The sequence below is a fragment of the Pollicipes pollicipes genome, unplaced genomic scaffold (assembly GCF_011947565.3).
Source record: "Pollicipes pollicipes isolate AB1234 unplaced genomic scaffold, Ppol_2.1 Scaffold_4740;HRSCAF=5597_pilon_pilon_pilon, whole genome shotgun sequence".
In the NCBI taxonomy this organism is placed as follows: Eukaryota; Metazoa; Arthropoda; class Thecostraca; order Pollicipedomorpha; family Pollicipedidae; genus Pollicipes; species Pollicipes pollicipes.
Window position 1 is genome coordinate 39,404,868 of NW_023596545.1, and position 71,166 is coordinate 39,476,033.

At 52.1% G+C, this 71,166-nt stretch overlaps 3 protein-coding genes and 1 long non-coding RNA gene across 4 annotated transcripts in view; 1 reads left to right on the forward strand and 3 right to left on the reverse strand.

Annotated features, from left to right (window-relative positions):
* Positions 1-5,540: 5,540 nt before the first annotated feature.
* LOC119098802 (acidic mammalian chitinase) lies at positions 5,541-12,991 on the reverse strand. Its single transcript, XM_037221845.1, has 8 exons — positions 12,873-12,991; positions 12,063-12,193; positions 10,452-11,141; positions 9,058-9,209; positions 8,364-8,581; positions 7,678-7,831; positions 7,057-7,151; positions 5,541-6,030 (listed from the first exon to the last, which is right to left on the reverse strand). Exons 1-8 carry the CDS (start codon positions 12,970-12,972, stop codon positions 5,867-5,869), a joined length of 1,704 nt encoding a protein of 567 aa, XP_037077740.1. The 5' UTR covers positions 12,973-12,991; the 3' UTR covers positions 5,541-5,866.
* Positions 12,992-29,790: 16,799 nt separating this feature from the next.
* Positions 29,791-46,453, reverse strand: LOC119098859 (golgin subfamily A member 6-like protein 6). Its single transcript, XM_037221904.1, has 10 exons — positions 46,303-46,453; positions 44,410-44,592; positions 43,296-43,397; positions 39,885-40,079; positions 38,753-38,989; positions 37,687-37,861; positions 37,262-37,405; positions 36,285-36,418; positions 34,121-34,233; positions 29,791-29,869 (listed from the first exon to the last, which is right to left on the reverse strand). The coding sequence occupies exons 1-10, from the start codon at positions 46,336-46,338 to the stop codon at positions 29,848-29,850; spliced, it is 1,341 nt and encodes a 446-aa protein (XP_037077799.1). The 5' UTR covers positions 46,339-46,453; the 3' UTR covers positions 29,791-29,847.
* A 34-nt stretch (positions 46,454-46,487) lies between these two features.
* On the reverse strand, positions 46,488-55,353 carry LOC119098860 (uncharacterized). The gene is made up of 3 exons (XR_005094296.1): positions 55,322-55,353; positions 50,012-50,146; positions 46,488-46,544 (listed from the first exon to the last, which is right to left on the reverse strand). It is a non-coding gene; the product is annotated as an uncharacterized LOC119098860 (long non-coding RNA).
* Positions 55,354-70,132: 14,779 nt separating this feature from the next.
* The window catches only part of LOC119098360 (inositol hexakisphosphate and diphosphoinositol-pentakisphosphate kinase-like), an 8,850-nt gene continuing 7,816 nt past the window's right edge, over positions 70,133-71,166 (forward strand). Inside the window, exon 1 of the mRNA XM_037221281.1 lies at positions 70,133-70,159. Coding sequence (XP_037077176.1) covers positions 70,133-70,159 — 27 coding nt within the window. The remainder of the gene's footprint in view (positions 70,160-71,166) is intronic.

Sequence of the window (71,166 nt, forward strand, 5' to 3'; positions counted from 1 at the left end):
GATGTATGTGTGAAGCGTGTGACTGTGTGTGTGTGTGTGTGTATGTGTGTGTGTGTGTATGTCTCTCTCTCTCTCTCTCTCTCTCTCTCTCTCTCTCTCTCTCTCTCTCTCTCTCTCTCTCGCTGCTCACTCCCTGCGCTATTTTCTCGCCCACCATCCATCCATTTTCGTTCAAGTGGGTAGCCTTTTATCGGCGTGGCCCGATGCCCGCGCGCGCCACTCGGCGGCACGAGAGCAGTTTGCGCCGCAAATTGGCTCCGTTGTTCCTGCGACGCCTTGGCCCTCGTGAGCCGGGCGTTGGACCCGCGCTGTGCAAGGCAAATACCGAGCGCCGAGGCGACGCGAGCCCACCCACCCCGCCACGGTAGGCTGTAAGTCAGCTTCTTTAAACGACTGAGCTACAGGTCTTCACTGGGCAGTCAAATTAAACTATATGATATAAGTCATCGTCACAAAAAGTACTTTATATGGAAAAGTGTTGCCGTTTTTGTGGCTGGTAGTTTTGCCAAGCATGTCAAGCCGAATACGTAAAGCTGGCCCGCAACCTTTGATACGGAAGCGAAGTCGTACCAATGCTCGCCTTCGAGTCAGCTTAAGGTGGTCAAAGTCATGTGAGCAAGCGCAGATCAGGGTACAAGCCATCACCATGGTGGGCGGGTCAACGCGCCCCCATTCCTAGCATTCTGGGGATATCTCCCAGCATACCGTGTAACCGCGCCCAGAATATTCAGTGGTACATGAAAAAATTGTTGCGCAGCTTGTAACGCCAAAACATGTCCGTAGCCTTTTTGGCGGGCAATGACTGAAGAATCCCTCGATCGCGCGCGGCGGACCGACGTTGCCGCATTAAGCCGCACATTACAGGTATGGTTTTGTACACTTTGGCATGTGGAGTTGAAATAGTGCGATGTTCAGGAAAAATTAACAAGCGACCTGGCATCATAGGGTCAACCAGCAACATACCACTTATTAACAATCGCGAGATCACGTTGACACTAATCCACTGGTTCTTTTCTGCGAAGCTCTATCGACCTAATTTGGAAACGGCGGTGGGACGCATCGACCTCGCCCCTATTAGTTCGCATCTTGAAAAAGAACCAGCCGTGGTGAGGGTTAAAAAGCTGTGTAGAAAGAGGAATCCTGATTCCAAAAAGCGGCTTCTCTGACGGCGGGCTTTCCCCCTTTGGAGAGTCATACAGGGTTGCCGAAGAGGCACCGAAATTGTCCCGGGGAAAATGGCTTTTAAACAATATCCTACTGTCTCTTGCAAAAATATATTTTCAACGGGCATCAACTTGCTCGACCGTAAGCCATTAGCCCGTAAATGTCCCGGGAAGACGCCATTTGAAATAAGCCCCCACCCCCTTCCAATATAGAGGAATAAATCTTCTTAACCGCGCCATACGGGTTCATCATACTTGACGCCTGAAGAATTTAAAACTTTCTGGAGAAAAAAAAATGTTAGATTCGGTCACTCAGGTGCGACCGATGGCGCAGGCAGAAGGGAGAGTACAGGAGGCTCATGCTCCTCTCTCCTTAGGCTCCGAGGGGTTCGGAGAGTCCTTTGGTACCGACGATTAAGGGCCCGATTTGAGGTCCCGAAGGACCCGAAGGGCTGGTCGGAGGCTTTATTTGGGTACAAGCTCCGCGGGCTGGTAAACAAATGCCAGTTCTTAGTTAGGTATGCACTGTATGGTAGTGATGACGGCCGATTGCCCCTTGTTTAATCCCCTAAATGTTGGTGACCTGTAAAAACTGTGTCGATGGTTAAAAAAACAACAACAAATACTGGGTGAGACAATCGGCAGGCAATTTTGAAATCACTTCTGCTATTCGAATCGATAAAGGCACGTTGCCGAAATATCAACGCATCTATATTTTCATTCTACTGTTTTTCTGCAAGGAATAAGCCTGATTCGATGCACGCGTGTTGCCGAAATATGAACGCACCTATATCTCCATTATCCTCGTTTTCCTGCGAGGAATATGGTAATGCCCATATGCCCATATTCCCATATGCCCATATGCTCATAACCACCGTCCTATATATACGCATAATGTTCCCCGCAAATGCATTAAACAACCTACCATCTGCTACTCATGCGCTTCATAAAAAGCTCCGTTTTGACAACTTTTCTGAGCACCATGTTTTGCATCTCCCGAATACACTGATTGACTTTTAGATCCTTAAATGTTGCCATAGCACATAACGTGCAAACAGTTATCCGAAGATCGCTGTAGATCGCTCCAAAAGCGTTGCCAAATTTTAAACCAAATTCCGTATGTTTTTTTTCTTCAAAATCGCGCCATCAGTTTCCAAATATCGGGAGAGAGAGTGGGTGAAAATCACACCCCTCGCTCAGAATAGGGTACGGCCCAGTATCAGCCTGTATAATGTCAAGACCCCGCTATGGTTGGTTCGCCCACGCACTGCACATAAATGACCTCAATATATCTAAGGATATTCCGTAGATCATGCGACCAACCGCCGCTCTCTTGATTGTATAATCGGCACGCGTCTCATCATTGGGCAATAAAAGCTCCTCGAACCCCATCAGCGTGATGAATGCTGGCACTAACGTCGGTTATGGAGTAATAACGGCGCAGTATGAGTCCGAGCTGCAGCTCTATACACTTCTGAGGAGTGTCAACTACAGCCAACGACGATGTCTTCAGCAGTTTGCTGCAGGCGTGGAAACCCAGCAAAACCTAAGTGACTTGCTGCAACTGCTCAGTTTAGCGCACCTGACGCAGTTGATATCAGACCAGCTGGCGCGAAAATCAAGAATCCAAAATTATCAGAGCGTCACGCCTAAAGTTGGGCTTACTGCAAATGGTGAATTGTGCCAGCACAGTGCGGCTCAGAAATTTGCCTGGATCAGATATTTCCGCACGGCAGTCAATCAAAGTCTGACTTATGTGCTTCAATTACAAGTATTGAAGACGCTTTGCAGTAGACATGACCTCGTCCACCGTAGCAATCACTGCACCCCAACAACCCCCAACGCGCTGCCTGCCCCGCCGGCGGCCGGAGCCGTCAGCGGGCACGACCGTTCGTTCGGATATCGCGGCAACAGTGGGGTCACTTTGGGGCCCGGCCCGCCCTTGTCGGGCCAAGGAGCGCGCTACTGGTGGAATGTCACGTCAATCCGCCAGAAAATGGCGCGAGCGCCCGAGGGGGAGAAGAAAGAGACAACAGAAAAATAGATCAAGAGAAGAAAGAGGATTAGAGATGAAGGTAAGAGAGAAGGTTAAGAGAGGCAGAGAGGGAGAAAAGAGGGAAAGAAAGAGGGGAGATGGAGTAAGAGGTGGCTAGACACCTAATGCCTTCAAAGGAAAAATGGCGATAAGCGCAGAAGTTTTCCTGGTCAAACGCATCACGCTGGGGACACAAAAAGGAGATCAACATAGAAATAACTCCGACACCAAACACCACTTGCCCTTTTGGGTGTCTTTAAACATGAATTTACAATAAAGTGGAAACGTCCTGGGTGTGAGCATTGTTAACAGAGGCAGATTATTGCTTAACGCGCAAACGTTTTCATTTAGTCGCAACCCATTCATGCCCAAGCACAGAAAAAAGTGCGATTCAGTAAGAATGATAGTATATCCTAGGTCAGTCTAACCGCGTGATGATGGAAATGAAATGATTTTTATAGCTGTCTCAGCAGCTTCGAAAAATCGATAATCTTATTCATGCCACGGTCACTGAGTCCGCTTCATTCTGATACAGATTCATGCATAGTATCATGCATGGTATTCTGGGCATGACATGGTACAACATTTTTACATTTTCTTCTTTTTCACGTTGTTCATCTTTGCCAAAACTTATTTTGATGGTTACCACATTTTTGTTTCGATGAATGCGTGCTAAATAATTAAAAATTCATGCTCTCATTCATTGCTTGCTCCTCGACCATGACTGGTGCCTTTAAGCTGCATCCAAGGTCATTATCACCGCGTTATTTTCTTTTAATGGCTAGCTCGAAAATACGGTACTTACTGGAAAATAATTACATGATGCAGCATGGCTTCCATTCATGACATTGTGACCAAAACCGAATTATGACCGGACACAATCAGTTGTTTGAGTGCACGGGCATTTTACCGAGCCACGCGTTCTGAATGAGACACCCTCTGCCGCCTATTTCGTGGCTACAGGCTCACATAGCGGCCATGTGATGATTGGTGGTGTTGGTATCTTTTTAGTGGCGTTGACTGCGTAGACTCAGAGCATATTTTGGACTTCCTCAGAGGATGCTTTTGGAATTTACCACGCAAAAGTGTTTATTTTTGCCACCGATCATGTCCAGCAAATCGGAGGTGTTTTTGCCCTTGCAGATTTGAACCAAGAACCCGTATGTTAAGTTTAAGAAAAATCAGTGAGAACCATGAGCCAAGGCCAGGTGTTTGCAAAATAGCCAATGCAATATAGGGGTTAGTGTTTATGAAAGAACCAACCGAAACCAAGGCTTTAGGGTTTCATTTTGATGCGGGAAAGTGGGAACCAGGAACCAGCATTGAGAGGCAGGTACTTGTCTGCTGGTCACGTACCTGTAAGGGCAAATCCAAACGCAAATTAAATGACGACGTCAAACGCAGCATTTTAGCTGCCAAGTGAGCGAAATTTAGGCAATTATGAAGTGAAATGGACTCTGCACCAGGATCACTTACTTCCCATATAGGCCAGGCAGTTTATCAGAATGTTAAGCAGGGTTATCATTGATTAAAGCTGTTTATATGATTGAACGTTTCCTGCCCGTGGGTGACGATTCTGCTGATTATTCTGCTTACTATCTCTTCACGGTCATACCTTGTGAGTATGTGCTGATCTGCGCTGGCACCCGAGTGTGTCATCCGAAAATCATCGACTGTCAAGTGATCGCACACGTGCCATTAGTAGGATGCGGGGATTTCTTGATAAATTGTGCTATCGGTTTGGGTAGTCGCTTCCAGTCAGAATGGCCATATTCTGGCAGGTCACCGGCGGTTTTTTTACTACTGGCAGATGTTGGAACAATCACACAGCCTAATCTTGCCTAATCTAACCTAACCTAACATTACTTGCAAGGTCAGCACCACCAATTTTTGATACGGGGGGCGAGGACAAGGTCCCAAAACCATCGCGTTACTTGAATACAAAGTGGCTAAGAAATCCTGCGTTTAACAGCTGGCATTCTTGTAAATGATTATCGTTATGCAAACTCCTCATGTGCCCTGAGCTGCACCACCGTAGGACATGGGGGCGCAGGAACCGGAGATGAGGGCAGGGGCTGAGACCCAAACTTTTTGAAAATCTAGTATCGGCCCTGTAAGTGTTGACGGAGAAGATGTAATCCACATGGCTATCATCTCCCTTCCCTTCCAGCGTCACAGGACGTCTTCCCTCCCCCCCCCCCCCCCACACCGGGGGCAAAATCTAACAACAGTCTTGTAGCTTCTTCTCGGCACAGTGCGCGCTATCATTTAGACCCATTGGTCACGTGATGCATTGGTGTACAAACTTGCGTATGTAGAGTGTCAAAAGCCTGGCAGGGCGACATTTTATGTATATTCACCACGCAGTTATGCTATCAATTGCACACCTGCCATTAGCAGGGAGTGAGTATTTCTTCATAACTGTGTTATCGTTTTAGGTCTTAGCTTCCAATATAAATGAATTTATTCAAGCAAGCCACTACCGCTTTTTTCAACCATCGACAGGTGTCGGAGCAATCACACAACGTGTCAAAGCAGACTGCATCAATCAGAGTGCATCGAACTACTAAAGCTGTAGACAAGGGCCTCAAAACACGGCCGAGGACGCCGCTAGATGATGTAGTACACCAGGAGGCCAGCTGTCGTGCGACAGGGCGCCGCCCGGACGTCAGTAGCAGCCGGTGACGGAAGACCAGTCGCAGGCCACGATGGCCTGTGACCAGCTGGTGCCGGGCGCGCACGTGAAGTGGTACGCTGTGCCCATCCAGCAGTTGTAGTAGCTGTGACAGTCGGCCGGGTCGGCGAAGTGCCCAGTGGGTGAGGGGCACGTGACTGAAATAAGACCGCGGGGGAGGGAGAGTGTCATAATCAGACATTGACAGCGGTCAGCGGCAGTTATCACCTACGTTCCATGCTATCGCCCGCTCAGTGAAACACCCTTGCAGACCTTATTAAGCGCCTCCATTGCGTAGTGCCTGTTTTATGATTCACTTTGAGCAACAGGTCTGCACAGGCTGAACCTTGAAATTTAATTTACTTCGCCTAAGTCTTCCCTGCAAATGGGCCTCAGAAGCCTCCTAAGGTTTTCCAGAATGATCTCAAAGTTGTTGCGACCCCGTGCTGGCATTTTTGGCACCGTAGTTTACATACTTCCCACACACGTAACAAATTTGAAGTTTCTGATCTCGATGGTTCATGATCTGTGACCTCCTCGAGGTCATGTTAGTGCCCTTTTTCTCAAAGGCGACAAATGACGCTTCTTTCTCTCAGAAAATGCACTTTAAATGTTACTAGACCCCTCTTCCTGTCTTATCTCACTGAAGCGCATTATTATCGGTCTGGTGGCATTGTAACGCTCACATTATCTAGGTCAACTAGTCAGCTTAATCTTTGTTGTCCGATTTCAACGTTTGGTTGTCATGCAATTTTAATGTTAATAGCACATGTCTTGCAGCTTTGGGAGGTCTTCTAGCCCTGATTTAAGACCATTAGTTGGGCTTGTCTGGTTCTTGATATAGTTGTACGGGTCAATACAACAGTCGCGTTCACAACTTTGACCTGGCATGATATATCACAGATCACATGAGTCCCCATCCACTGGCGACTATAAGGCGGAGCTCAAGCATAAGAACTCTGAACTCATAATGCGTAAGCAAATGGAACCTGCACGTATAAACATTAGCTTCATATGATTCTCTCACCTGACTATTTTAATCATGAAAGGCATAACTGCAAGAAACATGTCTTACATCCGTGCCATAGGATATGAAAGCGATATTTCGCTAACGAGCTCAGACCTTATGTACATCGCATTGGACGCTTATTGCACCGATTTCCAGCATCCGACTGGGAACTCACAGGGCCCGGAGGGTGCGGAGGTGGTCGTGGAGGCAGCGGTGCTGGCCGTGCCGCTGGTGCTGGCAGCAGTCGATCCTCCAGGCGACGTCGAGCAGCTGTGGAACGCGCATACACATCGCGGTGACTGACAGATGCTGCGTGTTGGAATGGCCGGCAGCAGAGACGGGACAGTATTGGCCAACCAGTGCTGAGTCGGTGCTGGAGGCAGACTCAGACTTGGAGCCTCCACAGGTAGCGGAAAATGCTGGCCTGCGATGAACAGGCTGGCAGCAGGCACCAGCGCCAGAACCAGCCGAGCCTTTCCGGCCCTGGGCTGGTGACATTTCATTCAAGTTGGTGCCGAAGTGGTAAGCGTTCCAGCTTGTCAAAAGCTTGAACATATTGCACTTTAACTTCTAATTTGCAACGCATCACGGCGCGATGGACGGCGCGGAAGCCATTTCTTACTACTGGGCGACGGTGCTAATGATGAAGACGGAAGCTGGCGTCCATCACAGAGCCAGATCAACCGATCAACAAATGCAGTGCTGTCAGGCGCATCATAAGAGGAATATGAGTCGCTATTTTACATGTGCTGACCGTCTTGTTAAGGTTCGTTCACTCGAACACAGGCTGCCTCACCTGACCAGGTTGGCCCAGTTGCAGTTGCTCATGGCCGGGTCGAACAGAGTGCCGGAAGGACAGGTGGTATGGTGCGGGACGCCCCATCCACAGTTGTAATAGCTCTGACAGTCCAATGGGTCAGCAAATAAGCCATTCGGCTGAGGACACGTAACTGGAACGAATCATCAGGAATGGCCGTAAACTCCATGATCATCTGCAAAAGTGCTGATAAAAAACACCAAGTACCATCAGCTCCACAACTGTAGTCATTCATGTTGGTTGATGGTGTAGACATGCTAACAGCTTTAAGTACATGCGGTCTTGCCGATTTCAAGTGCGCGGTACAGCGGGATTAACCCTGAAATCAGTGGTGTGTTGTTGATACGTGAGATCCTGTGTCAATGTCATGCACACTGAAACAGCAGCTTAAATTTAGTGTTTCAGTTCTCAAGGCATGCAAAGGCTTGGCTGCTTTTCTGGAACAGCGCACACCTAATAATTGACCATGAGGTTAGCTCTCGTGCTTAAATGACCTCAAAACTGCTACCAAAAGTCTTCTTCGGGGAATCCACTAAGTAGAGACATGCTTTGATCAGGAACTTCGAGAGTGCATATCAGAAGACCTCATAGAGGCCAAGATGCATGCTAAGAGGCTGGCCTACAATGAGGCGCAGGGTAGGTTTGGGTCTAACTGATTTTTTTACATGCTCCGGGAGCAGAAGTGGCAGTTGTTCCCGCGGTGCTGGTGGCAGCGGTTGTTCCAGCAGAGGTAGCAGGAGTGGTTCCAGCTGTGGTGGCGGCGGTGGTTCCAGCCGAGGTGGCGGCGGTGGTCCCAGCCGTGGTGGCGGCGGTGGTTCCAGTGGAGCCAAGATTGGCCTGGATTGCAGACATGAGGGGCCATGCGCCACCTCCGCAAACGTTCCTGCAAATGTGATTTACTTGTTAAGAGCGCTGCAGAAAGCGACTTCTCACAACACGTATATTTTCAGCCGGGTGGTATGCTTGATGTGAGCGATACGTAACACGAATACGATACGTAAGTTGTGAACGACGTTTCACATCCAGTGGACATAGACATGCAAGCTAGACAAGCTCTGCCTGATAAATTACGACGTTTAAATGAAGCTGGCAAAGCTCGGCATTCAAGATTGGCTACAGAAGTCTCACTGCGAACAGCGCTCATTTTCCGCCGGCGTGAGAGATCAGACTCCATTCACCATATGGATGGCATGCGTCGTGAAGTGCGTAACCGTTGATTGGGGATCAGCCCGACGCCGCCATGGGGTCAAATTCTATTCGGCACCCGGATTGACTGGGCACAGCGATGACCTCATCTCCAGTTCACTGATCAACCGGACCGTTTCAGTCCTGCGTGCTGACCCACCACGGACCACTCACCGGACGTCTTCTGAGCTGACGTCCCACACCATGACGCCGCCGAACCCTTGGTTGACGGCGTACTGGGTCTTGGTGGCCACCATCGCCACGTCGTCGTAGCCGACCCACTGGTCTCCGGAGTAGGCATACGGTCCCATCTTTCCGGTGGCATCCTATCGACAGGCAAGTGTCAGGATATACGTCAGCCTTGGGCAGCCCGAGCTCTTTTTCAGGAGGGAGTGGTTTCTGGGCAGAGAGTTCCGTCTGTGATACTTTGTATCATCCTGCCAACTCATATCGCATTTGTTATCCTCCCATCCTACGAAAGAGATATGATCCTACAGGGACAGATAGCTATCTTTTTGCCGGTGGCAGGATGACGTTCAAGACGCCACTTCTTATCAGGCTGTGACTCTGATCGATCGCGGAAGTATGAGAGAAAATATCATGAATACATTGCATGCCGCTTTCTACCAGCTGGGCTCCTCAATCACAGCAGCGGTCACCATCCAAACTGCACCGGCTCTGCCCGGCTGACCCACCTGCACCACCATTCAGCCAGAGTTCACCTTCTCACCAGCACCACCGTCCAGCCAAAATTCGCCTTTTCACCTGCGCCACCGTCCAGCCAAACCTCACCTACTCACCTGCACCTCCGTTCCGCCAGAGTTCATCTAGTCATCTGCACTGCAGCCCTGCCAGAGTTCACCTTCTCACCTGCACCACCGTCCAGCCAGAGTTCACCTTCTCACCTGCACCACCGTCCAGCCACAGCTCACCTACTGACGTGCACCACCGCCCAACCAGAGTTCACCTTCTCACCTGCACCACCGTCCAGCCAGAGTTCACCTTCTCACCTGCACCACCGTCCAGCCAGAGTTCACCTTCTCACCTGCACCACCGTCCAGCCAGAGTTCACCTTCTCACCTGCACCACCGTCAAGCCACAGCTCACCTACTGACGTGCACCACCGCCCAACCAGAGTTCACCTTCTCACCTGCACCACCGTCCAGCCAGAGTTCACCTTCTCACCTGCACCACCGTCCAGCCAGAGTTCACCTTCTCACCTGCACCACCGTCCAGCCAGAGTTCACCTTCTCACCTGCACCACCGTCCAGCACAGCTCACCTACTGACGTGCACCACCGCCCAACCAGAGTTCACCTCTCACCTGCACCACCGTCCAGCCAGAGTTCACCTTCTCACCTGCACCACCGTCCAGCCACAGCTCACCTACTGACGTGCACCACCGCCCAACCAGAGTTCACCTTCTCACCTGCACCACCGCCCAACCAGAGTTCACCTTCTCACCTGCACCACCGTCCAGCCAGAGTTCACCTTCTCACCTGCACCACCGTCCAGCCAGAGTTCACCTTCTCACCTGCACCACCGCCCAACCAGAGTTCGCCTTCTCACCTGCACCACCGTCCAGCCAGAGTTCACCTTCTCGCAGATCTCCAGGTAGGAGAGCGACCCGGCCTCGCCGGTGTAGACGCCGCTGACGCCGGCACCGCTGGCGGCCACCGGTGGCGTCTTGCTGGCGCCGGGCACCCGCCAGCTGCGACCGTACAGCGGCACGCCCATGGCCAGCTTAGCGGCCGGCGCGCCGCGGCTCAGCCAGGCGGCCATGCCTGACTGCGTGTCGAGGCCGCTGCCGGCGTCACTGGGTCGCGGAGCCAGGGCCGAGTGGTGGTCGGCCACGGCCGCCTCCCAGCTGCCGTGGAAGTCGTACGTCATCACGTTGATGAAGTCCAGCCCGGCGGCCAGCGTCGGCACGTCGTAGCCGGCAGCGACGCGCCCGTCGCTGGCCGACACGGCGGCGGTGAGCAGCAGGCCGAGCGGCTGGAGCGCCGCGCGCAGCTCCGTCACCCAGGCGGCGAAGTTGACTCGGTCGGCTGCCGACGGGTACTCGTAGTCCAGGTCCAGGCCGTCGAAGCCGTACTGCTGCAGAAACTCCACCGCCTTGCTGATGAAGTTGGCGCGCAGTGCTGGGCTGGCCAGCATGGTGGAGTACTTGGAGCCGAGCGAGTCGTTCCAGCCGCCGAGCGCGATGAGTACCTTCAGCGCCGCGTTCTGCTGCTTCATCGCTACGAATTTCGCGTAGCCCTGGGATGCGCAACATAAGCACAGGTCAAACGAGGTCATGCGTCATGGCGAGGTCACAGACTTCACCATCTCTCCTACCTGAAAACATCCAGCCATGGCGAGGCCACAGACTTCACCATCTCTTCTACCTGAGAATATCCAGCCATGGCGAGGTTACAGACTTCACCATCTCTCCTACCTGAAAACATCCAGCCATGGCGAGGCCACAGACTTCACCATCTCTTCTACCTGAGAATACCCAGCCATGGCGAGGTTACAGACTTCACCATCTGTCCCTACCTGAGAACATCCAGCCATGGAGAGGTCACAGACTTCTCCATCTCTCCTACCTGAGAATACCCAGCCATGGCGAGGTCACAGACTTTTCCATCTCTCCTACCTGAGAACATCCAGCCATGGCGAGGTCACAGACTTCTCTATCTCTCCTTCCTGAGAATACCCAGCCATGGCGAGGTAACAGACTTCACCTTCTCTCCTACCTGAGAACATCCAGCCATGGCGAGGTCACAGACTTCTCCATCTCTCCTACCTGAGAATACCCAGCCGTGGCGAGGTCACAGACTTCACCTTCTCTCCTACCTGAGAACACCCAGCCATGAGATACCGTCAAGCATCGGGTCGATTGGTTTCACGCAGTCCTTGGTTATCTTTCCAGCAGTTATCATCTATCAATGCTACGCTGGTTCCCTGTCCCATGCTCCAGGTACGTGGAAGAGAAGACATCTATTGGGAATTCTGCCCGAGATCTTCCTTGTCGTTCTTTATGGACAATGGTCGGACCTGTTTTTGCAAGCCACCTAGCCATTTCCATAATTGATAACAGTGTGACGCTGGACAATAATTACCGGTATACTGCAGTGCAGTACAGTTCGTTCAAGATGCACGCACCATGGTAGAGCAGTCTTGTGTGCCAGAGCTCACCTGCAGGCTAATGTCAAGCCAAGTATCGTAAGGCTCCATCACGTAGCTGCTTGGATTCAGTTTGGCGAATGAATAGATGTAAATGCTGCACTTGGTGGGATCCAGATCGTCGACGGTTACCTTGCCGTTTCCTGGAGAAATTGTAAAAACAAAACGAAGGTCGTGGTATGCCTTGAAAAAGCACTGCACTATGAAATCACAACCAGAGATACTATTAAAAACGTCATCAGATTTTGCTGCAATGTATATTTCGTTCTTCCGGATTAGTTCAACACCTCGGCAAAGTGGCACTGCACATGTTTTTTACTGAAGTGGTATAATAAATATGCATGCCTAGACAAAACGACTGTTAATTTAAATAGCCTTTCAGTTCGAATAAAAGTAGGATGAAATGGTAATGCATATTGCATCGCTTGCACACTGGCCTCAGCCAACAATTAAGAGGGGCATTGGAGCCCAAACGTTATTCTCAGCGCATGTGTTCGGTTTTTTGTAATGTAAATTTATATTTCAGGCTGTTGCAAATGTGCCTTAGCGCATGGTTTATATTTTCCTTGTGCAGTCCCAGAGACGGCCCCGGGCGAGTGGGCCACCCGCCTCACCATCCCACAGACGGCCCCGGGTGAGAGGGCCACCCGCCTCACCATCCCACAGACGGCCCCGGGTGAGAGGGCCACCCGCCTCACCATCCCACAGACGGCCCCGAGTGAGTGGGCCACCCGCCTCACCATCCTACAGATGGCCCCGGGTGAGTGAGCCACCCATCTCACCATCCAGAGACGGCCCGAGTGAGTGGGCCACCCGCCTCACCATTTCGGTACGTGCTCCAGGCACCCCAGTAGCAGATGACCTCGGTGGCGGCGGCCCAGCCGGCCAGCCCCAGCAGCAGCAGCGTTCCTGTCACCCTCATGCTTCGGCGACCTCAGCGACAACCGTGGGGGCCGACCGCACCGTACGCGCTTATATCTCTGCATTGAGTGGCGCCACAGCTGCGTATGCGGCGCATTACACAGTCTCCTCTGATGGTGACGCGCAAGAGCACACGCACGGTTTGTCAGCCGGTGACGCGGACGGTGACGGGCGGCCGAGACAGGTGGCCGTGGCGCGTCAGAAATGTCTCCGCCGGGCGGGCAGAGTACAATCTCAGTGACAGCTGCAGCGCCAAGTGCGTTTTTTGAAACTGGGAGGGTGTCTGCCACGTTCGGCAGCGCTCGGCAAAACACGGGCAGACGGAAGCTTCTTGGAATACAGCCAAAGCTGGGGAGTATTATAATAGTTCTAAGAACCCAACTCACTGGCGCGCTTTGCGAGGAGAATGCGGGATAAGGGCAAGGACTCGACGTGGGTGGGCGTCGCGTTCGCTGCTTCAGCTTAGATGAGCGCTTTGAAGAAAACGCGGAAACGGGGGACAAGTAGGCATCCTATCGGCTGTGTTCGATTCTTCCAATCGTGCGCAAGCTGCGATAGCAGTATAAGGGGACGTCAGGAACAAGGGTAGTGGAGAAAAACCCGCCGGACCAACATGTTGTGTCAACTCGGGAAGCAGCCAGCGAGCTGTGCCGTGGTGCTCTACGCGCCACAGTGGCGCTCAGTGGCACTCTATGCCCCACAGCGGCGCTCAGTGGCACTCTATGCGCCACAGTGGCGCTCAGTGGCACTCTATGCCCCACAGTGGCGCTCAGTGGCACTCTACGCCCCACAGTGGCGCTCAGTGGCACTCTACGCGCCACAGTGGCGCTCAGTGGCACTCTATGCCCCACAGGTGGCGCTCAGTGGACACTCTATGCGCCACAGTGGCGCTCAGTGGCACTCTATGCCCCACAGTGGCGCTCAGTGGCAGCTCTATGCGCCACAGTGGCGCTCGGTGGCACTCTACTGCGCCACTCGCCATAGGAACATCATCCCATTTTTTTTTAATTTCGCATTTATAAGGTACCTCGACCAACGAGTACTAGGCAATGGCATATTTTACAACAGATAGCAATAACACTTTACATAGTTATATTCACAATGCCGTCGCAACACTTATTGTTGTGTGACCGACGGTTGTTCCGTCATCTCCATGCTTGTGAATGGTTGTGTACCAAAATAGACACTGCTGCGGCAATTTTTAGGACTGGTTTCTCTGACCTCGTTCCATTTTGAAAGCATGCACTGCGTCTTAGTGAATGTTTTTTCAACTCGCCATAAGCCTCTTGCAGTAAATTATCCGATGCATGACAATGCATAAAAATTAAGAGGAATCGGCCCTCATCCCACTCCGCCAATGGCAATTGATAATCAAGTTTGGCAGAAAAAAACTACTGGAGCGTGTGAACCGGATGCTATTTTGGTGTTCGCCACGCATTTTCATAGTATATGATTATTTGACCTGTCTCTTCTAGTCTCATTTCGTGTATCATGTTTATTGACAGCACTGTATAGTTCTGTATTAGCGTACATAATGCCTCACAGTTTTGGTACTCTTATTTGCTTGAGCTTAATGTCATGTGGGAACGCAATTAACCGATTGCCAATCCCGTGAAGCGTACCAGCTAGAGCATCGAAGCTACGGAGAAGTGAGCTCTGTAGCAAGCAGTGGTGTGCGAAACTGATTCCTACTTCGGAACGATATCGTTAACGGTGAATTGAACTCGGATCATGTCACCAGGCTGACCGTCATACGATAGTGTCACCAGAATTATTTGGTCGAAGAAGACGAATGAAAAAGCTATGCTGCAGCAATTTTAACGCGACCCGATTGTCGCGTACAATCACTTCGCCTCCAATCTCACAATCCCATCCATATCGCATTGCTCTATGAAATCTGCCGTTAATTTTGCATGCCTCTCACAAAAGACCCTCAATTATTCAGTTTGACACCGGTAGGCACAGATGATGAATAGCGTAACCTAGCAACAATGTTATAAGTTATGGGAAGCTAAAATAACATTCCATAATCGTGTCTTGTCTCCTTTTTTGGCATCAGTTATGCCACGCCGCGAGACAATAGAAAATTAACAAAAGCGTCATTAATGTATGTGACTGAAATGAAATGCTCTCGCAGCCATTTCACTTATCCGCAAGGAATTCCGCATGTAAATCCCGTAATGCCGGTTTCCTACTTTTGTTCTCATTCCACTCAACGCTTGCTTGCATTCTTCTACACTCGTTGGACACACACGTCGCTCAGGCTCTTGTTCAGTGAGTCTTAGGATTTGATCGCTCACAAGAGAGCTTCCATTATCCTTATATGAGTACCCGGTGACGTAAGCATTCTCTAGTAGTGTTCAGCCTACCTTGCTGAGAAAACGTTTTATCACTTTTTCACCCTGCTTCACTTCGCGTGGCCCCTAGAGGTTATTGTTGGCTTTTTGCACCTTTTTCTCAGTTTGTTCAGTTTCTGTATGTATGTTTCCATTTTTTGTCACACATTTGTCGTTCCTCGCCGACATTACCATGTTTTTTCCTACCTCTGTAAGCTGATCTACCTGCTGTTCTTCTCGTCTCTTTAGGTCACGTGACGCTGTTTCCATTTCGCCGAATACGCATCATCCGTATGTTGCTATTAAAGGCGGCCCAGTTCTACAAACGTATGCGTGCGAGTGTCATTAGTGCACAAAACATTTTTCCCTCCATTATGGCATTTGCGACGGCAGTAAGGAATCAGGTATGGCAGATCGAATGGGAAAATTTTCAGGGCCATCACACGCTGGAAACTGAAAGGAATTGTCCGAAAACTGTGTTACGAAACGAAGCTATCTGTAAGCAAAAGCTTAGAATCTTTTTTGATTGGTAAGGGTCTTGCGACGAGCGTAACAATCGCTTCTGAGCTTTGACTTTATCAACATTGACGATTTTTACCTGACCCAAGGTCACTTTTTGAAGTTGCAACAAAGAATAATCATTGCCACATCAAACAGTGAAGGCTTTCAGACGACCACGAATGTAGGTTTTGAGAACTAAATTATCTGTAACTTAAGGCAAGTAAAAATTAAGAAAGTCAAAATAAACAAAAACGCTGTCGACGACATATGACGACACATGACCCAACCTAGGTTCATCAGTTTGCATTTGCATAGGAGAATCAGGTATAGTAAATCAAATCGGTGAAGGTTCCACGACAATTGGAGCGAAAGGATACAAGACTAAAGTTGCCTGCAGGCAAAACTGCAGAAAGTGTAAAAATTGTCAATCTTTGACCTGACTCAAAGCTACAATATTTGCAACACCAGGTAATCACCTTGGATGGTGTCATGGTCTCGCGACGATCGGGAGCGACGTTCCATGATAACTGAGTTGTCTACAAACAAAGGTTTTCTACTTTGCCAAAACTGACGCCTTTTGACCTCAGTGGGATTACCAATTTTGAAAATGTAAGGGGAAATCAACGATAGCGCACCAAACGGTAAAAAAAATTTCGTAGATCGGAGCGACCTGTTCTCAAATCTGAATTTTCTTTTACAGCATATGGTCTTATCTTTGCGCATTGTTTTACCTTGGGCTAAGTCGCCATTTTACCACCCCACACTCACTTCATCGTGGAGAGTCGATTGGTAAAGGCGATTTGATGGACGGTTTTGAGAATGAGCATGTCCGCAAAATGCATCGCTTTCGAAGTTCTGCCCCCCCCCCCCCCCCTCCAATGCGTTGACCGCGGGTAACGGTTGGAAGGATGACGCGGAGAACGCCCCATGTAGCGCACGGCAGCTGACAATCTCGGTCGGCATGACGCAGCAGCCACAAAAGATAGCGCACCTGTCATGCGCAGCTGTCTTCTGCACGCAATCACCACCGTGTGTATGCACCATAGACGCCTCAGGCTGGGTTTCGAAGGAAGGGGAGGGGGCAGGAGGCGCTTTCCGAAATCCTCAAATTGAGCATGACACACATGGCGTCGCATGGCAAAAATGGACCTCGGGTACCCCAAAATGCCTAAAAGACACCTTCAATTCCCCCTCCCCCCCCCTTGTTCTAGCCATCAGCCGATGGCGACATCACGGCCCTAGTTCGCCACCTGTTATCGAATCGGTATTAGCACAAATGGCTGATATCTGCCTATCGTATTGTTTGGTCTACCCCTCCGCTTGTTCAACAAGCACTCGCAAATGAGGTGGTGAAAAGTATAAGTAGTCTTATGGAAGGAGCGAGGCGTGGTATTAACGTCACGCATGACATAAGCGCTCAGACTATCTGGCTCCTTAGGAAGAATGGCCAAGTTCTTGCAAAGTTTCCTCGCAGAGAAGTGATGTGGAGGAGTACTGGCGTTAGTAGACCTGTTATAAAAGTTTCGTCGTCGGAATGAAGCACGTTAAAAGTTTCTGGCATATCTTTTCCGCGTTTGTTAATTTTCACCGGTGCTGGTCCTGTCCCTCGTGATAACGTTATCTCGTTCTCCGAAGTCTTACATTGCTTGGAATGCAGTAAGCCCTCGCTGCCCGCTGCCACAACCAGGTGAACCAAATGCCCTGAATTACAGACGCTGCTGATTTCTGATGGCTTCTTTTTCTCGACAGTTTTAAACTGTCAACTAAGCTCAAACTCAGCTTTAAACTGTAAACCGTAAACCCATCGAAAGTGGCGCTTGTCAGGGAAGTTAATTTGATGTAAGATCTTTCCAGCTATATTCTAGAGGCCTTCGATTTCTTGCAAGTTTAGAGTGAGCATTGTATAGAGCTAATTTAATTAATTGAAGTGCTCTGATTTTGTCAAGGATGTCGATTTGTTTGATTTTGCAAAAGCTTTTCAGTCCATCCCGATAGCTTAGCTGGTTGGAGCGCCTACCTTCCGAGTCACCGACCCGTGGCGGAGTAGATTCGAGTCAGTTTGGGTGCTCGCCATTTGCCCTTGACTGGGATGACCTGCGACCCTTTATCCCAGCTCAGCGGCTGTTCCAAAGATCAGGTGACATCAGCGGACGATGCGGACTGTGCTAACCATTGCGGAACGCTAAACTCTCGCCACTAATCTTGACCGGTGCCTGAAATTCCAAGATGGGCTGGTGGGGGGGGGGGGGGGGGGGGGGGGTCGAGGCTCACGCAACAAGCATTGCTTAGCGTGAGTTCTGATCCCAGAACTTCATCCAATAAAAAAGTTCGGAATGCATCTTTGAGAAATACGACCTTTTGACTTCGCCGTAAAACGATGCCTGAGTGTATTATTTGGAGTAAGAGTTGCTGCCAGACTGGTCGTCCCAGAGTTGCCACTGTAGCGGACGGCGTAGCTCACTTGTGGTGCTTGTACGCGCCGCAATGTGGCGTCGGCGGTCTATGCGTGTCAGTTTATGTTATGAGCGGCATATGGGTGTGTTTTGGCCCTCGTGGTGTGTTGCAATATTGTTTCGTGATGGCATGTTTTTGCTTGGATGTTAATTTTTGGCCACGGCACTTTTCCTAAGCTGTTCGACTCTCAACCTGACGTGCGGCGTAACTAGTAGTTGCCCAAATACCGGTGTTTTTTATTACAAAAGACGGATCGTGGTCGAGATGCATTTGGTAGCTCAATCTAAGTGTTAGCAGATGCCTCTTTGGAACTGGTGTTAGGAGTCTGTGGAACTCTTGATGTCGAATCACTATAAACACCAATCTTTCGGTGGGCGTATTTGTATTGACCATAATCACAATGCAGACAGTGAGGTGAGGATATACACGATGCATTTTCGTAAAGTCACACATGTCTGGATTATCTTGAAATAATCGGCGTGAAATAGGCTACATAATTTGGCGTGCGTCAAGCACATAATTAAAGGGGTTTAAAGTCTTAAAGGGCATGGCAGTAAAATGCAGGGAACCATGTTGAAAATGGCTGTCCCAGCTCAACACCCCATGCAAATGTGGGGTAGTCTCTTTTAGTTAAAAAGACACCTCTAATGGCCTGACCACATCCTTTGCCTCTTTCACTTCCGGCCCGGTGAGCAACAGCATCAAAGAAGGGGTGAAAACAGAATCACGGCACCGAACACGAGTCTGCTTGCAGTCCATCGCACATGCACTTCCGGGAGAAACATCTCAGTGAGGTCACACAAAACAGAGCATTTAGAATGCCACACCCATATGGGAGCATTCTGATGACGCACGCACGAGAACGCTCAAGTGAGCGTGTCCGTTTGTTAAGACAGAATGCAGTGCAATGTATGTGCCTGCATATTTGTGCGGATCCGAACGAATTGCCAACCACACTTGAACGGAGCCGAACCGCTCATCCCTAATCCAACCGCAGCGTCGGCAATGTCGCCGTGCTCAGCGGAGAGGCAAGAGCACCACTGCGCCGGCGGCGTACGCTTGGACGCCGAAGCTGCCGAGCCCAACGAGAGCGCAGGTGGGCCGTGACATGTCGCCAGCGACGAACTCGGCAGCGCACAGCGGGCCAGGGTCAGCGCAGAGCACAGCACATTGCAGCACAGAGCGGACCGGCAGGGCGGCGCCGCGCTCGCCCGTCGGTACGGCCGCCCCCTGCAACAGAGCCGCAGGAGCAACCCGTCAGCACCCGGACCATGGCTGGCGGCCGGGCCTGTCGTGGCTGACGGCTGGGCCTGCCGTGGCTGGAGGCCGCGCCTGCCGTGGCTGGAGACCGGCCCTGCCGTAGCTGACGGCCGGGCCTTCCGTAGCTGGCGGCCGGGCCTTCCGTGGCTGAGCCGGACTCTTTTACGTGCTGAAGCTTACGGAAAATTCAAATTGCAAGCACAACGCATGCCATCACGGAAAAAAATGTCTCAGGACACCACGAGAAAAGGCCAAAACACATCCACGTAACCACTCGTAACATACATTTACACGCTTAGTCCACCACGCACCTTTCGACACATAGAAGCATCACATGTGAAACGCGCCGTCCGCAATGGTGGCAACTCTGACACGGCCAGCCTGGCAGCGATTCCGATGCCATAATACGATCATCAGACTTAATTTTGTGACGATTCCTTTAGATTGTGTTTTTTAAAGATGTTGTGTGAACTTTTTGAACAAATGTATTTTGGGGATCAGGGCTCACGCTGAACAGTGCTTGCTGAGTGAGACCTGATCCTTGCTATCTGTTCGTGACATTCCAGGTCAAAGACTGAGATCTGTGGCGAGAGTTTAACGTCCCGCAACGCTCGGCACGTTCTTACTATCCGATGGCGTCACCTGATCTTTTGAACGGCCGCTGCCAGGGGTCACAGGTCGTCCCCAGTCAATGGCACATAGCGAGCGCCCAAGCCGACTCGAATGTTTCCCGCCAGGGTGGGTGGTTTGGAAGGCAGGCGATCTAACCAACTAAGATATCGGGACGGACTGCTCAACTTCTGCAAAATCAGAAGAATCAGAATCTTTGAAAAAGCTAGAGGGTTTCAAATATTTTACTCTTCCCATGCAATGCTCTAACTCTAAAATTGCAAAAGATGATGGGTCTCCACGAGACACGAACAGTTGAAAAGATAGCACGTAAATTGTCATCCCTTAAAAGCAACAGACTTTCATTCCGGTGGAGTCAACGGGCGGCGCGTGGCGTGAATTGCAAATTACGGCCTTGGTCCATTGGGCGGCCCTAAAACAGTGTCCTAGAATTGCCGCCTTTGGTTGTAAAGTAACACAACACCCTATGAGAAGGAATTTTTCACTCCTTTTCCCCATATTTTATGTGAATTTTTCACTCCTGTGAAATATGTGAATATGTGAATTTTTCTGAATTTCCTACGTCAAATTTTCACTCCTCTTGTCTGAAATTATCTAATCGCACATGCCAAACCCCTATTTCCTTTTCTGAGGTTTTCAGATGCCATCCAAAACCGAGCTCATTTGAAACCACCAAGCATAAGCAAGCCTCCACAGAACATGGACACCTATGTCCTACCTCATCTACATCTGAATCATGTCTATGTATACACAGAGCAGGGGCGCCAGGTACCTCCAAGTCCAAGAAGCCCAGCGACTCCAACCGCTTGCACGCATTAAGTTTGGTTTGTTTACAAAATGTATCACAATCGGCACCTGTGTGCCAAATGCAAGGCTTCACGCATCCCTATTTTTTTGGCCTCACCACCACACCACGAAAGCAGAGCCTGGTGCAAATACCAGCGAGGCTTGGTAGATAATTTTTCTCAACATATTTCTGTTTTCCGAGTGAACTTGACCACTAAATTACATCACTCGAAATGCAGGAGTGAAAAATCAAGAAATGTCTACTAAATTAAACTTACAAGATTAATATTACCATTTGAGCACTCATGTTAACAGATTTTAAGCAAAATCAGCTGATTAAAAGAAATTGCCAGAAAAGTATCAGTCTTTATATTTATGTAACGGCTTTTCTTTTTCTTGGTATCATACTAGTGTGCTACCACTTTATTCCTTCCTTCCTTTTCGATTGCCTTTAGAGGTACCATTGTTGCTTAAAATGTTGACCAATTTCTCTGCAAGATGCTCCAACTGTAAACTTGTACGTATTGATACATAAATTGGATTAATTCGCCAGCCGCCCAAACATATTTGATATGCACCCAAGAGTGAACAACTCACAGGAAATGTAGGAGACAATTTGTAGCACGGAAACCTATTTTTACCAGCCATTTTTGCCCTGTTAAACCCTCGGTTAACCGTTTTCTCTGGTTCATGGCGGTGCTCAAGTGAATGATAAAGCTAAGCCTTTCTAGTGTCTAACTCACCAGGCTACCCGACAAGGCTATCCTAATGCTGCCATACAGAGCTTTGGGACAGACCTGACTCAGCTAATGCGGAAGTGTTTGATGGCGAAATTCTGCTCCTCTGGAGATGTTTATCATGCACATCTCTTAACTTGTGTGCATTTTAATCTTATAGGTTGGTGGGCATGATGGATATTTATATTTGGGGGGGGGGGGGTGAGTGGGATGACTCTGTCTGCCAGCAGACCATGCAAAAGGTATTGTTTTGTTGTTTTAGAGGAGCATGAAGAAGCCAATAAGTCTCCTGTGGAGAAAGTAATTGCTTACCTTACCTGCTTTCAACACATGATTGGTACCGAGAGATTGCCATTTAATTGCGCAGGAATCAGTAACTCACAACTGATGCTGGGATGCAAGTAGGTTAGAGAAAATGAGATGAAGTAAGGCCTCTTTAGGTTAGACATAGTTAGGCGCTTTCATGGAAATAAGCATTGGTATTTTGTAAGAAACAGTAACAAAATGGTTGTTTTCTCTGACCCCATCTTAACAGAGGCCAAAGGTATGTCTATGGTGTTTGACTTAGTGATGGCCTCATGTGTAGGAGTCCAAGGTCTGCTTTTTTTGAGTGTTTTATGCTTGTGGAATTTTCCGTTGTTATTTGGTTAAATTCCTTTGCTTGTTTTGTGTTAAAAGTCCTGTGGAAGGGAAGTGCAAAGTGCAGCATCAACTTATTGTTGTTGACAATTTGTTATGTTCATTACACTGTCATGAAATCACTATGCTTTAATGTATTCTGTTTCACCTTAACGGCATAAGATGTTAAAAAACAGAACGGTTTTATCAGGTTTCTGATATTACGTCCATGCGAACATGAAATAGATGTCTTTGTTTGCTAAAGCATCAGTCACGAGCCCATAAGTTTCATCTTTTGTGATTTTTTTCACTCCCGCATGGCCTTTTTGCGATGAAATTTTTCACTCTCACCCTATTTCGAAAGCGATTCTAGCTCCCTGCCCAAAAACCTACCTGCGCCAAAGCCACCGAGGGGCCGTTTCGAAACCATGGCCGCATCTCGGTAACCGTTGGTCGGAGCGACGTGAAATAAACACAGTTCAAAAGAGAAATAAACGACGCATCGCGTGATTTTACGTGTGAAGCTGCACGTGTTACGAGTCACGTACACAGCTGCGGTTAAAACAGATTTTCCCGTTTTCGACCGTTTTTCACGTTCTATGCCACATCTTGACAGCCAGAGCCGGCGGAGGCGTGAATTGAGCCTCAAAGCGTCAACCAATGTACCGCCTGCAATTCATGTAGGCAACGCGAGACTGTGCAGTGGATCGTTACTCCAGTGATCATCGTGTAAGCCTGGAATACGGGATTTGAAGAAGAAAAAATCGTGCCAAATGCAACACGCTGACGTCGGAATCATAGCCAGGATCCCGCCAAAATTTACATCACGCCATGCGCGGATTGTTTGGTTGTGTCTACGACCAATTTATTAATAATTTTGTGCACTCTTCCGTTTAAAAATACAGCATACCTAAACGTTTACGAATTCTCTTTTCCGCGGCGCCCCAAATGCCACCGACCGATCACCCAGTCGCTGCCGCCGAGTAGTTCAAGTAAATCGTGGGAGAGCGCACGTGCTGTGCTCGTCAACGTTCAGCGGCATTTTATTCATCCGCGGTTCTCTCATTCGATGCGGGCGGAATAGTGGAATCATGATAACAAAAGCATACATCAGTGGTGTTTTTTGCAGGCCATTCCACAGGTTGGGCACGGAGACAATCTGATGACAACGTCGCATTAGGAGGCAAGGTGATGTTTTCATTTACATAGGTAAGTTTAAAAGAACCGACGTGGGTGAAGAGTAAATTGCAAAGGATGTAGCAAATAAGATTGATTGGAATGAACTTTTAAGGAAGTACGCTGTCAAGGACAATGAAGCCGAATAGTGTTTTTATGGGTTGCATTTTATAATACTGCAGAGCACGAAAGTGTAACAGGGCGCAGCAGCCGTCACAAACGGGAGCTGAAATATAGCTGTCATCGGTGGTCAGAGCTTTTTATTTAAGTGGCTGATGCATAACGAGGTTAGAAATTGAACAGGCGCTTGGAGAGCAGCATTTGAAAACTGAACATCCTTTGACCTCGACTTGAAAAACAAGGGCATGATGACTACAGCTCTACGCTTTGGATAACGTGTCCCGGCTGTTGTGCGCCGCTGGAGTTTGGTACCTCATCAGCTTGATCTCAAGATTATGGGCTGCGGCACCTGTGCATGCTTCGCAATCATTTGACTGGATTTTAATCAACGCTACACCCATTTTATGCAGTTACTTTGTGAAACTACTGGCGCGGCTGCCGTACTCAAGAGGTCAGGAGCAGGTCATGTGTAATGACCTGCTCTCAGAACATGGGTATGGACATGTCGTTAGCTGACTGTTGTTCGTTCCCTGACACTGCTTCACTTCAAGTTTTACCAAGGCTTTACCCATATCTGCGTAGCGCAATATTGGCGCTTCATTGGCCAAGCCGTAGGAATAGGTGCGTGACTCTCAACTGTTGCGCGCTATGTGGGAGATGCATTTTAATTTCACTCAAGAGTGCTCATATTCATGTATGGTGTGAATTAGAAAATATCATAGCTTTGTTAGTTTGTTTAATAACCGATTTCCAGCAGTCGGGTATGGAAAGGGCGGGAGGGGCCGCCAGCGGGTGATACCCACTTTTCGTCAAAGCCGTAGCAGACCTACCCCATGATGCCACATGGAAAAATTGGCTTTCACATCGGGTAGCAATGCCGATGAGGCTTGGTTTCTCATCGGCTTGGTCGTATGACGATGTGGCAAGGCACCTGTTTACGCTATGCGATTGTTTGTGTCGGGCTTGAATCATTTCTATATCCGTCTGTTTATGTTGCCACTTTTTAAGATTATCAGCATAATCTGCCTCGCCAGTGTGTTAACACGCCTCAAGCACGAGGGTACGAGCGGGGCGGACGGGCGGCCAGCATCATTGCTTTGTTTCTGTGAAAGTGGCAAATGTCTCAGACATGGTGAAAGGCGCCTTTCGGTGGTTTACTGGGTTAGCTGAATAAATATGTGGTACTCAGCTTTCTCGTACTATCGGGCAAATAGAAAACGGTCTGGCATTGAAGCTAGACGAGTTACCCATGAAAGCATAGACAGCTCATTCTCGGAAGGGAAACAAAAATTGTAGGTCGTCATGGTATCCTTTCACTTTCCATTATATCATAAAGTAGAAACTGATATGCTGGGGCAGGCTTCCTTCTCCGCGTGCTTTTGCGCAGCGTGAGTTGAAATGGAGCAATGTATTTTCTGTTTTGGAAGTGTCAAAGTATCAGTTGGCACACCCTCGAATGTCACAATCGCCCAGCAAAGTAGACGGGCCATACTTGTCTAAATAGCTTCTTGAGTATGGCGAGTCTGTCTGTCTGCATGTTTTTCGTCTTTTGCCTGTTGAAGCGTGTACAGGTCGAACGGCGGATCGCTTACAGGTGCAAGTTTGACACGGCGCACGTGCACACGGGCGGACGTGTCATACCGAGTTGCATGCCAGTGTGGCCAACGGGTGGCGCGTGGCGCCCGAGACAACTTGCTGTTTTAGCCCATTGGTTTTGCATGGGCGGCCGAAAAAGCGACGGGCGACAAGGCCACAGGGCGATCGTGTGAAACCATGGCCACACCTCGGCAACTGCTGACCGGAGCGACGCCAAATCAGCACGTTTCGATAGAGAAATGAACGTGTGGCGTGGAGTCTGTGAGAGCCCACCGGCGCCAAGTTGCTTCATAATCGGCAGAACAACTCTGCGAGATTTGTCTTCTTCTCATGTACAGTTATCATCGGCCCGGATGTATGACGATGTGACAAGGCGTCTGTGAATGTTGTGTGAGCGTTTGTCTCGGACCTTTATTGACCTCGTATCTGACCTTTATTGACCTTGTATCTGCCCTTTATTGACCTTGTATGCATCTATTTATGTTGTCACCTTTTAAAACTATGAGTTTTATCTGCCTAGTCAGTGTATCGCCTTGCTTCAACCACCAGGGTACGAGCGGGGCGGAACAGGTGACCAGCATCACTGCTTTGTTTCCGTGAAAGCGGCAATATTTCAGGTATGATTGCAAGTGACATTAGATAGTTTACCGGCCTAGCCGAATGACTATATGGTACTTAACTTTTTTTGCGTTGAGGCGAATAAAAAACGACCTGGCATTGAAGATGGACGAGCTATCCATAAAAAAGCATACGCCACTCTCAAAAAGTAAAACGATTTTTTGTGCACCCAGAGTATCAATTCACCTTTGGTTTCGGCTAAATCGTACAGTGACAACTGATATGTAAAGGCAGGTTTCCATCTCCATGTTTGCTGGCTCATCAAGTGTTGAGATGCAACAATGACTGATTGGTAGATGTCAAAGTAACGGTCGACCCACTTCAAAATGATCTCAACAACCGCCCAGTGAACCGTGCGGTCCTCGCTCCTGTACGATATTTTTCAGCTCCCACTTCTGAACGCCGCTGCGACGTTTCCGCACTTTCGCACTCCGCAAAGATTTTCAAATGCAAGCCCCAAAATGTTCTGGCCACAGCCTTTGCAAGCTAGTATTCACGCTGTCTAGGTAAATTCTTCAATGCTTATAAGTGCAACTAAAAGCATCACGTTGTGTTGTAATGTCACATTTTCATATCGAGGCACTACAATGGTGACATTACATATGATCACACTGCATGATCAATGCTATGACGGCCGACGACGCGGTGATGGGCGGTAACAGGCGACCCTTGCTCTGCACGACATCCACTTACCGGCCAGATCCGAAACAGTCGTGGCTGGGCGGTGGCGGCCAGGCAGAGGACGACAGCCGCCCACAGCGTGCCGGCGCCCATTCTGGTCACGGCCGGCAGCGAGCCGGCCACCGGGTGTTCCGCTGCAGGTCTGGGCAGACAGCGGTCGAGACTGGAACAGCGGCTGACGGACGGGACCGGCTGGGAGCCGGGCCGACGGCGCCCGGCGACGGGCCCTCGGCTGGGCCGACGGCGCCCGGCGACGGACCCTCGGCTGGGCCGACTGGGCGGCCCCGGCGGACGGACCCCTCGGCTGGGCCTACCGGCAGCTGGGCTGCAGGTAGCCGCCTCCAATGGACCCGACGCTGTCGGCCAGTTCAGGCCGGTGAACGCCAGCCAGCTGAGTCCCACGGGCGCCGTATCGCCGCCTGTGTACGCTGCTTTTAAAGTCCCAGCGCCTGATCGCGTCGTTACCGCCTGTTTTCGTTGAGCGCTGACGTGCGGTGTTTGTTTGGAGAGCTGTGTGTGTGTGCGTGTGTGCGTGTGCATGAATGGTCGCCGTAGCCAGGGATTTGGGCATCCCTCAGCATGGTTTATTGATGGTCAGAGGCATGATAATCATGTGGCCCGCGCAGGTAGGACCTATGCTGTACATTATAGCAAACACATCATTCCAGGCATACCGGGTAGTTCAAGCACAGTTCAAGCAAACCTGACTGGGCGGCGAGAAACCACCAAGTGACGACGGATGTCAGCCAGAGCCAACCTTTGGCAGCCTTTATCATTGCCCCGTTTGTTTGTTCCATTGCAGAGTTGAGCAGCGGTTCCACTCTGCGTGTAATGGTGACGGTCCCCTCGGAGCGCTGGCCGCGGCTCCCACGGCGCCCACCGCTCGGCCAAACCGGTTTGGGACAGCAGGCACCGATACCTGGCTGAAGCCTGATCTATATGCCACCGACATGTGATGAAACCTGCAGTTTTGTCAACAGGATACTATAGAAAATAATCAACAAGTGGCGCGTGCAGCTTGCTTGGGTTAAGTGAGATAGAAATTGCTAGACATGACTTTCACGAGTTCCGCCTTGACCACACTGTGATTCCGTTATGACTGATATCACTATATCACTGTATGGGAGATGCGTTGCTGGACATGCATGACACGTTCTTGCTTCACTTGAATCAACGTGCCTTGTTCGTTTCAGGCGGACATGCTATCAATGGTAGATAAGTGGCAATAGTAGAGTGAGCGTGGTGTTCACGATTGAGCCAATTCAGAAGCAAGTGCCGGGAACTGGTATTTTATGAGTGAGCCTGTCACAAAAAACCGAACCAAAAACTAGGACATGATGCTTGTGGGAAGCTCAGGTGAACTAATAAACAGATTCAAGTCCGTGTGATGGAATCATCAGACACAAGTGACCCGAGCCTGATGTTTGTGACAGAGCCCGCGAGAACAAGGAACAACATCGGGTGCTTGTGGAAAATAAATGGGAAACGCGCTGGTTTTGTTAAGAGCCACCGGGAGCCAGGAAACACCATTCCTGTGCTTGAAAGGCCCAGTGAGACCCAATGAGAGGTAGGAACTCAGTTCGGTGTCTGCAAAACAACGAATGGGATCCAGGAACCAGCAGTGAGTATTCATGAAAGAACCAGATAGAACCAGGATCCAGTATCTCGCTTTCACGAGAACATAGCGTGAGCCAGGAGTCGACCTCGGGTGATAGGCTGACACGTGTCTGCGGGTTCCCCGCCACCGGCAGAGGGATTGTGAGTGTGTGTGGGGGGGGGGGGGGGGGGGAGGGACTGGAGGGTAGCGGCTCCTCTCTGGACGGCCGCGCCACGGACGGCTGGCGCTGCTGCCACAGCCGATGAGGAACGTTCGTCCAGTTTGCTGCTGTGCCGTACACTGCCGCTGTGTCATTGACAGCGGCATGAAAGTTGTTTCAGAAGGCAAATATCACGCAGGAGATCCAGCGTAGGCTCCACGCCCAACGTCGAAAAGCAAGGCTGATGTCCCGACATACACAGATCGTTCAGCTTTTATCGGTTAGGTACTTGCGGTGTTCCTGACACCCACTAGTGCAACATGTCTGATTTCCGGTTGACAAGGTATCTGTGTGAAATGCCTTGCGGTACCGTACAGGTCACGCTATTCCGCTGAGCAGCCCGGGATATAAGCCACCTCCAGAGACGGACCCGAGCCAATCACCGCCTGTCAGATGCGCTGTCAGATCTCGCTCGCCACCGACCAGCGTCACCAGTCTGGCAGCGGGCCCGGCCGCGTCGCAGCACACCCAGACGGCGACCACTGACGACGTCACCGGCGCTGCTGCCAGCGACAGCTCGGCGGCCGGTGGGCGGTGTGTCGTCGCCGACGACGCACCAGTGTGCGATACCGCCTGCGTTATCACCAGCTGTCTTGTCATGCGTTTTTGTTTGTTTGTCATTTCATGCCGAACCAGTACAGGATACACTAAACCAAAGGCACCCGTCCATTCTTACCAGCCCATTTAAATATCCTGCAAATACCGTCCATTTGTGTTATTTTCTTAGTTCTTGGTCTCTTGCATATTCGTAGTGGTACATACTGGCCATTCCAGAATTTAAAGGCGTCGTAACTGATCTGAATATTTGTTACAGCTTAGGTAGTTTCCTGTTGGCATGGCTGCCACAATATCTCTTCTATCTTCGCCTCAGCAGCTGCAATTTTGTTCCGATATCAAACCCAGTACTCATTTATTCCTCCCCACCAAAAAGACACGATTTAGTTATGGACTTGGATGTATCAAGACACGTAGATTTCTTTGACCCTACCGGGCGTTCACTGAAAGACCAACCATTACGTCCGGTCTGCACAAACACACAGCTTGTTCTAGTCATAACCTGTGCGGTATAAAAGAGAGTACAAAGAGGCGCATCCATGCGCGCACGACTGTAGCAGCACGCCGTGAAGATCACTGGCGCAACACAAGCTCAACAGCGCCTACGCAGCACAACACGAGTGATCGACCCTTGGCCAGGCTGACGAGCCGCGACAGCCACCAACACGGCAGCCTCTATCGGCAGCGTGTCCACTCGGAAGCGGTCCGTTTCCGGTCGCTGGCTCATCCGCGCCAGGCGCCCCCTCCTGGCGGAGCGGGCGGCTCGCCGGCTGATATGGCCGCCGGCTTATGACTTGCCGAGGATGCCGGCATTGATGCGGGGCCGCGTGCTGCATGGCAATGTCGGCCGAGCCGGCCGGCGACTGCCGGCTGTCTGAGCCAGCGCGCTGCGGCCGGCGCCGCCCTCCCCCCCCCCCCCCCCGAGCTGGGGTGTCGTCTCCAGACGATGGCCGCCGCCGTAGGTCTCTCGGACAGCTCGCACCGCCGCAGCTCAGCTGCACGGACAGACTCCCCTGGCGAAAACACCACCGTCAGGTCAGATTGTGTCACCCTCTCGGGCTGCTAGCCTGCACGGTCTAATGAGCTTGGATGTACCGTATGTCGACTTTAATCATGTGTCACTAAATTGAAGTCAGGCATCAGCTGGCACGCATCGCGCAGCTCAATACTCAGAATAAAAAATTACGCACTGAAAGGAAAAAGAACAAAATTATCATTGGTCTCCTATGGTCTTACATGATTGGGTAGCAAAGACAAAGCGTAACCGAGGCTTGCCCATGCCAAGAAGATGCGGCATAAAAAGCGTATCTCGCAACACAGCTCAAATACAATGTTATGCACCATCGCTTCAAGGAACAAAAACACAGAGCCGATCGAGCGTTTCGGTTTAGGATAGAAGCCGTGTTATTGCATATAGATGTGTATATATGGATATATTGTACATGCAGCGTGTTCAATATAGACAACAAACAGCTGTGTAATGTGCTCAGGTTGTAATAAACGCAAGCCTGTCACTAAGGAGAGAACATACATAGCAACCATCATTCTAGCTCACAATTCGAGTAACTGATTTTCTGTTGTCTTTCGTGGTGAACACGGAAAGAAAAAAGTCGCGTTAAACTGAGGGGTCGGCAAGAAACTAGGGTAGCCTTTGTTGTGTAGGACTATATTTCACAGTTGCTCAATGCCATTCCGAAAACAGGTTCCGACGTAATTTTCCAGGAACGAGTTTTACCCTATATGAACCCAATAAATCGGCGACACTCCGGCCATAGGCGCCCCATGGTCAGAGCCCTATGCTTTCTCTGGCTGGCTTCTTTATCACAATATACCCTTACGACTTCTGACCCGTCAAAAACCGAATAACGTCTTCCGGGCTGCCATCCGGGTCCATGTGTAATAGGAACCAAAAATCCGACATCAAATACAGAGGTCAGACGTCTTATATTCATCACTTAACATTCACATGAAATCAGGATCAAAACGCATGCCACCAAATAGCATCCAACCCCAGGGTCTAAAAGCACGTGGAAATCTGAATCAAAATCGCTGAGTAGCTCGATTAGTTGTGTCGCAGTTGCAATGCCGTGTTAAGCCTACCCATAAAGGACAAGGTATTAGTAAGAGCATGAGGGTAAAAGGATGACGAGGGACTGTTTTCGAGGAGATTTGCATCATTAGTTCACACCCTCTGTGCTTTAACACGTGCTCGGGTGGTGGTCAAACTGACCACCCCCTCGAAGGTTTTTCCAAAATGGTTTCCGAACGGCGCGCCGTAGCCACGCCAAATTTTGCTTAGCTGTGGACAATTGAATAGCGGATCGTTAGGCATCAAAAATTTAGGTTTCCCTTCTAAGATCACTGACCTATAACAGGTCAAAGCCAGGCCATGGTTTCAGCAGAGGCAATTTCTAGGAATCCTTCAATCTGATCCAGCAACGGAATGTCAGACGAATTCATACATCTCTGAGATGCTGCTTTCTCAGGCAACACAACAGTTGAATGATCAAATTGCATTGACCTAAGGTCAGGTATAAAGGTCACACCAAGGTCAAAAGCAACCTGTTTTGTTGCTCTAGGGCTTGCTGTATGGGATGGTTTCTGGTGCTCATTTCGAATTTATTGATAGCAGGAACCGCATTCTACATCTTCCATGGACTACTTAGAGGTAAGAATAGGTCATTGGCATACGATGACCCGGGTCAATACTTTTGTTTTAGGCACATACTGCCTAACGTAATCTTTGTTGCTTAGACAGATGTAAAACTCAAAGCAATCTTGCATGATTTTGGTCACCTTGACCTCCAAAAGGTCAAACTAGGTCACTGACCTTGAATGAGCATGCGACCTTTTGCTTAGAAACGGTTATGTAGGTTCGGGGGGCACTTTGGAGACCAACCTGGAACTTGACCTTGTTTGACCTTTTTTGACCCGAAAATCATAACCTTGGAACCTGAAACTTTGACCTAAGTGAGCTCACGTACAGATTAACACACCCTACAAATTTGGTGTCTCTAGCTTTCTTAGTTCCCGATATCTCAGGAGGGGGTCAAATCCCCCCCCCTCCCCGCCCCCACCCGAGCGAAGGGTATCTAGCCCGGCCAGCCGGGCGCGTGTTAAAAAATGGCCTTTATTGTTTGCGATGAAGACAACAATACAATGAGCTACAGCTAAAATAAAAGGTGCAAATGAAGATAGGAAAGCGGGCCTTAAATCAATACGATGGGATGGACAATGAAAAACCGAAGTCAAGCTAAAACGTCGGTAAAAAATCCGCTAAAGCAGTCATTTAAGTGTTTGCCTGCCGCATGCACGGGCGAGAAAACGCACAGAAGGTTTATTGGAAGACATGTCGCGTTGTAGAACCACACGGCACCCTGATGTGTAGCATGAGTTTTACGTGCCAAATGGATATGCGTATATATATATATATATATATATATATATATATATATATATATATATATATGAACATATAAATGAATAAACATATGCATATAAATATATATGCAAGGTGTGCCTACACTAACCATAAGACATTCACCTTACGAAGTACAATCACGAAGCAACTGAGAGCGCTGCGCGTTAAGACACCACAAAGCCATAGGATAGGAAATACACGTGCGGCATGCTACTGTGAGTTAAGCTGTTGCTTTTACTTGGAATGGAGCCATGCAAAACCCAAAGCAGCTTACAGGGGTTTCGTTGCTATGTCCAGCTCCTTGACCACCGTTGCCGAACGACTGCCTCTGCCCATGCGCTTTAGTTGTTGAGCATGCACCTGCGCTGGTGGCCACTATCGTTCGGGACGCGGCTGGTGCACTGTAGACTGCGAAGGAGCGGCAGTGGTGCGGGTCCGAGGGAGGGGCTGCGTCGGTGCACGGTAGACTGCGAAGGAGCGGCAGTGGTGCGGGTCCGAGGGAGGGACTGCGTCGGTGCACATGAGGACATTTGAAGAATGAGGGCAATGCGACTTCAGGACAAGAAAGATGGAGACCCACGTAGGTCGAGTGAAGCAGAGAGTGTGTGAGGCTATGAGCGAGTTGCGCAAGGAGCCAGCCACCAGAGAGAATGGACGTGGACTGCAGTGTTTGTAGGCTGTCGGCTCCCTGGTAGTGTTAGGCGCATCGGAGGGCGTGGTAGACAAGACGGCGCTGCTCGTGAGTGGGAACAAGGTATGGCTCCCAGGATCCCAAACTGGGAGAAGAAGCTGAGTTCCAGTGAGCTGTCGGGAAGCCAACAGCATGTGCACTGAACCGGTCTGTTCGAGGGTAGGATAAGGTATATGCTGATTTTTGTTTGAATCGACGACCAGATCATTGAGTTGAGCGAACTGAAACTGTTGTCAAAGCAAACGGCAAGCCACTATAGCAGCGCAGCAACTTTTTACAAGTCAGATGGTCCGGCAGACAGCGTTATGACGCGCATTTTATGTTCCAGCTACGTTGCCTCCGTGCATTCTTCCAACTGCTTACAAGATCAGACTGACCGAGGTTTATTCATTCGCTATCAAAATGTTTCACGATGATGTCCACTGAGTAGAGCACATAACACAAAACACGTCAAATTTGCTAAGTCAACGTGCCTCTATCAACGAACAGTGATCACATTTGGCAGATGCCTGACGCTGCCTGATTACACTCTACCGTCACCAGGACGGGTGGCACCGCTGCGAGCTCTGGGTGAACATGACTAACTACTGTCCTCGCCCACTGGTTATAAGCTAATGAGTATACAGACAGGCGCAGTAACACGCAGCGCGGCCTTGAAGCGGACGTCACAGTCAGAGGCGACACGAGAAGGGCACACGCGCGCGCGCGCGGACTGTGCGGGCACAGCCACCTGGTGCGAACCCATGTGCACAGAGCGTTGGGCATGTGGGGAGATGATCGCAGGCGGCAGGGTCTGAAGTAGTGCCGGAGTTCATCACCCCCATCCGACCCACAGCAGCCTCCCTTGCGTGCTTTACCAGGCGGTCGTCACCCGTCACCCAGGGGTTCAAGCTCCCCACGGACGCCCAGGTCCGTGCCTGACGTTTCGTACGGACAACCAAGCTGGGGTGGTGTTCACACCCGCGGAGCTTCTTTACCCGTGCCCGTGGACCTCCCTCGTGTTCGAACATCGATACCGGTGTAGCCGGCATACTGCTCAGTGCAGTCGTGTACCCGTTTGCCCGGCGTGTGGGGGCGGCGCGTGGCCGCTAGGAGGGCGCGCGGTCGCCGGTCAGCTGGCGCACGCGGGCCGGCACCAGCACGCGCACTGACCTCAGCCGCTGCTCGTCTCGGGCGGCGATGAGCCGCACCAGCTGGTCGCCGCACTCCTGCAGGGCCGTCAGCACGGCCGCCAGTCGAGCGGCGCCTGCCACCGGCCGCTCCGGCTGCAGGGCACAGCGCGGCAGGGGTCAGGGCACGGGACGGCAGGGTCAGGGCACGGGCGGCAGGGTCAGGGCACGGGCGGCAGGGTCAGGGCATGGGCGGCAAGGTCAGGGCACGGAGCAACGGGGGTCAGGGCTCGGGGCGGCAGGGTCAGGGCACGGAGCGGCAAGGGTCAAGGTACGGGGTGGCAGGGGTCAGGGTACGGGGCGGCAGGAGTCAGGGCACGGGGCGGCGGGGTCAGGGACAGGGTGCCTGGTCACAACCATCCTCGTTCGGAAAGTCACCACGGCGTCAAAGTTGTGCAGTCATGCACATACTATTACCGTTTACAAGTCATTGCAGGCATCCAACTTTATGGAGTTGCTAGGCCACTGCAGTAATGAAGTCATAACAGCTGTGAAATCACCTCACGAAGTCAAAGCAGCCAACGAATTTCCCCATTCACTAGATCGGAGCGACAGCTGTGTCTCGCCGGTACCGCAAGCCCGTCCGACCGGGCTGTGTTGGCCCCACTGGTCCGGATACACACACCTCAAGTTTTTTCATTTGACCTGTTGCTTTTGGAGAGGAGCGTTAGCACGAGCGGAGACAGAACAGGCTAGCGGAGAAGGGGGCAGAAGATATGTTGATCAGGAGCGGTAAGTGCACCACAATGATACGAACGACAACGTAGGAAAACAGAAGCCCGAAGTTTAAAAAAAAAACGCTACAACAGGTCTGAATCTGCGTGCGGCCGCATCACAGTACGTAACATAAAAAGCTTCAACAAGTCTATCGGCAGCAAAGCGGGAGTCACACCACTTTCCAAGCTGGCGTCGGCACCACGCTCGCGCCAGGGCGTGCTCGAGCCGACGGGACGTCTGGGTCGTACCCGCCGACGGATGGCATGCGATAACTGTCGGCGCAGGCCCCGCCCGGCCATTAAACGGCGCGGGACTGGCGAGTAACGATCCGAGACCTGAGCACATACCCCGGCCGCGGACCGTAATGCGGCCACCCAGAGAAGGTCAACGTTAAAGGCCCCACGGGGTGCGGCGGAAAGCGAGCGAATTCGTCTGGGGCGCTCGCAGCTTTGCTACTCGGAAACGGTCTCCGCTCGGCGGTAATTAAGGAGGTTTAGGTTCCTATTGTCACCTGCATCTGTTTACAAATCGCGGATAAATTAATTATGATCATTATAATGACAAAAACGTAATCTATTTTATTACCTTATTTATATATTTGTTATAATTATATTATTAAAAATTACAAAAACGTTAATCGAACAGCACATCTCAGCCCCAGCCGTGTTCTTCTGGTGTTTCAAGACCTTTTCGAGTTCGTTGGGCTAGTCGATTAGAAGGAACAATAAAGCCGCCAGTGTCAACCGGCATGTTGCAAGGGAGCATCGATGGTACCGAACCTGTTGTTTGAATGCAAACCTTCGTGCCCAGCTTTCCTATCAAAATGTATTTTGGATGCGAACTGCTACACGTCCAGACAAACGGATACACGGATAAGCTGCAGTGACACCGGATGACAGTCTTTTCCAAAGCGTTTCCACGCTCACGTTCGTCCGCGTGGAGGTGAGCCATTGTCCATCGTTCTCGAGTTGTCGGTGCGGCCGATGGGTGTGGGGGTGAGAGGCGGGGGGGGGGGGGGGGCGCACGTTCCGCGATGCTTGGAGAACAACCCTGATTCGCACCCTGCCTGAGCGGGTGTGCTCAGCCGTGCCTAGGCCGCACCTGAACGGGCGTGCTCAGCAGTGCTCAGCCGTGCTCAGGCCGTACCTGAGCGGGCGTGCTCAGCCGTGCCCAAGCCTGATCACACCGTACCTGAGTGGGCGTGCTCAGCCGTGCTCAGGCCGTACCTGAGCGGGCGTGCTCAGCCGTGCCCAAACCTGATCAGACCGTACCTGAGTGGGCGTGCTCAGCCGTGCTCACACCGTACCTGAGCGGGCGTGCTCACCGTGCCCAAGCCTGATCAGACCGTACCTGAGTGAGCGTGCTCAGCCGTGCTCAGGCCGTACCTGAGCGGGCGTGCTCAGCCGTGCCCAAGCCTGATCACACCGTACCTGAGCATCGGGACGGTTTCTCTCGGCGTGTGCCATGCGCAGCTGCTGCTGGGTCTGCGCCGCACGGGTCTCGTATGTCTGCAACAGAGCCTGCAGGGCGGCCCGCTGGTCTTGGCTGCCGCGCAGCAGGTGCTCTGCCGCAGGACGCGCCGTTAGCTAACAACTGGAGCTCACTTTGAGGGACGTGCAGATTGTGAGCCATGACTTATACCGATTCAGTGACTCACAACAATTCAATGGCTCGTGTCAATTCAATGACTCATATCTATTCAACGACTCATACCCATTCAATAAATCCTACTCATCCAATGACTCATACCCATTCAATGATACACTCGTTCCATGACTCATATAATTACAATGACTCATACCAATTCAATGACTCGTATCAGTTCAATGACTCATACCAAGTCAATGACTCTCATCAAGTCAGAGTACGCGTGTCGGCGGCCGCGTCTGTCTGTTTTCTTCAATGGTATTTTTAAATGGCTTATTGGATTATGTTGTTGCTTGCAGTGTTCTGTCGTCGTCTCCATGTTTTTTGTGAGTTTTATGAATCACGTAGTTGCGTTACTACGAGGACAGTGTCCTAAGCAAAGCATCACGACAGCTTGCAGCACTTGTGGATGTGCCGGCTGTGCTGTTCTTCAGGTCTGAGTTAATTATAAGTGAATGTCCCAAAGACTCCTTGGGTTTTCGCCAACATACCACATCAAAATGTTGCACATGACTCTTTAATGAACGCCACGTGACCACGCATTCACAGCGCGCTGAAGCCCAGATAGAGTCAGATATGTCGTTTCGGTTGTTAGCGCTGTGTCGGGATCAGTTCACACCTAACGGCCAGTTGATCCCTGACGTGGGTAGGCCTTTTATTTAAGCTGCTGCTCGCGGCCTCCGGAAGCAGGTCTAGCATTCGCGCCGCTGATCTCTGGAGGCTGCTCGGTGAGCTGGGCCGGCTATAAAGGTGACCTCACCAAGGTCTCGCCGGTGCTTTCGCCGAATCTCCTCTCCGGCCGCCTCGGAGTCCTCCTCGTCAAAGTCATCGTCCTCTTCAGCATCGTCTCCTTCTTCGTCCTCGTCCGTCCCACTGCTGCGTCCGTTCGCCAGCGGTGAGGAGTCTGCCGTCGGGAGACCAAGCTGCACAAACGTGCTGCCAACTGGAGCGTGTAGCTCGATGAAGGAAGCATGGAAAGATAGCTGCTCTACGTAATTTGTGAAATTGTAAGAATGGCCAGATTCTCTACTCTGCTATGGTCTATCAACGCCAAGGACATGTAACAACCAGACGCATCCTATTATAAGGGCAACTTGCACCATGTGCTATATTCTTGGAATTCCGGCGTGGCACTGACATCCACCCGGGTAGTCTAGAAATAACACGCACACAAGCATCACACACCTATGTCTTCTTCCCGAACCGACTGTACTGTCGTCGCGGACTGCGGTGCATCGTTCAGTGGTTGCAGTTTTTCTTTGAGGAGGTCAATAGCGCCATTCGCCTCCTTTTGTGTCCGCTCAGGGTCAGCCTGATGTGTCGTATCCTTTTGCACGAGCTCTTCTCGGACTACACTCAGCTGCAACAATATACCATAACACATTTACGGATGTTTCTGGAGCGCAATGGTAACAAGGCAACTAAGTAGACCCCATCTTCAGTGTTCTGCATAATCAGCATGGTACACGCAAAGTCATTTTCTAGCATTATGCTGGATGTGTTTTGGTCGTACAACAGGAATGAGACTGTTTGTTTGCATTATATAGGTACAACAGCTTGCAAGCTTCCTAACTTAGTCCATGGGAATATTAAATAGCCTCCAAAGACAAAATCTGATACCTATTATAGAGGGCTAATCGACAACTTTCTATAGCTACTTAGGTGGAGATATACCGATGTATGACAATCTGCTTCCTCGCTCGGCCGGTCCCCTGGCATCAGCCGTGGAGCAGGTACTCGTTCTTCCCGCCTCAGCCCGTGGAACGGGTTCTCTCCTTCCCGCCCCAGCCCGTGGAACAAGTGCTCTCCTTCTTCATCCAGTCTGTGGAACGGGTACTCTCCCACCCGCCCCAGCCCGTGGAACAGGTGCTCGCCTCCCCGCCTCAGCCCTTGAGCAGGAACTTGCCCTCCTCCTGCAGCCCGTGCCGTGGACCCGTTACTCGCCTCTTGCTCCAGCCTATATACCCTGTATCCGCCTCCTGCTCCCGCATGTAGGCCCGGTACTCACCTCCTGCTCCAGCCTATGGACTCGGTGCTCACCTGCTCCAGCCTGTGGGTCCAGTGCTCACCTCCTGCTCAAGCCTGTAGACCCGGTGCTCACCTCCTGCTTCAGCCTATGGACTCGGTGCTCACCTGCTCCAGCCTGTCTAGCGCTCACTTCCTGCTCCAGCCTGTAGACCCAGTACTCACCTCCTGCTCCAGCCTATGGACTCGGTGCTCACCTGCTCCAGCCTGTGGGTCCAGCGCTCACCTCCTGCTCCAGCCTGTGGACCCGCTGCTCGCCCTCCTGCCGCAGCGTCTGGATCTCCTGCTCCAGCCGGAGGCGGGTCGACTCGACAGCCAGGTGTTTCTCCTCAGCATGCAGGGTGTCCAGCTCGGTCTTGAGACGGCTCCGCTCCGCCCGCACCCGGTCCTCCCACTCAGCCGTCAGCGACGAGCGCGTCTGCTCCAGCTCCGTCTCCGACTGCTGGCGGGCTTTCTGAAGCTCCTGTTGGCACCGGTGTACGTCGCCGAATCACTCTAGTGCACTGGGCGAGCAGTTCATGGCCACACCTCCCAAAAATGCGCCGGAAACGGTGGGCCCGCGGATTGGCGCTGCCTCGTACTCAAAGTTGAAGCATGCCGTAGAAGTTAATATTTGACTGAAAATACATCTTCTATAGATAATAACACCCCCGCCTGAGCGCTTACCAATGCTCCGTGAATTGTGCAATTTCTCTCGCGGATAACGAGACAAACACACTATATCTTGTGCATCTGTCACAAGGACTTCATATTACAGTACAAGATTCCCCACCGCCGTGACACAGTAAGTCGTCAGTTCAATAAATCCTCTCAATGCTCTCAACCATGCTAAGAAACAATACACGCACGGGCACCCAACGAAACACAAGTAAAGCTAATCCATATTTGTGTCGCTAGTTTTCACCCGATCCACCTTCTCTCTACCCTGCAACGTGCGGAAATAAAAGCCAGTGGTGTCTCCACTAGGCCATAAAGAACGTCAGAACGGCAGGCACATTCCATGGTGCTGCCAAGGCCGACACACATTATCTCCATGGTGCTGCCGAGGCCGACACGCACACTCTCCATGGTGCTGCCGAGGCCGGCGCACACACTATCCATGGTGCTGCCGGGGCCAACACGCACTCTCTCCATGGTGCTGCCGAGGCCGGCGCACACACTATCCATGGTGCTGCCGAGGCCGACACACATTATCTCCATGGTGCTGCCGAGGCCGACACGCACTCTCTCCATGGTGCTGCCGGGGCCGGCACGCACTCTCTCCATGGTGCTGTCGAGGCCGACACGCACTGTCTCCATGGTGCTGCCGAGGCCGACACGCACACCCTCCATGGTGCTGCCGAGTCCGGCACGCTTACCTTCTGTATGCTGTTGATGGTGTTGGTCTGCTTCCTGACCAGCTCGTTGAGCCGTTGGTTCTCGTCGGTCACCAGCGCCTCCTGCATCTTGGCCATCTCCACCTGGCGGTTGCCGACGCGCAGCTCGCGCATCAGCTCATGTGTCAGTCCGCGTAGCTGGACCACTTCCGCCTCGAACGAGCGCAGCAGCTCCACCTGGCCGACGACGCACAGAGGCATCTGTTGGTCGGCAGCGGAACCACTGCGTCCAGCCTGCTCCGAAGCCGTCGCCTTCACGGACCTGCGGCCCGCTGGGGATAGCAGATCTGGGGACCGCTTTAGCCTGATCACGGTGTTGATTTTGGCTCCCCGACTGCATGCTGGCCGAGGATCTGCTAACAGGTGGTGGAACAGAATTAAGTTGGCTGTGGCGTGCAGTCCCAGACCGTTCCTACGCTACTGATAAAATAATTGATCGCGGTCGGCTTGCACATCCCCTTTGATCCTGAAATTCGGGATCAACGAAAGATACCCGGCAATAACCGTCCTGTCGTCTGATATCACGTGATCGCGGCCTTGACTTTAGTTTGTTTAACCAAAAGAACACCAAAACATGGCCTTTTATGTACAAAACAAGCGAGCAACAGAAACTATCTAAACCTAAAACTAAGCCTTGCACTGATCAGCAGCTCTGGTCAAACCGAGTCCGAGTTGGTACATGACGTGTTCTACGGCTCATTCATCGCCTATTTTTCACATGTGCCACACAACACGCACACACGCACACGCACGCACGTACGCAAGCACACGCATACGCACATGTACCTTAGCAATGATCTTACCTTAGCTTTGCAAAGATCACTAACAATTTCACTAATATTAACCGTGATTGATGAAGACCCTTCCAATAGCGCCTCGGATTTACTTTCAGGAAGTCGTTGGCATCAAAACTGCTGCGTCCCAGTTGGCAACGTCACTATGCGCTCAACTCTGTGCCAGATAACGACCCTCGGATATCGATGGGATGCGTGTTGATTTGTGTGCATATAAAATGTCAGTTCTACGTCTGCCATTGTCGACTTGAAGCAGCATCACACACTGCAGTGTGTGATGTGTTCGACTGATAAATACAGTTGCTGACACCCAGGTAAAGATGGTCAGCGAAGAAACGGCAACGCGAGAAGCAAAACTGGTAACGTTTGTACAAATTTCCATCGATTCAAGGCGCACTGTGCAGCCGGGTAGAGAAGCTGAGGTAAGATCGTTCCGCTCGCAGTAGTGACCAGCGCTGACCAACGCATCGAATCTTAGTCTTGGAGTGGTCACGCTTAGTTCTCGATCTTTCCGGCTTGCAAAAGGGCTTGTCTATTGCTACGTGCTTGGAAAGTTGCCTAAAAAGTCATGTTAACAGTCAGATATATCATGCGAGACGCTGGGAGATGCAAGAGATGATGAGATGCGACATGCGAGCCTTTGATTTTGAAAATTGACGAAGTTATGCACAAGACCGGGGCACTTTAGGAGACCAACGACTATTTTTTATGGTTCGTACAGAAACAGGATTTAGATTTAACCGCATCAGGAATACAAACGGTGTCACGACGGAGTTAAGGAAAGCGACACATTCATGAGGTGTTTCGTTATTTCGTTTGACAATGACAGTAGCATTAATAACATCAGCGGGTTTTTGCGCCCAGTGTATCGCTAAAAGAGAACACGTTGTTGTAAGCCTGAAACCATTTCAGGGCCACAGAGTGACCTAGATGCGGGACAAGCGAAAGACGGCTTTATGAAATGTTTAATCAAATGCCTGGAGGAAAGGTTCCGAAAGCAGGTACGCACCGTCAAGACATAAAGAGTAGAGAGACCTTCTGATGAAGAACACCGCGAAACAAAAGCGACGTAAAGTTAATAATTGTTCATCAACGCAAAGCATCGCAAAGCTCAAAATTTTAAACTCCCTGTGCATCCGTAATCTGCGGCAAGCGAATAGATAAAGTCAGGAATGTCATGTGACAATCGCAGCTCGGCTGTGACGTACATACGAATGACAGCCGCCGAATTAGTTTATCCGGTTATTATTGGACAAGAGAGTTGTCTGACACACGACACTACCGCAACAGGATCATAGCGTAGGTCAAGTTCAGCTACCGCCGATGCATCGCTGCCAACCTTTCCGTGTGTCTCCCCCACCCCGCCCCCCACCCCCACCCTCCGCCCGCCCGCCCGCCGACCCTCAAAACATCCGGCGAGCACGCGCGCGGCGCAGGGCGGCGTGTTTGTCTCATCGCTTCGAAAACGCAGGCGACTAGCTGATCTTGGTGTGTGTTCAATTTACACAGGGACCGGCGCGGTTTATCACAGCTGCTGCTGCGGGGCGGCACCGGCGCCAAGAGAAACTACCTGCGCAGACGGACAGATGTGGAGCCGTGCCAAGCCGCTGGTAGCAGCCGTCGCTTTGATAGGCCGGGTACGGAGATGAAGGTGTGATTTGACGTCATCAGACGTCATAGGTTTCACGAGAGAGACGCCAATGATGAACCGGGTTCCGAACTGAGTGTTGCAGGGGTCAGGCAGATAGGCTTGTTTGCCAAGAATAGCGTGTGTAAGGTATGTTACATGGCCAAGAGCCGGGTGAATAGTTCGTGTAAAGGATTATTAAGCAATGTTCGTCTAAAGCTAAACTAAGCCTACCCTGGAAGGAATGGTAAGCCATCACATCCGAAGTGTTCCGCTTGCACCTTTGTCCAAGCATAAAGCATTTATCGAATAAGCACCCCGCTGGCGCGCGGAAAATGATTCGTTTTTCCAGATAAGACACAGCGCAGTAAGAGGCCTTAGCCAACCACACCACAGAGCATCGTGTTTGTTTGTCCAACGGCAGAAAATCTTGGTAACCGAAGCGTTGTGATTCATGGCTCTCTGCCAACGCCACGGGCATAACACTCTCGCGAAACCTCAGGACTGTGAACACGTGGGGAGAGCGAAAACAGAACTATGACGCAGCGCATGTCCCCGTGGTGATGGGTAACATCGACGCGTGGTTGCAACGGAACGTTTGAGCAATGGGCTCTCTTCGAATGTGAACTGTATCAGTCACATGGGATGTAACTTAACTTAACACTGTGGATAGATGTAGCACTCAAATCTCATGACATATACGAAGGGGCTTTGTGTCCATGGTGTCATTTGGCCATCTCACTAGTCATTTTCCGTCAGTACCATAACATATGTTAAGTACTCTGACTGGTAGGCTGGAGAGAAGAGGTTCCAGATTTTGAATACCGGACATTTTCGATGTCGCGATCGGTGACCACACAGCAAACCACTTGTAGCAGCAGACCCGACTCCAACGCCATCCGGGCAAACGAGCCGTGCAACCAAATATCTGGTGACAGTTCCCCGAGCGGCTAGGTCGGTTGACGGGCTTACCTCGCCCGCCTTCTGCTCGACGACGGCGCGCTGGTCGCTGAGGGCGGTCAGCTCCGCCTGCAGCTCGACCTCAACCGCCTGTCGGACGGCGGCGGTCCGCTCCTGGGAGAAGCAGGCCACCGGGCAGGCGTCAGTGGAGCGTCGGGTGGCCCGACCGCCGGCGGACACCATCAGGCCACCGGGCAGGCGTCAGTGGAGCGTCGGGTGGCCCCGACCGCCGGCGAACACCCATCAGGCCACCGGCAGGCCGTCAGTGGAGCGTCGGGTGGCCCGACCGCCGGCGGACACACACCAGGCCCACCGGGCAGGCGTCAGTGGAGCGTCAGGTGGCCCGATCGCCGGCGGACACCACCAGGTCGCACGGCCACACACGACACAGTCACACAGTCACTTAGGCCGCACAGTCACGCAGTCACCCAGGCCGCACAGTGACACTCGACACAGTAACACAGTCACCCCAGGTTTGCATGGTCACACCCGAAATAGTTACAGTCACCCAGGCGTCCGGTCATACCCGGTAGTCATACGGCCACCAAAGCCGCTCGGTCACACCTGACATAGTCACACAGTCACCCCAGGCCGCGCGGCTACACCCGACATTGCGTGACTGTGTCGGGTGTGACCGTGCGGCCTGGGTGACTTTATGACTATGTGGCAGATCACACGGCGATCCTGATGAAAAACAAGACTCGCGTGGCGTCCAGTAAGACGTCTGCGAACATGATGGCCGTTCAAAAGTGCACTTCGACAGTCAATAAATCGTTATAGGTGGAGGGTTTGAACGATGAGGGCAGCATTCGACTGCTTTTAGATCAAGCCTGCTCAGGAGGGGATACATTTCAAAACATCTCACCGCCGGGGCCACTTCGAGCCGTCACGATCCGCAGTATGCACCGGCTCTGACATACAACTGCTGAGCACAATATGAGGGGTGACCAGTGCTGCAACACTCTCGGGACGGTCGGCCGCCGCACCCACCTCTGCCGCCCGCTCTCGGGACGGTTGGCCGCCGCGCCCACCTCTGCGCCCGCTCCCGGAACGGTCGGCCGCCGCACCCACCTCTGTGCCCGCTCTCGGGACGGTCAGCCGCCGCACCCAGGGCCGCCGCACCCACCTCCGCCGCCCGCTCGCGCTCGTCCAGCCGCCGCTTCCAGTCGCGCTGCATTTCACGCAGGCGCGCCTCGGCGTCCTCCATCAGCTGCTGCTCGCGCTCTGCCGTCACCGTCTTCAGCTGCTCGACGTCGCGTCGGTAGCGGCTCTCCAGATCGGCGTTCTCCTGAAGGGCCTCCTCCAGCGCCTGACGCCGCGGAGCCTCGGTCAGCGCCAGTCACATGTCACTGTCAGGACCTGGTCCTAACGGTTCATCACGGCTGGTCAGGGGCTGGTCCCGGCGGCTGATCAGGAGTCGGTCCTGATGCTGTAGTGCTCCGGTTAGCACGCGTCACACACCCACTGTCAGGGGCCGGGTCCTGGCTTCTCAGGAACACGTCAGTTTGATCTGGGGTCCAGTGACTAACAGACCCAATTTGTCACGAACGGGTCGTGACGGGTTATCTGGGCGAGGGATGGATCATGGGAAGTTAGAGGCTGGTTGGTTGAACCTGGGAGGGGGCCCACAGGAATTCAGAGACTAAGCAGTTGGAAAGGCAAAGCTCGTGGCAGTGAATTTGTGGGGTCATAGGTGAGTCAGCAGCGTCAGAGACTGGTGAACCGGATCAGGGTGGTTGTCGACACCGAGGGCACGTGAGAGAGATACCAGTGGGGTCGAAAACGGGTTCGAATGGACAGAAGTTGCCGTCTTCAATGTCAGAGGTTCTGTCCCCTATGTAATGAGGATACACCATCAGCAGACCGACTAGTTCAACTACGTATCTATGTAATGGCGAGCCTAGAAAGCAGGGAGCGCAAAGAAACAGCACGTGCGCCTGCTACCCATTATGGTGCACAACAATTTGTAGATATCCGGCCAAGGCGGCAGCTCTACAAACACGTCACGTAATGAGTGCAAATACTCTACTAACTGGGGGCAATACTGCTCAACCACATCTCACGTGTCTGCTGAGGCTTGGAGTACAGCAGCCTTCATCTAGTGCGTCATTTAACAGATCACGCATATGATGGCCATCTACATTGATGTAGATGTCCATTACAGGGGAAACAGCAATGATCATTGCTGTCCCCCTGTTGACGTTAAATTACGCGAACTGATCTAATCAGTAACACTGGAGGGAATTGGCGTCAAAGTGGTCCAATCCATGCTTGGTGGGGTCCAAATCGCAGGCTTGCTGAAATGGTGTGGATAAGAACATAAAAACGTTGGGTTCAAGGCATGAATAGATTGGGCCCATGGTATATCATAACTCATGAAGTGTGTTTTTTGCAGCCCGTTTGCTCTATACGATTGATATGTTCGTAAGTTTTGACAGTAACACGGCACCAAATGAGGCCAACAAATTTCCGTTTTCGTTGTTTCTGGGATTGCAAAACAGCCCTATGGCATAAATAACTTTCGCTGTAAAAACTTGGGTTAGAAAATGCTTTAGAAGACCAAATTTATCTTGCAAATATGAATTTTGATAGGATGATAGACGGATAGAACTGCCAGAACAGCATATAACCAAACGCATGCATGGCTTTTTCCAAGGTTCATGAAAAGGCATACGGTGATCTCGTTCCGGTTATACAAAACGTTCACTAAGCTATGGATAAAAACAACTGGAGCCTAGGGTTACAACCGCAAATTTAAAGACACACGGGACAGACAGGACAACGCAAGCGTGCAACAACGACCGGTCTCTCTGCGAAAAAAATGCGTCTGATTCCGTCTCGCCAGGCGGCTCGACCCCACCTTTCGCCGGCGGCTGGCATCCGGCATAACGTGGGGCTATTCCCAATGACGTCACAGCAGCCAAAGCGTCGGGGCCCGCCGCGTGGCCGGTGCTGCACTCCGTGCCTGTTAGTCACCCCCGGGAGACGGACTGCCACGCGAGGTCGGACACGCGCCTACCTTTCTCACCTCCTGAATCATTCTGATCTCCTGCATGCGCTGCTGCTCGGACAGGCGCAGGTTCTCGCGCACGGTGCTCAGTTCGACCTGGAGCGCCGCCACCTGCGCAGAGTTTACCGCCGGCGCTGCAGGAGGCTGCGGCGGCGGTGGTGGTGGTGGTGGCGGTGGCGGCGGCGCAGCGGCAGCCGCCGCCACCGCCAGCTTGGCCGTGGCCAGCTGGGTCTCCAGCTGCGTCAGCTGCTCTGTGGACACGTACCGAGGACTTCAGACGTGTCTGGGCAACGCGCCTGCACGAACCGACGGGGGCAACGCTAGAAGCACGGAACCCGCTCATCAACACTCGTTCACCTGCGGCACAGGACTCGAGCAAAACGAGGGCAAATCAGTGTTTTGGAGGTTCCGCCCCCCCCCCCCTTCCTCACCGAACATATGGGGTGTTCGAGGATGTTTAGCCAGTCGTTTGTCATACACTGACGTAATGCACTGAGCTTTCTCGGTGTCCTCTCCCACTCGGCTTCAACATCGATGGTGATGTTTATGAAACGTATCCACTTGTGGCCCATCGAGTACAGCGATGTCTGACCAATCATACGGCCTCGCTATCGAGTCCGGTTTACATGCTGGCCCTCGCCCACGGGCTGTCTTATTCGAAGGAGGCGAGGAGCTAGCGGATAGAGTTTGACAGATCCGATAGAAGCGCCAGTCAACAAATCGGCTAAATTTGTGCGAGGCTGAAGACAGACTGAGCAAACATCACATGGGCAACGCTTCGAAAATAAAGTTGCCATCGCGCAAATATGAACAGCTACAAACAGCTGTTACACGATGTCTAAAATGTCTAAATATATTAAATGTGCATTAAGCCTCGTCCGATGACGGGGGCTGACCCGCCTCCACCCCACAAGGTTTTTAATAGCGCGGCAACCGTAAGCTAATGGAGGACCGATCTTTAAAAAAGCTGAGGTTATGACATGTTTACTCCTTCTGTCAGGCTTTCATCATTTTCTCTCAATAAGTCATGATCTAGACCTTTTCGTGAAGGTCATGTCGGTTAGATTTTGTGCTAAGTCTGCATTTTAATATCCACTTGATAGCAACTGGAACATGCTATATTTTGTTTTAAAATGCAGTCGATATTGAAATGTCACACCTAATTACGTATCTTGGTGAGGGATCATGACGTTAGAGGTCAAGATGGGCCAAACATGCCTATTTATCTTTGATATGTAATATTTAATATTTACACTTGCACGCATGCTGTATTATAATTAACCATACTCATACCATTGTAAGAACATTGCGACCAGTCGTAGTGGATTTCCTGAGTCAAGGGTACGTCAGGTCAGAGAAATATAAAGCAAGTCATGCCCGACAGGCACCTTTTGTGCCGTAGTTGGCACAGGCGCGCTGTGGTAGTGACGATTCATATATTAACTCGCTTTGCGACTCATGGAGCGTAGGTGCACGGTGCTGGCCCGACGCGCCAGGCACTTCACTTAATATTTCGGCCCTAGTAAATATTTCATGACCTGAGAAATCACTCAGCTGACCCAGACCAAAAAACGGAAATTTTCAAAGCCAAAAGAAATCAAGAAACACACTGGCTCTTGTTGAATCACTTTTTGTTTAAATTACGAACATCATAAGATGTCTCAGTCAGGCCGTCTGCCCCCCCCCCCTTGTCGTACGAGGGTGTGAAGGGTCGCCCGTCGGGAGGGGTGAAGCTATTTTAGGCGTGACGCTTCCGGCCCTAGAACTCATTACTCTATCATTAGTGTATCCCTAAAGGAGCATTTACACATCGCAACATCACGCAAATGTATTGGTTGACTACATGGCGTTGACAAGATTTAAAACTCCCAGTGTGAGAAACATCCACATAGTTAAGTGACGCGAGATCAGGTTACCTGGGAGCCCATGTATAGCACAACGCATGCCAGCTCATGAAATACTTTTTTGAGTCGACTGTACGTATTCATGGAGTCATGCTGGGGCTGTCAAGCTGTCATCGGCTGTCAATCTTCGCACTTACGGGATGGACAAAACTAACACTTAACGAAACCGAAAAGCATGTCACTTGAAAACGGAAGCAAAGGTTAATTTAGTGCCATTGACCTCGGACAATATTAAATTATTATTTGGAGATAAGGCATTGAAAACATTGTGTAGAAAAAATTAATACACAGAAGTGTAACCACAACGTAGCACCATATTTACCAATGCATCTTTAACAGCGTTTGGTCCGACATGGCCTAATTACAACCCTAATAGGTCCTTCAACTGGCATGGCCTGTGCCCAAAGTGCACAATGCCTCTGAAATCGATGTGGAGTACGAGATAAGGGAATCTTTCATGTATTTATTAGGTTTTGAACCGAAATGAACATCTTTTAGATCATTCGGTGCAGTTCACAGTCCTACCCTGCTAAGACCTAAGGCCCTCTAGTCTCTGGGCTACACGCCCGCGTAAGATGCGCAGACTATTTCGTGCAGACTTTTCAAGGTCACCCAGGCATCTATGGCGCCATAATCACGCCATTCAAATTCTGCCGTTTCACTGGTCATGCAGCGTTCAAGGTCAGGAGCACATGATTCTCGACTTGATTCTTGACTCGACTCGACTCTTACATTTGGTGTTTGTCTTGTCACATCATTGACCCGTGACAGATAAAAGTCAGGCCACAGCTGGCAGTGAAGACAATCCGCCGGGAATCGTTCAGTCTGGTGCAACGACGAGGTGTTAGCAGGATTACGACCGTCTCCATGAACGTTGAGTCAGGTATAAAGGTCAGGCTGAGGTCAAAGCCAAACTGTTTTGTACTGGGAACGTGACTTATGTGGTAGCTTTTGATGCTTGTTTTGATTCTCTGTCGCAGGAATATCAAGAAGACATCTTATTTCAATATAATAAAGTTCAGAACGGTCACTGACCAAAACCGACTCCAATCAAAGTTTCGCTCTTTAGGAACACATCGCTTCAAGTAATCCCTAACGTCCATTTCAATTCAAAATAAATCAATTTCTTATGCGTATGGCTACCATGACCTAAATGCTGAATAAGGTCACTGGCCTGAAATGTACACCAGTGACCTTTTACTTAGTAGAGGCATCTGGATTAAAGATGGCTACATGGGGTCTGAGGGCACCCCGGGCACCGAACGGGAGTATGACCTGTTTGACTTTATTTGATCTAAAGGTCCCTCAAAATTTAAAACAAGTGATTTCATCTATAAGCCCACTTGCCCTGTGGATCTGACTCTCTTGTTTTTCAGGCTCGGCAAATTGACCCCCTATCCGGCAAATTGACCCCAAATTGATCCCCTATATGTGTCGCATTCAGTCGGGGTGTCAAAGTACTTTTTAATGCTTTATGATGAATAGTATCATTTAAAAAGTACAAGATGCCAGCACCTAATTGGGCTTTAAAACATCGGTGTAAATAAAACCAGAAAAACTTGACTCCTTCTCTAAAACTTGAGCGGGGGGGGGGGCCGAGCTGGATAACTGGATATCGAATGAAGAAATGTGAAATCATCAATGAAAGCTTCCGAGTCCAAACAATCCTCTGTGATGAGCAAAATATGTGGAACAACGGGACTATTATACAACCACCAAGCAAACTATGCGCTTTGATTATTCAGGGCAAAATAAGCAGTGTGTAAAATGATCGGAATGTCTCAGTTGTTTGCTCAGCTGTGGTGCCGACGTACTGTTTTGTGCGGTCAGCTGCTGCGCCAGCCGGTCGGCCTCTGTCCGGGCGCTGGTCTCGCTCGTCTCCAGCTTCCGCAGACGCTCAGCCGTCCGCACCAGCTCCGAGTTCTTCTGGTTCAGCTCAAGCTGTGCATCTGCAGCACACGCACAAACACACGACTGGAACCAAGTCATTTGCTGCAGCTCACCGGCACTGCTACCACCAGGCCAGCCTTTGCGATACCCACAGATATAACACTAACACCGTGTACAAGGCCAGAACCGAGTCAACCACTGCAAAGCACGAATACACTCCACGCGAGCACAGGATGGTGTCAGCTGCGTTTTTGAAACACACATTAACATGATCAGTTGTAAGGTGCCTGTTTGTAACACGTAACACGAAACCACGACGAACCTGCATCAATGAACAGGGACGGTGACACAAATTTTTTCGCCTGGGTAAAGAGAGCATTCCAAAATCTAAGGAAGCAAAACACACTCTTGCTTTCTTCATCCCCCACCACTTGCCCATCGGTAGGGCCAGTCACCACATGTCTCGCGCTGCACCACCCCTAGTAACAACACTTTTACGCATTTCTCTCACGGGGGCAAATATGGTGCCTCATGTTGGAAGCTCAACACACTTCCCTGCAAAATTGGTGGCTTTAGTCTGCGACTACCTGGCTGCGGGGCCCACGCGGCAGTAGCCAATCGTCACTTACCACCGGCTGGGAAGGTTTATTTATGATTCCCCAAACAGGCGGCTGCACCGGTGGCTTTTGGCATACACATCTTACGATATACATGTGTGACATGCACGCCGGCGCTCTTCGGCCCGCGGACAGTGCCAGATATCTCACCCAGTAACAGACGCCGTGCAACCAAGTCATCAGCACAGACAATGTTGATCACCTCCTCTTAAACGTGCAACAAACTTCCATGAACATCCTACGTCATCAGTAACATACGAACATTGCGTCGAAAGGACACCATTTGCTCAAGAAGAAAACAATCGATTAAGGTTTATATATTTAGATGTTTATGAAAGACATGGCCCTGGTTATAGCGCTCTTCTCGGGACCGGCTCTTGGTTCCTGTTTCCAAAACAGAGAAGAAGCCAGAAGCCAGTCTGATGTCGTGCAAGGGAAGTCTGGTGTCGTGCAGAAGCACGATCCAGTCTGGCACTAAGCCGATTTGGTAAAAAAAAAATCCAACCTTAAATATGGACCGGGATCCAGCAAGAGCCTATGCCAAACCCGACATTTCACTGAGGAATCCGGCAAGAGCCAAGGTCCAGTCTGCTAGAAACGAAACAAGATCCCTACTGGAAATATGCCGATGATCCAGCAAGAGCCAAGATCTAATGCGGAATGATGTCAAGAAAACCGCCAAGAGCCCCGGTCCTGTCAGCACATCGTGTCAGGAACCGAGGCCTATCCAAGCGCCGCACTTCAGCAGATCTAGCGATGGAGTATCTATTACATAATGCGACTGATGCAACTAGGTGTTTCCAACAACGGTGTTGGTGCTGCTATAAATTGTCGGTAACGTTAATTATTGGTGACGCTTAATTTTAGACAAAACTCATATGCGATAATAAGCAGCTTATGCACAGATAATCAACTTTGGAGCAGAAACCTTGGCCATCAGACATTCGAATGTCGCTGTCAGGTTGCCTGACCAGATAGTTTTGACTGCTTTGACAGGGACAGTTTTGACGGGACAGTTGTGAGATCTGTCAGCGGATTGTATCCGGTATAAACGCCCACGATATGGCATTAGTTTCACGTCCTCATCTGCTCTGGTTGCTGCGATGTAACATCAGTCCTTAAAAGGCCCGAACCGAAACAGAACATAGATTCATGGCTTTCGCAAAGGAGCTTATGCCATCTGCACCAATCGATGCGTACTTTTCGATGCGATTGTGTTTTTTCGTCGGCCAGTATCGATTAGTCTCCTACCGCTGTCGCATGGCGTCGTCAATAATCCGGATCTGGTCACGCCCGTGCTGTCTAGCTTGTTAGCAACTTTGAAATGTTCTGCCTGTTTTCATTGCAAAGCTGGATTTTTTCATTAGATGGGGGGGATGAAATCGTGGTGAAATTGCAATGCTACAGGTATTCATCCGATTAAAAAGCTTTTTAGAAAGTTCGAGCAATCGCCACTTTTTAGCATTGCACATCCTATTGCGGAAACTGTATGAGTTTGCAGTTAGTAGTTGCAAAGGTATATTGGCTTCCAAAAAGCGTGGCGACTGGGCTGAGCCAGGTCCAGCCACTTGCGCTGAAAATTTTGCTATAGCCCAATTAAAACACACCTGGCCTGTGACCTCACTCATACAAGAAAATTACCATGGTTTTGAGAAATCGTGATGGAGTCGGCACTCAAAAGTTGTTTGTGGTCAAATTTTTGCATTATATGCACGCTTCATGCAATGCACGCATCTTTATATATAAACATGGCCCATATGTACATCTTTCATCTCATCCGTGCTTTTAATACCCTCTCCTTGTATGTTTTAGAATCGACAAAAAAGATGAAAGGCAGTGGAAAAAAACGTGGCAAGCAAGAAGGATCTTAGTGTGCGAGCATCTAGAAACGAGTTCCCTCAGTTAAGTAGCAATTACAACATCGCGAGACGCTATGCAGTGACTGCAAGACGGCTGCCTACCTACCTGTATATATACATATATGTATGTATATATATATTTATATATATATATATATACATATATATATGTCAATCTATATACATATATAAATATATATATATATATATATATATATATATATATATATATATATATATATATATATATATATATGAAAACCGGATTTTTCAGATTTGTGGGGCATTAGTTTGCTATGAAGCTCAGCCATTGACATTTCTGGCCTTACGAGTATAGCCACCGTACAACCAAGGCTTATATTTGTGTATCCACCATCCAGTCGTCAAAGGACAAACGCCCCAATGCATCGGTAGAAAAATGTCATGCACGTGAAACTTCATGCACCGAAGCCAACCAAGTTTCCATGTGGCAAGTTCAACCAACTCCACTGGAAATGTGCATACCTAAATGCGAAGCCTTTTCTCCTGTGTGTGCGATCCCTCAGAGGGAGTCGAGAGCACCTCGTGTTCGGCTGGCCGCCGCGTGGACAGCTGCCTGAGCCGATCCCACACGAGCTCACGGCGCCGCCCGACACAGCCGCGCGCACACCTCCACACTGGTTCGCCGCCGGCTGCTGCCTGGCGCCGGCTGCGGCGCCGCACGCGTGCGTAAACACGACGTCAGAGCGTGGCGGCCGCAATGACGGGCTGGCGCCCCCCGGCCCACTGACGAGCTGGCGCCGCTCCGAACGCACTTAGCCGGCTGTCAGACACGCGCCGCGCCGACTCGGCCGCCGCCGGGCAATGCGATGCGGCACGGGACGAGACTCGGGCAGCGGCCGGCGCCAGAGCCAAGCCTCCCTAGGCACGAGGCGAGCCTGGGGCATCGGCCAGCGCCAGGGCCAGGCCTCCTGGTCGCCGACCCGACTCAGACTCCTCTGTCTCCGAGCAGGTTGCGACGAGCCTGGCGGAGGTCGTCGGCTGCTTCCCACGCCGTCTGATCGCTAAATATTGCTCTTGGGCTGCGCGTCGGCCGCACGGGGGCGCTGTTTATTGACCGGGTCGCTAACTAAAACAGAGATCGGCGCGGCACCGTTCACCTTTGGATCGGTGTTGCACGTCACGCTCCCGGACGTGTGGTGGTGGCACTGCTCACCTTTGGATCCGTATTGCAAGTCATGCCACAGGGCCTATGGTGGTGTATTGCACGGTGAAATCCGTGAATTTTGAAACGCCTTCACATCGTGTCAACCAATTGATACGTTTCACCACGTAGCGCGCCTCGGTCGGCCGGCATCCCTTATTTTTGCAGGCAAATGCAAACTGATGACATGTAATGATAGGTGGCTCACGGAGGCCGTGTTTTTGTTTTGTTTTTGCTGCAGGAACTTTCCAAGAGGGGCTTCGAGAACATACACAAACAATACAGGTACAAAAGCATAACTGAGACCGAAAGCCTAGAAAATGGCTCACTCCACTGTCGAAATCAATTCTGGGACTGTAAAAACATGGACACCCAAAACTATCGCACTTCCTTCTGCAGAATATGTATGCTAACTCTGCGCGAGCCCTGTGTTTGCTTTCATGACAAAGCGCTGTCCCTATCTTTGTAGGTGGTGAGTCTCGTAAAAGTGCCTAATAAATAGGCTGAGGTTGCAGTAGGTGCCACCGGCCATTTCCGCGGCCTCGCTGGCCGCTGCCTGTCTCGTGGGACGGACACATTCCTTACCACTTCGCACTGGATGCGGTGTCGAACGTAAAATCGCAGCAGTATTTGCGTCAGATGCTCGGCTGTTAAGTAATACACAGTAATTTTCGCTAAATTCAGAGGCTGAGTATCGCTCTAACTTCGCGACCGGCAGCTGCAGGTCGCGCTCCGTACGCTCTACTCTGTATTTCGTTTCGGCCAAACAGGGTGTTGACGTCGGGACAAGCTACAAGCCGCGCAGTCCCCAAAGCAGTGGCCCGTGCAGTCAGCTGAGCAGCGCGATGCCAGGAATGAGGACGGCGTCTGGGGGAACCTGACGCCCGCGGCCGGGTCGGAACAGGCTCCGTTCACCGGGGCATGACCGCTGCACGCAGCTGCCAAGTGAGCACGTGCCGGCGGGATAACGCCGACTCCGTCAGACAACCGTGTCATGCTGCCAAGCGGCCTGTGTTCCTCAGCGCATGGGACTGCGGGGTGGGGTAGCTGCAGCACGAATCCAAACACGTCTCGCGGTAGAAATACGCATGCCAGTGAATCAGAGGGAGACATTCCCGTCTGCTTGCGCGACGAGAATCTGGAGATGGCGCGGTTGTGCAGCCGCTGGGCTGTTCTATTCCCGGCACGACGCGTCTGGCCGGTTGGCGCGCCCAGTGACATGTAGAGACACGTCCGGGTAGCACACGCACCCCTGCTTGTCACGGCCAGACAAACGCACCCCCACCTGTCACGGGCCCGACACACGCACCCTACCTGTCACGGCCCGACACACACCACACCTCCACCTGTCACGGCCCGACACACGCACCTCCACCTGTCACGGCCCGACCACACTCACCTCACCTGCCACGGCCCGACACATGCACCCCCAACCTGTCACGGCCCAACACACGCACCCCCACCATTCACGATATGACACACACACACACGAGCTGCACGGCCTGACACACGCACCACGGTCTGTCACGGCACGACGCATGGCCCGACGGCCGTCGCCAGGCAGCCCCGCCTCACCTTCCAGCTGCGCCTGCCGGCTGCGCAGCTGCTGCGCGCCCCCTGCAGCAGCTGCCGGTCGCGTTCCAGCAGGTCATCGTGCGCCTCGGCCAGGTCACTGCGCATGCGCTCACAGTCGGCCAGCTGGGCGGTCAGCCGGGAGCTGGCTTGCTCCTGCTGCCCGCGGCACGCCAGCAGCTCATTGGTCAAGTCGAGAATCTCCTGCTTCTGATTGGCCACTTTCGCATGCAGGTCGTCGAGTTCGCGCCGGTGCGCGGTCTCCTGGACCGGAGTCTCCCGTCTGGAACACAGCGCGAGAGCTGAGACAGTGGGCGGAGTCACACGCGCTTGTAATTGCGGCGGCGATGTTCGTGGACGAACACATACGCATCGGTGTTAGCAGCCCCGAACACTGCAGCTGTCCACACAGTCAGTGGAAGCACCGACATAACGGCATGGCATGTCCCAAGTGTCAGTGAGAGGTGACAGTATTTCAAAAGGCCGCACCGCTCAAGACTCAACACCACATGTGAGATGAGCAAAAGTCTGACCCGCAACGTCGCAGAGAAATTTTAATGGAAAGTTAAACATTTTGTACACGGCCCGTTCTAGTCGCCATTATCATTCGTTCGCACGCAAACGGCTAGATCACGTTTTTTACAACAAAGTTCGCATGGTGTGCGCACGTGCCTATAGTTGTGCGCGGACAACGCTCACAGACAAAAACACAGTCAAACGTCCGTGGAGATTTGTGAGATGGCAGTTCAACCGGCCATCCCCCTCGTCGGCAAGACGCGGCCCGTGGCGCCGGCAGTTCCTTCTTAAGCGACTCCCGTTCCGTGTGGCTGTGACACGGAGCCCAAAAGACCGTCGTGCACTCTCTGTGCCGACTCGGGGTGTGCTCAGCAGGTTAGCTACGGAGCCTCCGGTCTCTCAGACAAACCATTCCCGCGGAACAACGGAGCGTGGAGCCTACTGACCTCCCCATGTGGTCTCGCGGTGTCAAACAGTTTGTTCGTGTCATGTCGACGCGTACCGTTTCTACATCCCATGTAAAGACTGAACGTTGCTGGAAGTACTCCATACGGGACGACGTTCGGTGGGTGGCAGCACCTCTTTCAGACATGAGGCTGGGGTGCACTATGTAACAGCAGCACCGCTGTGACCAACAGATCCTTCAACAACAGCTCCTTCGGAAACCCTCAGGAAATATGTTCCAAACATGCACTCATGGCGGTATCTGGTGCATACAGTTTGTTAAATAAAGCCCGTCATTATAAAATGCAATGACTGCCGAGCGCATTGGTCCTTCCGACGCTCAGATAGGTGCATAGTTATCGTGGAGCCGACCGAGTTTTAAGGGCCGTGGAATAGCTAATCTAACATGGCCAAAGAGGAGCACATGGAAAACGAAGTGAAACGACATAAGTGACCGCTGAAACGAATCACGAAGCCCTCCATGACTTATCCCTTTATTTGAGATATAAAACTGGTTTAACGCTTGTTTTGCTGTTTGATTTCGCTAGCTCATTTGTGGGTTTAGCGGTGATCAGATTTAGCACCGTGAAACCCATTTACTGGCTGAGTTGCTGCGCTCCGGACAAAAAGCAACAGTGGCAACAGGCTCAGGACATTTGCAAAGCTCAGAACCGCTCAGTCTTGTCACCACTGGCAATTTATGGGGCTCAGATGCGTGAATCCATTAATTAAGCGTAAGAAAATGGTTGTGGAATGGGGCCAAGCCTTTAGGAATACGTGCTGTAATTCGTTACCTATAGCGCGGTTTCGATGAGCCTTTATTTTTAGGACCCTCAAGATGTGACCAGTGAGAGAACCCGCACGACTGTATACCAATTTGGGACAACATTTGACTGCTCGCGGCCAGTTGGCTGAAATGGCTTCTGCCGCCCTCCCCCCCCCCCCTCCCGCAGCCCCCACGAACTGGACAATGCACCACCTCCGTTGGCGTATTTCTCGCGCTGTTTACGTCTGCGGGCTCGGGACAATAACCGAGCCGAGATAACCACGACGGAGACACGGCGGCAGACTTCGTTGCCGGGTCAGTTCCTATTCTACACGGACGGGTTGGAGGGGTGGGGGAACAAAGCCAGCCCGTCGCGCCCGGGCCGGCTGGGGAGGAGCACACTTGACCCGGCGACAGACGGTGCGGGACGGAGGCGGCCGGGCAGGCCTCCAGCCGTCACAGGGCTCACTCACAGGTCGTGCAGCTTGCCCTCCGAGTCCGAGGGGTCCGCGTCGCCCCCCGCAGGTACGAGAGCAGTTCCCAGACGCGAGGCATGCCGGCTGGCCGCGCTCGCCACGACCTGCGATGAGCACCCCGGCGGCCGGAGCACTGAGCGCCGAGCACCGGTCGGAGCACACGGCCAGAGCACCGCACGAAGAACCGCGGCGGTCACGGAGGCGGGACGCCGGGCCGGCTCAAGGGCAGAAGCGACGCTGAACGCTCCCGGTCGGCAAGTATTCTCAGAGCCGGTGGCCAGGAGCTCTTGGGGGCGGTCCAATAGAGCGGGGCCTTGGCTTCCGGTCAGCGGCACTTGGTGGTCGGCGGTAAATCAGAGCGACAGGCGGGCGGGGCAAGCCAAAGGCCACACGGACAGCGCCCCTGGAGCGGCGGAGGCAGTGATGCGGCCCGCACTGGTCAGACCACCTCGGCCGGGCAACGTTACCGAGTCAGGAGGACGACAGCAGGCGCGTGCAGCACGTGCGCCCGCGCCCGGACCGCGCTCCTGCGCGTGGTCAGCATGACCTGCGGTGCGAACTCAGCTCGCCGGCCGTGGCCGACGCTCCCCGCACAGCGCGCGCGGCCGGTGGTCAGCGGCTGCAGCCTCGGCGACGGTTCGCGGCCACTCTGGCCGCCGCGGGTCGTCCCGGCTATTTCGGGCTGGCGACGGCGACACCGGGTGGCCGCGCTCCAACCGCGCCACCGGCGGCCGCCGCATGCCCCCTGCCCGGGGACGGCCAGCGCCGCCGATCACCCCTGCCCGAGGAAGCCGGCGCTGCCGATCACCCCTGCCCGGGGACGGCCGGCGGCGCCCGATCACTCCTGCCCGAGGACGGCCGGCGCCGCCGACGGAGAGACCATGGGACGGACACGGCCGCCGCCGGCACGGCGCTCGCTCCCCCGTGGTCCAGGGGCACGCTGGGGCCACGCCTTGGCAACTGGCTCTGTCGCTTCTCAAAACCAAGGCTTCAAGAGCAGGTGGTAATAAATGTAAAAATTCCATATTCATTTCCCAAGCAAAGGTACTGGGGTCCCATAGGGCTCTTCTTTACGATCTACACCTGCCCTTCAGGCTTTCAGCGGCGATCGACACTGCCGTTGTACAAACCAGCCGCCGTATAGTTTGCCATATACAACATTACACCGTATATGTCCCGTATCTTTACTTTGTGGAAAGCCGGTAACGCTACTCCTTGCGACGAAAATGCTCCGCAATCACTGATAATAAAGTACGGATATACCGCTACCAAATACCGATAGCGATAACGAAAAAAGCAGCGAAAGCATCAAGTATGATGAGAGTTCTCAACAGATCAAAGCGCGACGTTTTTCAGTTGCAGCCGCCGCGGGCCCCATCAATAACACCGCTCGCTGTCCCGCTGCTCGGCAGCCACCTGCGGCCACCAGGCCGCCGCGCCGGCAAGGCGCCACAAACATTCTGCCCGGTAGGCATCAACAGAGCAGTCTGATGGTGGCGCCAGCGGCTCGTGGCTGCGGTCACCTCTGGGGGTGAAACACGACCTGCCATGATCACCGCGTCGCTGTGAGGCTCCCGCTGGGAGGCCGCATCAGATGACTATTATTAGCTGCATGGGCACCAATTTCAGCCGGCCGCTTAAAGCCGGGAATGTCACAGCGAGCGATTACAAAAGCAAACCGCAGCTAGCCAGAAGCCCCGTTTCGAAGATCAGCACCCGTGGCATCCTGGTTTCGCTGAAATCAGCCCGGATCTCCCCGCTGGTGCCGGAGGTCGAAGCTGGGTGGGTCGCGCCGGTCCGATCAACATCCGCTATTGTCAGCCGCCTTGCAGCGGGGGCAGGCCCCGCCCCAGACAGGACACTGTTGCCGGCTGCTGTCAGTCACGCGGCAGGAACAGGTCCCACCCCAGACAGGACACAGCCGCCGCTACTGTCAGTTACGCAGCAGGAACAGGTCCCACCCCAGACAGAACACAGCCGCTGTCACCGTCAGTCATGCGGCAGGGACTGACCCAGTCCCAGACAGGACACAGCCGCCGTCGCTGTCAGTCATGCGGCAGGAAACAGGTCCCACCCCAGACAGGGACACAGTCGCCGCTACTGTCAGTCACGCAGCAGGGACTGGCCCCGTCACAGACAGGACACAGCCGTCGTCACTGTCAGTCGTGCGGCAGGGACAGGCCCAGTCCCAGACAGGACTCAGCCGCCGTCACTGTCAGTCACGCAGCAGGGACTGGCCCAGTCCCAGACAGGACACAGTTGCCGTTATTGTCAGTTACGCGGCAAGAACAGGTCCCACCCCAGACAGAACACAGCCGCTGTCGCTGTCAGTCATGCGGCAGGAACAGGTCCCACCCCAGACAGGACACAGTCGCCGCTACTGTCAGTCACGCAGCAGGGACTGGCCCCGTCACAGACAGGACACAGCCGTCGTCACTGTCAGTCATGCGGCAGGGGACAGGCCCCGTCGCTGACAGGACACAACCGTCGTCACTGTCAGTCATGCGGCAGGGACAGGCCCCGTCGCTGACAGGACACAACCGTCGTCACTGTCAGTCATGCGGCAGGGACAGGCCCCGTCGCTGACAGGACACAACCGTCGTCACTGTCAGTCACGCGGCAGGACAGGCCCCGTCGCTGACAGGACACAACCGTCGTCACTGTCAGTCATGCGGCAGGGACAGGCCCCGTCGCTGACAGGGACCACAACCGTCGTCACTGTCAGTCATGCGGCAGGGACTGGCCCCGTCCACAGACAGGACACAGCCGTTGTCACTGTCAGTCATGCGGCAGGGACAGGGCCCCGTCACAGACAGGACACAGCCGTCGTCACTGTCAGTCACGCGGCAGGAACAGGCCCCGTCGCTGACAGGACACAACCGTCGTCACTGTCAGTCACGCGGCAGGAACAGGCCCCGTCGCTGACAGGACACAACCGTCGTCACTGTCAGTCACGCGGCAGGGACAGGCCCCGTCGCTGACAGGACACAGCCGTCGTCACTGTCAGTCACGGCGGCAGGGACAGGCCCCGTCGCTGACAGGACACAACCGTCGTCACTGTCAGTCACGCGGCAGGGACAGGCCCCGTCGCTGACAGGACACAACCGTCGTCACTGTCAGTCATGCGGCAGGGACAGGCCCCGTCGCTGACAGGACACAGCCCGTCGTCACTGTCAGTCACGCGGCAGGGACAGGCCCCGTCGCTGACAGGACACAACCGTCGTCACTGTCAGTCACGCGGCAGGAACGGGCCCCGTCGCTGACAGGACACAGCCGTCGTCACTGTCAGTCATGCGGCGGGGACAGGCCCGTCGCTGACAGGACACAACCGTCGTCACTGTCAGTCATGCGGCCAGGAACAGGCCCCGTCGCTGACAGGACACAGCCGTCGTCACTGTCAGTCACGCGGCAGGGACAGGCCCCGTCGCTGACAGGACACAACCGTCGTCACTGTCAGTCACGCGGCAGGGACAGGCCCCGTCGCTTGACAGGACACAGCCGTCGTCACTGTCAGTCCACGCGGCAGGGACAGGCCCCGTCGCTGACAGGACACAGCCGTCGTCACTGTCAGTCATGCGGCAGGGACTGGCCCCGTCACAGACAGGACACAGCCGTTGTCACTGTCAGTCATGCGGCAGGGACAGGCCCCGTCGCTGACAGGACACAGCCGTCGTCACTGTCAGTCACGCGGGCAGGGACAGGCCCCCGTCGTGACAGGACACAACCGTCGTCACTGTCAGTCACGCGGCGCGCAGGGACAGGCCCCGTCGCTGACAGGACACAACCGTCGTCACTGTCAGTCACGCGGCAGGGACAGGCCCCGTCGCTGACAGGACACAGCCGTCGTCACTGTCAGTCACGCAGCAGGGACAGGCCCCGTCGCTGACAGGACACAACCGTCGTCACTGTCAGTCACGCGGCAGGGGACAGGCCCCGTCGCTGACAGGACCACAACCGTCGTCACTGTCAGTCATGCGGCAGGGACAGGCCCCGTCGCTGACAGGACAACAGCCGTCGTCACTGTCAGTCACGCGGCAGGGACAGGCCCCGTCGCTGACAGGACACAACCGTCGTCACTGTCAGTCACGCGGGCAGGAACGGGCCCCGTCGCTGACAGGACACAGCCGTCGTCACTGTCAGTCATGCGGCGGGGACAGGCCCCGTCGCTGACAGGACACAACCGTCGTCACTGTCAGTCATGCGGCAGGAACAGGCCCCGTCGCTGACAGGACACAGCCGTCGTCACTGTCAGTCACGCGGCAGGGACAGGCCCCGTCGCTGACAGGACACAGCCGTCGTCACTGTCAGTCACGCGGCAGGGACAGGCCCCGTCGCTGACAGGACACAACCGTCGTCACTGTCAGTCATGCGGCAGGAACAGGCCCCGTCGCTGACAGGACACCGTTGCCACCACGGTACGACGCTCACCTCTTCCCCGGCGCTATGCTGACCGAGTTTGCGTTGCCAGCTGTGTCAGGTCAGCCGGTGACGTAAAGTCGTGACACAAATCCGGTGTGACGCACGGTTCGGCCTGAGCGCGTGGTGGCAGGTGGGTGTGAAGCACTGCTCGACGCCACAGACGGGCCCACACCGGCAGCTATCTTATCCGACGCATGCGCCAGACGACGGTCTGCTGCCCTATGGCCATGAGGAGGGATGCCAGTCGCGTGATTCGGTGGCGCTGGTAAGAGTCTCAGAGGAGGGGTGCTAGTCTCATGATCCGGCAGCACTGGTAAGGGTCTCAGAGGAGGGATGTTAGTCTCATGATTCGGCGGCGCTGGTAAGAGTCTCGGAGGAGGGATGTTAGTCCCGTGATCCGGCTGCCCTAGTAAGAGTCTCAGCGGAGGGATGTTAGTCTCGTGATCCGGCGGCGCTGGTAAGTGTCTCAGCGGAGGGGTTGTTAGTTTCATGATCCAGCAATGGTGATAAGATTCTCAGAGGAAGGATGTAATATCATGATCCGGCGGTGCTGTAAGAGTCTTAGAGGAGGGGTGCTTGTCCCATGAATCGGCGGCGCTGGTAAGAGTCGCCGAGGAGGAATGTTAGTCTCATATTTCGGTTGCGCTGGTAAGAGTCTCAGGGGAGGGGTGCTAGTCCCATGAGCCGGCGGCGCTGGTAAGAGTCGCAGAGGAGGGATGTTATTCTCATGATCTGACAGCGCTGGTAAGAGTCTCAGAGGAGAGATGTTAATCCCATTAACCGGCGGCGCTGGGAAGAGTCGCAGAGGAGGGATGTTATTCTCATGATCTGACGGCGCTGGTAATGAGTCTCAGAGGAGAGATGTTAATCCCATGAACCGGCTGGCTGCTGGTAAGAGACGCAGAGGAGGGATGTTATTCTCATGATCTGACGGCGCTGGTAAGAGTCTCAGAGGAGAGATGTTAATCCCATGAACCGGCGGCGCTGGTAAGAGACGCAGAGGAGGGAATGTTATTCTCATGATCTGACGGCGCTGGTAAGAGTCTCAGAGGAGAGATGTTAATCCCATGATCCGGCAGCGCTGGTAAGAGTCGCAGAGGAGGGATGTTAGTCTCATGATCCAGTGGCGCTGGTAAGAGTCCCGGAGGAGAGATGTTAGTCCTTTGATCCGGCGGTGCTGGCAAGAGTCTCGGAGGAGGGATGTTAGTCCCATGGTCCGGTAGTGCCAGTAAGAGTCTCAGCGGATGGATGCCAGTCGCATGATCCTGCAGTGCTGGTAATAGTCGCAGAGGAGGGATGCTAGTCTCATGATCCGGCGGCGCTAGGTAAGAGTCTCAGGGGAGGGGTGCTGGTCCAATGATACAGCGGCGCTGGTAAGAGTCTCGGAGTGGGGCGCTTCGTTCGGCATAGCTGACGTGGAGACTTTCGTTGGCAGCTGGCCACACAGGGTCAACTTTCCAAGAGTTGCCGAGTGTGCTGAGTTGTCTTGCAAGGCTTTCCGCATACCCATCTGGCACAGTGCTCACTGATTTGCCCCCACTCGTAAGTGATAAAACCACCTGGACTACCAATAATCGTTTTAAAAGCCAAACGACTGAAAAGTATAAAGGTCTGATATAGACATCGCCGTTGTGGTTTGACTTGTGACTTCAGCAAGTGTAAGTTCACAAGATGAGGCGTACCTAGCCCCCTCTGCTGGGGGATTGTTGAACAATGTGGTCTGTCCTACCCATTGGTATGGCTGGCCTCTGATGCCCGATTGTGTACAGCTACGCGTATGTCCGGCGTGAGGCCACGATAAGATGCCGGTGACGTTGATAGGTGCCTTGTGGGGAGCACATCGGCTCTCAACGTCATCACCATCGCAATACTAATAGCCATGCCAAAAGAGTGTCGTTATACAAACCACAAACAAACGAGAGTTAGCGGTGGGCGGCCATTGGGTGTGGCCCGAATACATTTCTCATGGGATGCTTTGCTTGTTCATACACTAGCGGATCGACCGCTATCTATCGATGATAAACATGCACGCCGATTCAGCGCGGACTGATGTGCGCACGGCGGCCATCGAGCACGCCAACTCTCCGGTCCTCCGTCTTCATCATCGTCGCCTCGTCACGGCCGGTGCCGGTGGTGTCCCTCCCCCGGGCGGGGGGGGGGGGGGGCGGGGGCGGACGCCGCAGCCTGAGCGTCGCGCCACCGCCACCGGGGCGACCCTGATTACTTTGGCAGCGACCGGCCGTGTCTGCCGAGCGGCCGCCTCCGCCTGGCGGCCAGCGCTCCGCCCCCCACCTGTGATTCAGACGCCGAGCACCGCTCAGCGGCGGCCCTGCTGACAGAACGGCACAGCTCGGCCGCCGCCCTGCCCACAGAATGGCACAGCTCGGCCGCCGCCCTGCTGACAGAACGGCACAGCTCGGCCGCCGCCCTGCTCACAGAATGGCAACAGCTCGGCCGCCGCCCTGCTCACAGAATGGCACAGCTCGGCCGCCGCCCTACTCACAGAACGGCACAGCTCGGCCGCCGCCCCGCTCACAGAATGGCACAGCTCGGCGGCGGCCCTGCCCACAGAGCGGCACAGCTCGGCTGCCGCCCCATTCACAGAACGGCACGCTCGGCGGCGGCCCTGTCACGGAACGGCACAGCTCGGCTGCTCACAGAACGGCACAGCCCGGCTGCTCACAGAGCGGCGCAGCTCGGCACCGCTGAAGCGGCTGGCCGTTGTTCCACTAAAGCGAGGCGCGCTCATACAGCCTGGCTCGTTATGTCTAGGCGACATTTGTTTTCAGCATCGTCGACGGTATGGACCTGGTGCACTCCCATCCACAGATTCCTGCGCGCGGTGTCCAATTTCGGCGAATTCTGGTCCCGACATTCCCTTGCAGTTTATTGGCAACATGGCCGCCATCTCGTGGCAGTGAATCTCGGAATGACATTCAGAAGGTCCCACTTTTTGTCGGTGCTGCCAAGCTAACCCGCCTGGCAGTGGGCCAAGAGTGAGTCTTGATTGGTGTCCCATGCAGTCTTTGTGTGAAAGCCTCTGAGCAAACAGAGGACCCGCCCATGAACAGCAGAGCCCAGACAAAGGATCAACATCTGGCCAGCGCCCCACCCGGAGACACGGACAGGAGGAAGGGGGGCGCACGCCCCCCCCCCCCCTATAACCGCTTCTTTCTCTTTCAGTACTGTAGATGGCTCATGGCAGAATGTTAAAAAGCAACGTGATTAGTTCTCACTGAGCGCTGCCTCCTCCCCCACCCTTTAACAAAGTCCTGGCTTCGTCTGTGGTTTCACCAACCTACACAGCGTCCAGCGCCCTAACAACACGGCCTATGCTGCACGGTACAGCCCGTGTTATAAACCACACGGGTTATACAGTGGAATGCTGAACATAAAGTGTTCCGCGCTGCAAGCACTGACATAAGTATGTCAAGTGCTGGCAGGACCGCGGATGAGTTACCAGCATGAGTAGAGTGGTGTGGAGGACCCATCTGCCTGCTGTTTCTCGCCAGCCGGAAATGTGTCAGCCCGCGACGTACTTTGAGGAATTACTGTTGTACGCTGCCTGACACATATGCAAGTTATGGGCTGAATTAATCGGCTCTTGACCAGTACTCCGACCAGGAAATTTAAATCTGAATTGTGGCGAAGATACTGGAGAAATAACCGGAGACAAGTTTTCAAATTCAGGGTTTGGCTCTAAATAATTTTAGCTAGTTGTTAATGACCGTGCAAATAAGATTGTTGCGCGATGCTCGTACAATCACCTTAAGCTTTGCAATAAGCATATCTGGTTGGTTTACTTTGCATTACCAACACCGGCACGTCCGGTATTCTGATAATGGCCAAATGATCTGTCGTGGTGCAAAAAATCAACAGAGAGAAAGATACGCAAAACTTTGCCTTTAGTCGAGAATGACACCTGATACATCTATAGGTTTCAAACTATCCGTACACACAACCAATTGACCGAGATGAAAGCTGTTTCCATGCAGAACGCGTACAAAGGTAGTTGCAAGGTCTCAACATCTCTCCAATGCGTCTGAAAATATCCCTCACGTCAAGCATTCGACTGATGGCCGGCAAAATAAGCAAACGCCGCGCGCTCGCCCACCAGCTCGCACGTCATCACAGGGCGGCGTGCGTAACAGCGATCAGCTGTTCTCGGCCGGCGATCAGCTGACGAGCGCAGCGCTTTGGACGGCTGTCGCGTCACGATGGCAGCGCCCGCCCGCGAGCCCCGTGTCGTAACGACACTCCGTCACGGAGGTGACACGCCGCGCTTGACGCCGCGGCATGAGGCTGACCGCCCTCACCTGTCCGATCCCGTGCTCTCCTGGCGGCGGCACTTGGCCTGCTTGGCCTCCTTCTTGGCGTCGGCCTTGTCGCGCCTGAGGAAGCTGAACATGGTGCTGTCCGTGCCGCGCCGGCGGGACACTGAGCCGCCGGCCGGTCCGACCCGGCCCGCCCGGCTCGGCCGGCGGCTCAGCTGGCGGCAGTGGCGGCGGCCAAAACCGCTCAGTCCTGCCGGCTGGGCCACGGCGCCGGCCGCCGCCCAGCAGGCTTAGACACCAGCAGACACAAACAAAAGCAGGCGCGCAGACACCTGCAAAATACGCGGGAATAGCTGGCTACTCAGACACCGGCGGACAACTGACAAACAGACACCAGCCGGCACAGACGACGGTCAACATGTGCGGACACCGCGGAAGGCCGTCAGAACAGTAGCAGACACGCACGCCTCAGACATATGCAGACAATGACAGACACAAAGAAGGCAGCAGCCGCCTGATGGCGGACACACCGCGGCGGGCGTACAAGGGCACCGCCAAACTTACGGACACTGGCAGACACGCACGTGGCAACAGGCATGCAGACACCGACCAACAGCGTGTCCGAAGGCTGACAGGCATAGGCAGGGAATGGCCGAATACCGACCAACGCTGAGGCAAGCAGGTGCGCGGACCCTGGCTAACAATCACAGTGACGGATGCCATGAGGCCGGGTGGTGAAGCCATCTATGCAACGCTTCACAGCGACCAGCTGACGGAGGCAGTGGCTGACTGAGCCTTCACCTGGCAGATAAGTCGGCCGACAGACGCAACAACCGACGTTAACACTAGCTGGCAGACATTAGCTGACGGAGACGCCGACTGGCCGGGACACCAGCTGACGAAAGCTTCGGCTGACGGTGAGTGACACTGACAGAGACGCTGCTTAACGCATGCATCGATATATATATATATATATATATATATATATATATATATATATATATATATATATTCATGAAAAGTGTGGCCATTTCCTTTATAAGCACAGCATTCCAAAACTGTTCTTATTGGGTTATTTTGCACTCGGAGCTAAGGATGGTGAGACACGTTCTCGTTTTGAAGTTGCGTTCGAAAAACCGGGGGGGGGGGGGGGAAGGGGGAGCCAACTTGCCCTGGCCGGAAGCGGGTTGGCGTGCGCACGGCTGGCCAGCTGAATACCTTCGCTCGGGTTTGAATCAAGCTGACTACTTCTAAGATCTAAAAAAATAATGAAACTAGAGACACCAAATGCAGAGTGGGCTGGCACACATGGGATCTTACTTGTGCCAAAATTTGAGCTTTCTAGGTCAGTGTAGGTCTAGGTAAAATAAGGTCAAGAAGTGTCAAAGTGAAGATTGGCGTCCAAGTGCTCTCAGACCTTTTTATGAAACCGCCTTGAACCTAAATGCCCGTTCTTAGAAAGAAGTCACTGGTTTTCATTTTAGGGCAGTGACCTTTTTTGAACTTAAGAAGGTCAGGCTGGCTAAAGTACTACGAAAATTTTTCTAGTTTGACGTTGGAATATGCGTCAAGGATTACTGTAGGTGATACGTTCCTGCAAACAAAAGGTTGACCTGAGTCATTTTGGGTCGGTGAACTGCTCTGATCCTTAAGAGATCCATGGAACATGCCTGTTCATGTGCGGTCCCTGTTATGAATCAATTAGCAATGAGCACCAGATACTACCCCATACCGCAAAGTTCCCAGGACAAAAAGCAAGCTGAGATAGACCTCGGTCTGAACTTCAGTCCTAGCCCTAGGTTAATGAAAGCTGTAATTATATGATCAATTATTGTATTGCATAAAAACTATTTCGGAGATGTACGGCTTCGTCTAACACTCCGTTGTCTTATCAGACTCAACTATTCCCTCGAACCTGGCGACCACGGCCATGCTTTGACCTCTCACAGGTCAGCGACTTTACAAGGTACATCTAATGTTCATTCCAAAAGATCTGCTATTCAACTGCCTACAGCTATGCGAAGTTTGGCGTGGCTACGGCACGCCTTTGTTCAGAAATAGATCTGGAAAACTTTCGAGAGGGGAGACAAATTATGCCCCACCCGAGCGCTTATATATATATATATATATATATATATATAATATATATATATATATATATATATATATATATATATATATATGTACATATATAGGGGAAAACGTGGCAAAGTGAGGCACCCTAGTAAAACGGGCACCCCGTGATTTCGGCCGTTAGAGGCGGCGCCATCAGAAATCAATGGTTTAAACTAAAGGCTTTCTGACAGGGACGGAATGACGTGCATTGGGCCTTTCTGTTGCGGCCATCGTTGGAGGAGGACGTGGGTTTTCACTTTCCATTTTTTTGTTATTATTTTTATGGTCATTTGAACGTTGTTTATTCTAGGAGTATAATGAATTAAGTTAAATGAATTAATATGTAATTAATTCAAAGTTGCTGCGCTTTGATCGTGTATGCATGCAGATTCCTTGTGAGCAATTGTGAATTTTTCGGGCCAGTTTTCGTTGCGTGTCGAATCATGTTGTGTTGTTGGCGCCCGTGGAGCAGAATGGTTGGGGCAAAATGGGCACTCGGGGGAAAATAGGACACAAAAAAGTCCCGTTTTGCCCCGCCTGAAATATGACTATCGCAAGAAAACTTGGCTTTAATAGGCCATGACACAATGTTTCAATGGTAGTAGCTGGCACATAAGTAGAGCCCGAAGCAAGTGAATCGATCCTGTTTCAGTTCTATGATAAACAGTGGTTGATACTACTGCGTCAAACTGGGAATGTGCGGCCTTGCGATTTGACGTTTGTAATTTGTTAAAGGTGCGCACCGTGATAGCTCTATATTCATCGTTCCTTTTAGGCCTAAATTATGTTTTTAACAAAGCTTATTGTGAACATAAGGATTGCAAGTTCTTACCTGTGATGACTTGATTCAGTATCACGCATTTGCCCATTTCTTTGATAACCTCTATAACTTACTTGTTAGTCAGCGAACAAGCAACGACTTCCGACAGACCCGTTATGAAAGAAGTATCCTAAGAAGTAACTTAGGCTATGGAAAAGGTGAAAAGATAATACATTTTTGGTCATAATCACATAAAACTCACAGTACATTCGTACTTTTCCGTACATCTAAAGGGTGTATTTCTTTGCATGCACAGGCATTGGCGTAGTACTTACGCGTAGGTATTCTGTCTGACAGAACTGTCGTAAAAAATTAATTTAAGCTTTTTTTTCTGCTTATGGTAAGACGCAGAATATTGTAGTAAGTTGTAATGTTTATTTATCATGTTGTGGCCCAGAAACGCTGCTAACTCCAATAAAGTGGGAAAAAGCCTACATTCCCTTTAAACATAAACGATTCAATGCTTTTGTTTTTAAATTATTAAAGAGTTCAAACGGTTTCTTGTTCCTTAAACACAAGGACTGACTTGTTGTATAGTAGTATTACATAGAAGGTGTTTTTATCATATCGCCCTTAATATTAAACGTAACCAATTTAACACAAGAAACGAAATGCCCTATTACCAATATATATATATATATATATATATATATATATATATATATATATATATATATATATATATATAGTTATAGTTATAGTTATAGTTATAATTATAGGCATGCAGTTGGGTATTTTGCTTTATAATTGTACTTAACTTTTCATATTAGTTAAACGTTTTCCCATTTTATAAAAGGAATGCAGGCACACTGACGGGGTCCAGGGTGGGTTGGGAAGGGGGAGGCTTAAGGGGCAAATGACCCTCCAAATCCTTTCAAAGTTCACGCTGATGTTCTTTTTTTACAGAGAAACTTCTTCGCCAGACGGAGAATGGTTCGAAATTACAAAAGAAAAACCGATCGGCAATCCTGGAAGCAGGATACGATGGCAAAGGCCATCAAAACAGTCAATGTGGGAAAATGTCTACCAAAGAAGCGGCACGCCGCTTTCTGGTCCCGAAGTCGACTCTCGACAGACGGTCGAAAAAGGCACAGGCAATGTCAATAACAGAGGCCACAGAGAAAGTCCTGAGTCGACACAAACCTGTTTTAACGGAAGCTCAGGGGCGAGATTTGGTACAGCACATAATGGAGCTCCAAAACCGGATGTTCGGAATATCGCTGAGTGACCTCAAGAAGCTCGCATATGAGCTCTCAGACAGAAACAAAATCACTCACTCATTCAACACGGTGACGAAGATGGCAGGGGAGGCATGGATACGGTTGCTTCCGCAAAAGGAACCCCACGGTCTCACTAAGGACACCAGAGGCTCAAGCGTTGCTCGCGCCGCGGCGTTCAACTCAGTCAATGTCAATGCGTTCTTCGACATCCTTGAGTCGCAGATGGATTCTGCCCAGTTCGGTCCCACACGCATCTACAACATGGATGAAACGGGATTCAACTCGGTCGCAACAAAACAAGATAAGATGCTGGCGAGGAAAGGGTGCAAGCAGGCCGGCCAACTGACATCTGCGGAACGAGGCGCGCTGGTTACCTGGGTGATGTGTATCAACGCTGCAGGGAGCTACATACCTCCAGATGTGATATTCCCAAGAAAGAGGGCCAACCAGCAGTTGGAGAAGGGTCTTCCCCTAGGTAGCTGGTGCTGTACCATGAGTCTGGTTGGATGCAGAAGGGGCTGTCGTGAAATGGCCTGACCATTTCATACAGCGCGCGAAGCCCTCGAAACAGGATCCAGCCCTTCTCATACTGGATGGACATGCCAGCCATATCAAGAGCCTCGCAGCCATCCTGCTGTGTGGTGAAGGAAGCAGGTGTGTGATGCTCACCATTCCTCCGCACACCTCACACCGCCTTCAACCACTGGACCGGACATTCATGCTTCCCGTCAGCACCTTCTTCTTCCAAGGTCAGAGAACGTGGCTCCGAAACAAAGTTGGTAAAGTCATCACACTGTA

Excerpts from the sequence above, each read along its gene's own strand:
- LOC119098802 (XM_037221845.1), bottom strand. The coding sequence starts at position 12,972 with ATGAGGGTGACAGGAACGCTGCTGCTGCTGGGGCTGGCCGGCTGGGCC. Across the intron at positions 12,194-12,872 it reads CTGGAGCACGTACCGAAATG|GAAACGGCAAGGTAACCGTC; the intron begins GTGAGGCGGGTG and ends CAATTTCTCCAG. Across the intron at positions 6,031-7,056 it reads CTCCGCACCCTCCGGGCCCT|TCACGTGCCCCTCACCCACT; the intron begins GTGAGTTCCCAG and ends GTCTTATTTCAG.
- LOC119098859 (XM_037221904.1), bottom strand. The coding sequence starts at position 46,338 with ATGCAGGAGATCAGAATGATTCAGGAGGTGAGAAAG. Across the intron at positions 37,406-37,686 it reads GGTTCGGGAAGAAGACATAG|ACTCCTCACCGCTGGCGAAC; the intron begins GTGTGTGATGCT and ends TCCCGACGGCAG. Across the intron at positions 34,234-36,284 it reads GAAACCGTCCCGATGCTCAG|CCGGAGCGGCCGGTGGCAGG; the intron begins GTACGGTGTGAT and ends TGTGCCCTGCAG.